Source organism: Nicotiana sylvestris, chromosome 9 (assembly GCF_000393655.2).
Source record: "Nicotiana sylvestris chromosome 9, ASM39365v2, whole genome shotgun sequence".
Taxonomy (NCBI): domain Eukaryota; kingdom Viridiplantae; phylum Streptophyta; class Magnoliopsida; order Solanales; family Solanaceae; genus Nicotiana; species Nicotiana sylvestris.
This window is the reverse complement of record NC_091065.1, coordinates 174,661,844-174,733,932: the sequence shown is the minus strand read 5'-3', so window position 1 is coordinate 174,733,932 and position 72,089 is coordinate 174,661,844. Positions and strand designations below refer to the sequence as shown.

At 38.4% G+C, this 72,089-nt stretch overlaps 3 protein-coding genes across 8 annotated transcripts; all 3 read right to left on the bottom strand.

The window, feature by feature from the left end:
• Nucleotides 1-32,024: 32,024 nt before the first annotated feature.
• On the bottom strand, nt 32,025-37,358 carry LOC104240839 (uncharacterized). 6 transcript variants are annotated; one of them, XM_009795727.2, is made up of 7 exons: nt 37,256-37,358; nt 36,710-36,827; nt 36,530-36,615; nt 35,988-36,070; nt 33,632-35,041; nt 33,381-33,549; nt 32,025-32,670 (listed from the first exon to the last, which is right to left on the bottom strand). In XM_009795727.2, the coding sequence occupies exons 3-7, from the start codon at nt 36,606-36,608 to the stop codon at nt 32,033-32,035; spliced, it is 2,379 nt and encodes a 792-aa protein (XP_009794029.1). In that variant the 5' UTR covers nt 36,609-36,615; nt 36,710-36,827; nt 37,256-37,358; the 3' UTR covers nt 32,025-32,032. The 6 variants fall into 6 exon arrangements, with proteins under 6 accessions (XP_009794029.1, XP_009794030.1, XP_009794032.1 ...); XM_009795728.2 differs by having other exon boundaries at nt 36,775-36,827; XM_009795730.2 differs by lacking the exon at nt 37,256-37,358 and adding an exon at nt 36,928-37,236 and having other exon boundaries at nt 36,775-36,827.
• Nucleotides 37,359-42,779: 5,421 nt separating this feature from the next.
• LOC104240840 (uncharacterized) lies at nt 42,780-50,077 on the bottom strand. The gene is made up of 6 exons (XM_009795732.2): nt 49,937-50,077; nt 49,779-49,866; nt 49,534-49,624; nt 44,415-44,499; nt 44,029-44,185; nt 42,780-43,456 (listed from the first exon to the last, which is right to left on the bottom strand). The coding sequence occupies exons 1-6, from the start codon at nt 49,976-49,978 to the stop codon at nt 43,341-43,343; spliced, it is 579 nt and encodes a 192-aa protein (XP_009794034.1). The 5' UTR covers nt 49,979-50,077; the 3' UTR covers nt 42,780-43,340.
• An 8,630-nt stretch (nt 50,078-58,707) lies between these two features.
• On the bottom strand, nt 58,708-60,764 carry LOC104240841 (HMG1/2-like protein). Its single transcript, XM_009795733.2, has 8 exons — nt 60,609-60,764; nt 60,465-60,510; nt 59,836-59,937; nt 59,683-59,740; nt 59,544-59,588; nt 59,249-59,329; nt 59,088-59,159; nt 58,708-59,002 (listed from the first exon to the last, which is right to left on the bottom strand). The coding sequence occupies exons 2-8, from the start codon at nt 60,500-60,502 to the stop codon at nt 58,982-58,984; spliced, it is 417 nt and encodes a 138-aa protein (XP_009794035.1). The 5' UTR covers nt 60,503-60,510; nt 60,609-60,764; the 3' UTR covers nt 58,708-58,981.
• Between the last annotated feature and the right edge of the window lie 11,325 nt (nt 60,765-72,089).

The window sequence follows — 72,089 nt, the reverse complement described above, 5'->3', positions numbered from 1 at the left end:
CTAATACATCGAGGTTTACTAACCTTTGTACCTCGACAAACTCAGAGCGACAAACATTATTCCGACGGAACTTAAGCCGGACCTTTCTGAACGAAGCACAACGACGGAACCTCGGACAGCGCCTCGTCGTACCGGACCTCGACGAACAAAACAACCTCACCGGACTGAAGCAACGGCTGAGCTACTCAGCAACGCAGCAACGCAGTGACAGCTGCTGTATTTTTCGACGCAGCAACTGTTGCGAGAAGCTGCAACAAAGGGGTCGTTGGAGGTGATGAAAGGAGCAGCTATGGAGGTCTGTTTGGTTGTTGATGGAGGTGGAGGAGGGTTTGTTTGGTCGTCGGGCAGTGGTCGACGGAGGGGGGGGTGCGACGCGACAGCATGCAGAACCAGCTGCTCGGAAATGCAGCGAAGCTTGAAAATGGTGGAGCAGCTCCGGTCGGGGTTGTCCGGTGGTGTTCAGGCGTTAGGGGGGGTTTGCTACTGGTTTCTGTTTGGTTATGGTGCTTGGGTGGTGGCGTTCGGACAGTAGAGTCGACTGGTTTGGGTAGTGGTCGACGGGCTATTTGGAGGTTGACGACGGGTGAGTAGGGGTTGTTTGGTGGTGACGGGGAGGTGAGGACACAGACGCAGCTTCGACGAGCAGCTAGGGACGAGGGTGATGGTGTTTGGGTGTTGGTTATGGTGTTTGGACGGGGGTGATGGAGGCGGAGGGTGGTCCGTTGGTGAAGGTGGTTTTCACCGTGGTTTTAGGGCTTCTGTTTCTTCTTCTCAAAGAAGAAGGTGCACAGTACTTTTTCCCAAAAATTTTCCAAAAGTCCTCAAGTCCTTTTCGTTTTTTTCCCAGTAGGTTTTTTCTTCCTTTTAAAATTTCCCAAGTCCCCTCTTTTTCAAATTCCAACTCCTTTTCGTTGGTCCCCCCCCCCCCGTTCCTTTGGCCTTTTCCGTGTTTTGTAACACAATGCCCATGAAAATGAGCCCCACGCGTGGTGGGGTTCGAGGCATATGTCCCCCACGCGTGGTGGGGTTCCCCACGTGTCCTGGACACGGTTTATTATGGGCTAGGTCCGAAAATTAGGCCTAAAACCGGGTAGTTTAAACCCGAATATTATTCTTTTGCCCGGACCCGAGAAATAGGAACACGTTGCTTAACTAGTCCTATGTAAGCAAAATAACTACCAAAAACAAGACTAGTATTTAAACAAAACTATATCTTTTTAAATATTTTTCAAGATTTAAAATAGCTACAAAATATTAATAAAACTATTTTTTTGTAATTTTCGTTTTTAAATATTAAGATAAAATATGAGGTAACATTTTTGTATTTTTCAAAGTTTAAAATGACTATAAAACCTTAATAGAACTATTTTTTTGGAATTTTCGAAATTATATAAAGTACAAAAATAAAGTGCAATTTTTGTATTTTCAAAGTTTATGAGAGATACATTGTCACACCTCCTTTTTCCGCGCCCGTGGGGGTTCAAGGGAGTTTTTTTCCAATTAAAGGACAATCGAAACGGGATTGGTTTATTTATTTCAGAGTCGCCACTTGGGAGATTTAGGATGTCCCAAGTCACCAATTTTAATCCCGAATCGAGGAAAATAATGACTCTATATTACGGTCTGCGTACCAGAAATCCGGATAAGGAATTATGTTAACCCGGGAGAAGGTGTTAGGCATTCCCGAGTTCCGTGGTTCTAGCACGGTCGCTCAACTGTTATATTTGGCTTATTTATCTGATTTTTAATACGATATGAACTTATATGCAAATTTTAACTTTTAACCGCTTTATTATTATTGTTTTTACAAGAATGTGAACATCGCTTAAAACACGTCTTTGGACTGCGTCACATGAAATGCACCCACAATCCGGAACGCATTTTATTTGATGTTTTGAGATTTGGCTTTGGGTCGCATGAAATGCACACCCGAACTTAAGCAAGTAAATTATTAAACACGCGCCTAAAGAGACTATCGCGTTATTATTTTGCGGAGGCCGTGAAATTCGCTAAACGACCCTCCTGAATTCTAAGTAATTTCAAACAAGTATTTACTGAGGGCCCCGCAATTTGTATTTTTATTCGGCGAGGCTCATCTCATCCTTATTTTTTTTTAAATGAATTCGCAACGTCATGGACACGCATCTCGAACCACGTCACAATCAATGTACCCGTGATTAGAAACACATTTCGATTCCGTTGAGATTTGGATTTGGGTCACATCAATGTGCACCCGAGTTTACGAAGGTAAGATTTATTAAGGCGCGTCCTAAAGAGTCTAACGTATTGTTATTTTAGGAAGGTTGTGAGATTTGCTAAACAACCCGTCCTGGAAACTAAATGCTTCACTAATATACATTTAACAAGGGCCCCGCATCTGCGTTTTGTTTATTTTTATCGAGGCTCATCTCGTTGTTATTTTTAAAGGATATCCTATAGCAACTACGTTTCTTGTCGTGTTCGTCTCTATCAATTGAAAGCAGCAAATAGCCTTAGTTGATTATAAAACCGGATTTAAAGTGCTATTACAGAATAATAAAACGTGACTGCACTTATGGACAACTAGTCGCAAATTATGGGCCCAAACCTAGCTCATGCGAGATGGCCAGACTTGGGCCCTGTTTTTCCGATACAGGCCTAGCTGATTCTTTCGATTTGGGCTTGGCCTTCCTGAGGTTGAGGCCTAGAACTGATTCTTTGTTCTTTATCAATTTATATGTGACAAGCTAGCAAAAGGGGAAAGAACTTTAACTCATGTGGATAGTTTTCCTATTTTGGCCTACATTACAGCATATATGGCAAAGTAAACTAAATCTGAGATGCAAACTAATTCATTGAGAATACTTTTAACTAGCAGCATACGTATACCAACTGATATTCAATTACCATGCATTGACATCTACTAGGCATGCAAGCTACTTCCAGCATCCAAACCAAAATAAAAATCATTCTACATTACATGATATTTAATGCAACAATCTACGCATAAAAGACATTCTTCAGGTTTTCTCATTTTTGTATTCATCCTCAATTTTCCAATTACATCTGACAGTGTATTAGGTGTGTACCTGGTATAGAGAACAAAAGAAGAAAGGAATGGTCAGCTGGGCAGTATACAGTAAATACAGCAGCAACAGACACACAGCAACAACCAACTAAACCAAGTGTTTTCCACAGCCACAGATAACCAACAATGTCTCCCAGAATACAAGGACTAGCAGATAGTCGAAACCAAGCCAGCAATCCCAGGAAAGAGTAAGGAAATAACAGCAGTAACTGAGGGTTCAAATGCAGTAAAACTAACAGTTCAACAACCACAAACAACTCAGCCAATGCAAGCAACAGAACTTGGCCAAGACAGCTTTGACCAATATGCACTCTTGTACAACTTTCAGGCAGTGTTTGGTTACAATGTCTATTGGAAACTACCTTGTGTTTACGCTATTGTGATTTGGGACTCACTAGACCTCTCTTCAGACTAAAGTTTTTTTTTTCTTTCAGCCTTTTTGTTTTGTTTTTTTTTTCTTTTTGAAGACTCCAAAGTCCAGCCCCTTTTAAGTTTTCCACTGGCCTATTTATAAGCCAAAGTGACCAAGTGCAGCTAAGCTGCCCTCATCTGCAACTTGCAGTCTGCCCATACCCCTTAAAGCCCATGCCTAAGCATCTTTTGGTGCCAGCCCCTTTATTCCCCACGCCTGGTTTTTGTTTAATCAAGGATTATGGGCTTATTTTAGTATTCCTTTTAAACCCATACTCTTGTGTCTTGTCCCCCATTGGCATTAGTTTAATCCTAATTTAGTATCCCATTTGTCAGCTCACTTAAACTAATTACTTTTGTTCTTTTTAACACCCCAGAATACCCCTGTCAACCTTGATTATTGCTGCCCCTGCCTATTGCAGCATCAGGGCATTCTTTGAACTGATGAAAGTTCGAACTCAAGACTGCCTGGGCTGAACCTTTTTCAGTCAGTTTTACAGTGCAAACAAACCATTTCAAACAATGCTGGGGCATACAGTCAGTGGCAAAGCTCAATTAGTCATGCGACATTATTAGCTCATTCGATTTATTAGTTATAGAAAGCTAATCGACGATATTTATCGAGTCGACTATACTAATTATAACAGGTAATAATCAATCGCTCACATAAACAATACGTTTAGGGACCTAAAGGGCATCAGACAATTTTTGTTCAATTACTGGGGCCTATATGAGTTAACTTATCTGCCGATTAAACTAATCGACGATCATGTTTATCACAGAACACATTCAAATCATACACAGAAAACAATTGACCAAATAAAAGGTCTTTACAAAGACGGAAGAAATTAAGAAAAGTATCAGAAAACACCGAACAAACACAACAGAACATGCTAACATACTTAACTAGCAGTTGAATAAAACAAAAAGGAAAAGAAAGCTTACCAAAAATGTCCAGACAAAACTGAACCAAATCTGACTCGACATTGACCCTTTGAGGCCGAACAAACTTTAATCAGGGTGTTCTCACATGAGAACACCTTGATTAAGGTCTATTAGACCTCAAACCCCCGTTAAGGATATCCGGATTCCCCATGTGCATGTGTTCTAAAGTCTGGATTTTCAGATCTGGATTTTTGGGAGTTGTGGGTAGATTCGGACCAAACCAAGCTTGGTTTGGTCACGAGGAAGGTCAGGGGGGTGTCTGGTATGAAGATGGGGTGGTTTGGCATAGATCCGGGTTCGACTCAAATCTTCAAATGAAGATTCGAGACGAACGAAAGTGATTCGAGGCTAGGGAGTAACAGATCCATGTTCAGGAGAGTGAGGGGGTCTTAGGGTGTTCGGGAGGTGGCCACCGGCGTTCATGCCGCCGGGTTTTGGTGGAAGGGAAACTAGGGCGGCGTTAGGGTTTGGGGGTTTCAGGGTTCGGGGAAGGAGATGACTGAAGGGGGAGGGGGGGTTCGGATAGGGGGTGCGGGGTAAAGGGTCAAGTTTATATATGGAAGGGGAAGAGAGATTGGAGCCGTTAGATCAAGTGATCTGAACGGCTTAGATCTATTGGTGGGTAACAGGACGGGGTCGTTTGGTATGGGAACGGGGTCGTTTTGGTTTAGGTGAGGGGTTGGGTTAAACCGGCTAAATAGGTCGGGTCATGAGGGAGCCAGGGACCGTTGGATCAATGAGGTTGGACGGCTCAGATCAACTTGCCTGAAACGGCGTCGTTGAGGTGAGTTGGACAGCCTGATCTGGACCGTTCCTTTGAATCAGATCAACGGCTTCAAATGGGGACGCCGATACGACGTCGTTTGAGTCCGTGCTTGGGCAGGCTGGGTTTGGACTGGATCAGTACTTTGGTTTTGGGCCTTGTTTCGGGGCCCAAATCGGATTTTCCTTTTCTCCCTTTTTTTTTTCAATTTAAACAAAAATTCCTAAAACAATGTAAAAATTAAAATAAACCTATACACATATTGAGTGACACCCACAACGATAAATGGACAAATAAATAAAAATAAAATAAAAAAATGGTTAGATCACAGCTTAGAACGAACGATGCACACAGACATATATTTTTTGAATTTTCTTTTAACGACAGGCATTTTGTATTTTTATTTGGTAATGACTAGATGTAAAATGGACAGACCCATAAATGACTAACAACACATGTCACGGAAAACTCGAAAAATTGTACAGCGAAATCATTTGTCACTATTTTTATTTTCTTTTGGAGCGATTGCTCGTAAAGCAAAAATCACGTGCTTACAGCTGCCCCTCTTTGCACGAAGACACGAAGGGTTTTCGCGCAAAGATAAGGCGAGCGATTTTTGCCCGTCCGAATACTCCGTGTGAAGCATTTTTGAAAAAGATTTGACCGAACCTTTGCTTCAGAGGTTTCCTACATATCCTGGGCTGAAACAGGAATCAGGTCAATGTAGTTCGGGAAATTTTGGTAGCTGGGACTACCGTGTGACTGTAGTGTTTGCTGTTGTTGTGCGCTGTTGTATGCTGCTGTAGGATGCTACTGCTCAACCGATCTCCCTATTACATTGCTCTAAAAGGAAAACAAGAAGCTAAGCTAAACTGAGGATCCTGAAATCTCATCCATCTTCAACTTGTTCTTGTTGCCTTGCTTTCTTGTCGGCTAACGCTTTCCTCTGACGCCTTTATTTTGTGAACTTGGAGATGATGCTGGTCCTTCACCTTTTCTGAATGTCAGTTCTCATCACTTTGCTTGATTTGCTGGGAACATGGCTTTCTTCCTTAAATCTTTCAATGGTTTCTTCAGCGGTATGGCTTTTCATCAGAATTGTTATGTTGGGCGTGCCATAGCGTTCCCGAACTGCTTCTTTTGAGATGCTTCTTTTGAGACGCATTCCCTTTTCCTTTTGAATTGCGCGCGACCTAGAACTTAAATGTATTCCCGCATTATACTGGTGGGCGACCTAGAACTTAAATGTATTCCCGCATTATACTGGTGGGCGACCTAGAACTTAAATGTATTCCCGCATTATACTGGTGGGCGACCTAGAACTTAAAAGTATTCCTGCATTATACTGGTGGGCGACCTAGAACTTAAATGTATTCCCGCATTATACTGGTGGGCGACCTAGAACTTAAATGTATTCCCGCATTATACTGGTGGGCGACCTAGAGCTTAAAAGTATTCCCGCATTATACTGGTGGGCGACCTAGAACTTAAATGTATTCCCGCATTATACTGGTGGGCGACCTAGAGCTTAAAAGTATTCCCGCATTATACTGGTGGGCGACCTAGAACTTAAATGTATTCCCGCATTATACTGGTGGGCGACCTAGAGCTTAAAAGTATTCCCGCATTATACTGGTGGGCGACCTAGAACTTAAATGTATTCCCGCATTATACTGGTGGGCGACCTAGAACTTAAAAGTATTCCCGCATTATACTGGTGGGCGACCTAGAACTTAAATGTATTCCCGCATTATACTGGTGGGCGACCTAGAGCTTAAAAGTATTCCCGCATTATACTGGTGGGCGACCTAGAGCTTAAATGTATTCCCGCATTATACTGGTGGGCGACCTAGAGCTTAAAAGTATTCCCGCATTATACTGGTGGGCGACCTAGAGCTTAAAAGTATTCCCGCATTATACTGGTGGGCGACCTAGAACTTAAATGTATTCCCGCATTATACTGGTGGGCGACCTAGAACTTAAAAGTATTCCCGCATTATACTGGTGGGCGACCTAGAGCTTAAAAGTATTCCCGCATTATACTGGTGGGCGACCTAGAGCTTAAAAGTATTCCCGCATTATACTGGTGGGCGACCTAGAACTTAAATGTATTCCCGCATTATACTGGTGGGCGACCTAGAACTTAAAAGTATTCCCGCATTATACTGGTGGGAGACCTAGAACTTAAATGTATTCCCGCATTATACTGGTGGGCGACCTAGAGCTTAAAAGCATTCCCGCATATGGGCGACCTAGAGCTTAAAAGTATTCCCGCATTATACTGGTGGGCGACCTAGAACTTAAATGTATTCCCGCATTATACTGGTGGGCGACCTAGAACTTAAATGTATTCCCGCATTATACTGGTGGGCGACCTAGAGCTTAAAAGTATTCCCGCATTATACTGGTGGGCGACCTAGAACTTAAATGTATTCCCGCATTATACTGGTGGGCGACCTAGAACTTAAAAGTATTCCCGCATTATACTGGTGGGCGACCTAGAACTTAAATGCATTCCCGCATTATACTGGTGGGCGACCTAGAGCTTAAAAGTATTCCCGCATTATACTGGTGGGCGACCTAGAGCTTAAAAGTATTGAAATTGCTTCCCCGTTTTTTCGAGAAAATTTTCGACAATCGGCAGAAAATTTTCTGCCCCGGTTTTTGGTGACTTCCATGGCGTTGCATCTTGCTGCCCTCATCAATCCTCTGTTCCCCTGCAACAGACAAAAGGATTTGGTCAGTTTTAATCGTGGTGGTAGAGGGTGCCTTTCTGGCGAGCAATTTTTCTCTCTTCCTCTTTTCTTGCTCTTTGTCCCCATAATTGGTTGGCGGGCAAAGTTGCCTGTTGGGGGTCTCTAGCCTGCTGGGGATTGGTTTTCAATTTATCCCCTTTTCTGCTTTCTTTTTAAACACATGATGTGGGAGTCTGCTTCTAACTCCCGAAACTACTCCCTTTGGAGCTTACTTCTTCCAAAATTTCCGAGCACGAATCCCTGCATTGCCTGGGACCGGTCTTTAAGACTGTTTGTATTATCCTGCATTGGATGAATTCCCCTTTGGTTCCTGGTAGTAAGCTTTGAAAAATCCTTTCAAGACACATTTTAGGAAAAGAAATAAAAGCTATGGAAAGGAGAAAATCTTTCTGAACCAATATTTTTTGTGGGAGGAGACAATCAAAAGAACTTATCTGGAGGACATGACTGGTCCCCATGATCATGACGTGCACCATAGATTCCCGACCCAGTCTATCTGTATCAATTGATTTGCCCGATGGTTTGACTTGCTGGGGATGATAAAGGAGTGTTCACTTCGTTTCTAATGTGGTAGCTTCGCTGATCTGTCTCGTCGCCTCATAGTGCCCTTCGAGGGGTTTTCACTAATGAGACTCTCTCTTTTCTCTCATCTCCCGGCGCCTTATGGTGCCTGTGAAGGTTTTCACCAATAAGACTCTCTCATTTCATATCCCTCGTCTTACATCGCCTCTCGGTGCCTGTGAAGGTTTTCACCGATAAGACTCTCTCATTTTATTTCTTTCGAGGAATCAGGGCGTTGTAGATACGACCTTCTCTTCTGGAAACTCCTTTGACTATCAATCCATTCCCAGTCTTACGATCCTCTTCTTTGCTGGGGATTGGTGTACTATTCTCGGTCTTATTCGCCTGACTCGACATCTCTTGAACATTGATCGGGAGGTCTTTTGGACGTTGATGTTGGTTTTGGTGTGGAGTTAAAGAAAGGCTATGAAAAATGAAAATAATCTGATGGGTGATGTGCTACAACTTTTGGAACCAAACCTTTGTTGGATTTTAAAACATAACCTCTGCCCCAGTTTTCTTGCTTGGGAAATTTAATTTTTTACACTTATGTTGCGCTATGTGTGTTACGCACGCTGTGCCTATTATGCACACTATGTACATTATGCATCCTATATTTACTATGATGCATACTATGACCGAGCCGTGAGGCGCCTACGTATCCTCTTTGAGGAATCAGGTCAAACGTAGTTCCCACGGTTTTATATTCCTTAATTTTTCTTTTCTTTCTTTTCATTTTCTTTTCTTTTCTTTTACCTTTTCTTTTCCTTTCTTTTCTTCTCTTTTATTTTTCATATCTTTCCCATTAGTGATTCCAAAAGAGGGGTATGAAAGAATAACTTAAGGCTCAAAAGGGGGAAGCAAGGGTTAAACAGTGTTTGGGTATAAGAAAGAATTGCCTCCGTCATCTCATTATTCAACAAATGCCAAATACAAACAAATAAACCAAAAATTGCCATAATTAAAGAAATTACGCATAATATCTCTTGACTGCATCTGAATTGATAGCCATGTCGACACATCTACCTTCGACATCTGTCAAACACAAAGCACCGTTGGACAATATTCTGGTCACGATATAAGGCCCTTGCCAATTTGGGGCGAATTTGCCTTTTGCCTCGACCTGATGTGGGAGGATCTTCTTTAATACCTGCTGCCCTACTTCAAACTTCCTGGGGCACACCTTCTTATTATATGCTCTTGCCATTCTCTTTTGGTACAGCTGACCATGGCACACTGCTGCCAATCTTTTCTCATCTATCAGGCTCAACTGTTCCAATCGAGCCTTGACCCATTCATCATCATCAATCCCGGCTTCAGCGACAATTCGGAGGGACGGAATTTCGACCTCCGCTGGTATCACGGCCTCAGTTCCATACACCAACAAATAAGGAGTTGTGCCTATGGAAGTCCGGACGGTAGTGCGGTAACCCAACAAGGCAAAGGGTAACTTCTCGTGCCATTGTCTGGACCCTTCCACCATTTTTCGCAGTATCTTCTTGATATTCTTATTGGCTGCTTCGACTGCTCCATTCGCCTTAGGACGATATGGGGTGGAATTGCGGTGTGTAATCTTGAATTGTTGGCATACCTCTCTCATCAAGCTGCTATTAAGATTCGCACCGTTGTCCGTGATGATCACTTTTGGGATCCCAAATCTGCAGATGATATGGGAGTGAACAAAGTCCACCACTGCCTTCTTGGTTACTGATTTGAAGGTTTTAGCCTCAACCCATTTGGTGAAGTAATCAATGGTCACTAGAATGAACCTATGACCGTTGGACGCTGCTGGCTCGATGGGCCCAATGACATCCATGCCCCATGCTACAAACGGCCAGGGTGCTGACATCGTATGTAACTCTGTTGGCGGAGAATGAATCAAGTCTCCATGTATCTGGCACTGATGGCATTTCCTCACGAAAGTGATACAGTCGTGTTCCATGGTGAGCCAATAACACCCTGTTCGAAGGATTTTTCTTGCCAATACATATCCGCTCATGTGTGGCCCACAAACTCCAGCATGTACTTCTGCCATAACCGACGTTGCCTGCCCGGCATCTATGCATCTCAACAATCCCAGATCCGGGGTTCTTTTGTACAATATTCCCCCACTGAGGAAGAAACCATTCGACAACCGCCGGAGGGCTCTTTTTTGGTCTCCAGAGGCATGTTCTGGATATATCCCCATCCTGAGGTATTCCTTGATATCATGAAACCAGGGTTCGCCATCTGCTTCTTCTTCTATGGCATTGCAGTAGGCGTGCTGATCACGGACCTGGATGTGTAGAGGATCAACATACATTTTGTCAGGGTGGTGCAGCATTGATGCCAAGGTGGCCAAGGCATCCGCAACCTCATTGTGAACTCTCGGGATGTGTTTGAACTTTACCGATCGAAATTGCTTGCTCAGATCATGCAAGCATTGTCGGTATGGTATGAGCTTTAGATCTCGTGTTTCCCATTCACCCTGAATTTGATGTACCAAGAGGTCCGAGTCTCCCAAGACCAAGACGTCTTGGACATCCATGTCGGCAGCCAAGCGCAGACCCAGAATGCAAGCCTCATATTCGGCCATATTGTTGGTGCAATAGAAGCGTAGTTGAGCCGTAACAGGATAATGCCGTCCTGTTTCAGAAATGAGTACTGCTCCTATTCCAACCCCTTTTGCGTTTGCAGCTCCATCGAAGAAAAGCTTCCAACCTGGTTCCTCGGGTAATTCCAACTCATTCGTATGCATCACCTCTTCGTCAGGAAAATACGTTCTTAAGGGCTCGTATTTTTCATCAACGGGATTCTCGGCCAAATGGTCTGCCAGCGCCTGGGCTTTCATGGCCGTCCTCGTCACATAGATGATATCAAACTCTGTGAGCAGAATTTGCCATTTTGCCAACCTTCCCGTGGGCATAGGTTTCTGAAAGATATACTTCAATGGGTCCAAGCGGGATATGAGATAAGTAGTATATGAAGACAGGTAGTGCTTCAACTTCTGAGCTACCCAAGTTAGGGCGCAGCACGTTTTCTCGAGTTGAGTGTACTTGACCTCATGCACTGTGAATTTCTTGCTAAGATAGTAGATGGCCTGCTCCTTCCTTCCTGTGTCATCATGTTGCCCCAGTACACAACCAAATGAATTTTCCAAGACCGTCAGGTAAAGGATTAGGGGTTTCCCGGGCTTAGGCGGGACCAATACGGGTGGATTAGACAGATACCCTTTGATTTGGTCGAAGGCCTCCTGACACTCTGCTGTCCAACCTACTGCAGCGTCCTTTCTCAGCAGCCGAAATATGGGCTCACAAGTTGCTGTGAGTTGAGCGATGAACCTGCTGATATAATTGAGTCTACCCAGCAAACTCATTACCTCTGTTTTGTTCCTTGGCGGTGGCAAATCTCGGATGGATTCAATTTTGGATGGGTCTAACTCAATCCCCCGTCGACTGACGATGAATCCTAGCAACTTTCCTGATGGAACCCCGAATGCGCATTTGGCCGGGTTAAGCTTGATATCATACCTCCGGAGTCTTTGGAAAAATCTCCTTAGGTCTGCCACATGGTTCTCCTGACGCCAAGATTTGATGATCACATCATCGACGTACACCTCAATTTCCTTGTGTATCATGTCATGAAACACCGCAGTCATTGCTCGCATGTATGTTGCCCCAGCGTTCTTTAACCCGAACGGCATTACCCGATAGCAGTAGGTTCCCCATGGCGTAATAAACGCTGTCTTCTCAGCATCCTCCTCATCCATTAGGATCTGATGATAACCTGCATAGCAATCCACAAAGGATCCGATCTCGCGCCCTGCGCAATTGTCGATTAAGATATGAATGTTGGGCAGCGGAAAATTGTCCTTGGGACTTGCTTTGTTGAGGTTGCGGTAATCAACGCACACCCTGATTTTTCCATCCTTCTTTGGGACTGGTACCACATTGGCCAACCACTCGGGATATCGAGTGACCCGAATGACCTTCGCTTGTAACTGCTTAATCACTTCTTCCTTGATCTTTACACTCATTTCTGTTTTAAATTTCCTTAGTTTTTGCTTGACCGGAGGGTATGCCGGGTCAGTGGGTAATTTGTGAACCACTAAATTGGTGCTTAATCCAGGCATATCATCATATGACCAGGCAAAAACGTCTTTGAATTCCCTGAGAGTTTTGATCAATTCTGCTCTGACATTCGGCTCAATGTGGATGCTAATTTTGGTCTCTTGGACGTTATCAGCGTCTCCTAGATTCACCGCCTCGGTGTCATTTAAGTTAGGCTTGGGTTTCTCTTCAAACTGGCACAGTTCTCTTGTTTATTTCTTCGAAGGCTTCACCTTCGTCACATTCAGATTCATCGTCACAAACGACCTTTTGCATCATTGAGTCGGTTTCAGATTGATTTATTAGACTAGGTCGAAGATCCGCTGTGCATGCCATGTCATTAGAACCAGTAAAAAGAGAACTGTTCAGAAAGAAAAAGAACAAGACAAAAATTAAAATGAGACAAAAGAAAAGAACTTTATTAAATTTGCAGGATAAAAAGGGTTCACACTTTTACAAAACGAAAGTAAAATTTGGATTACACCCTTGAATAATCCGATCAAACAAATAAACAAACAAAACATTAATCAAAGCCTACTACCAAGACTCCCCTCGGACAGGAAGAGGAGTAACCGTCCAATTGTTGGTCTTGGCCTCAGGCCCCACAAATTGTATCTCTGCTCTGCTGGAACCTTCTCCAGCTTCCACCATACTGACATCCGCGAATAGCCTCTCAAAACTCTGATTCAGGTCTTCATTTATACCGATCAAAGGTCCTCGAATCTTTGGGATCGCTGACCCCTTGGCACTTGCTTTAACAAAAGACCTTGAGAGGCGTGGCACTGGTTTAGGCAGAAACCAGACCCTCTTCTTCATTCTTCGCGCCTCCTTCCTGTCTGCTGCGGTTGGTTTGAACCCCAACCCGAAGGTTTCCAGATTCTTAGGAAGGGAAACAGGTTGGACTATCCCTTGAAGTTCAACTCCCAGGCCTTTTCCCGGCACAAATCCATTACCCAGCATTTCTGATACCATCATGACTGTTGCGGCAGCTACCCTAGGGTGCGGGATGATTTCTCCTTCAGAAATTTTGTTGGCCGACCCTGTATCGAGAATCTGGTAGACCCAGGGACCCTTGTCATCAGTGGTCTCTATGAAAAGGCACAATGGTTCCGCCCATGGTGCATGTTGTATCCTCACCGTGCAACACGACCTCTTGTCTTTCCCACTCGAACTTCACTGTCTGATGTAGGGTGGAAGGCACCGCTTTAGCTGCATGAATCCAAGGTCGTCCTAACAGCAAGTTGTAAGATACCGTGGCGTCCAACACCTGGAATTCCATGGTAAACAGGACCGGGCCAATGGTTAGTTCAAGTACAACATCCCCCACAGTGGCTGTTCCGTTTCCGTCAAACCCTCGGACACAGATGCTATTCTCCCGGATTCTTCCACGGTCAATCTTTAACTGGTCCAGGGTGGATAATGGACAAATATTGGCGCTTGAGCCGTTATCCACCAATACTCGGGTTACCACCGAGTCTTCACATTTGACAGCTAGGTATAGAGCTTTATTGTGCTCCGTTCCTTCCACCGGCAGGTCATCATCTGAGAATGTCACTCTGTTCACCTCGAAAATCTTGCTGGCAATGGTTTCCAGGTGGTTTACAGAAATCTCACTGGGTACATGGGCCTCGTTCAATATCTTTAACAGGGCCCGACGATGTTCCTCGGAATGGAGGAGTAATGACAATAGTGAGATCTGGGCAGGTGTTTTTCTCAGCTGCTCAACCACAGAATAGTCTTGTACTTTCATCTTCCTCAGGAAGTCTTCAGCCTCTTCTTCTGACACTGGCTTCTTGGTTGCCACTGGGTTGGTTTTCCTTAACTCCACCGGAGCAAAACATCGACCTGATCGAGTCAGCCCTTGCGCTTCACAACTGACTTCTTCCACCTGTTTTCCTTGGTACGTCACCACTGCTTTTTCATATTTCCAGGGCACAGCCCTGCTGTCAAGCATTGGCAGTTGGACCACCGGCTTTATGGTCACCCGTTCTCCACATACCCCTTTCAACATGACTGCCGGTGTGGGCAGGATCCCTGGTATTACCAACTTGCTTGGCTCGGGTTTGCTTGCTATGATGGACGGGCTCTTCCCCAATATCACTACCGGCTTGACGCCTTCTCCCTGCGACTGTACACTTGTTCCTCCACTGGTTAAGACTTCTTTCGGGGCGGCTTGGATCATCATCACTGTTTGTGAGGGTTTTCTTAATTCTCCTCCCTCACACACCAACTCAATCATGTGAGTTTCGTGGTGCGCTGGCAGTGGGTTTTGGTTGATGTTAGGAGCCTCCGGTGTCTGGACCTCGATCTTATTGGTGTCAATAAGATCCTGTATGGCATGCCTTAACTTCCAACACTTCTCGGTATCGTGCCCGAGCATCCCTGAACAGTATTCACAACTGATTGAACGATCCAAATTCTGAGGCGGGGGATTTGGTTCCCGAGTATGGACAGGACTAACCAAACCCAATTGCCGCAGCTTGTGGAACACAGCGGTGTAGGTTTCTCCCAGTTCGGTGAAGGTTCTTTGCTTCCGCAACCTGTCATTCCTGGCATCTGGATTTCCCCGGAAACCTGCCCCTGAAGGATTTCTATATGCCCTTGGTGGAGGGTAGGTGTTTTGTGGTGGTGTATATATGTTCTGGGGAGCCGGTGCGCACCATTGTGGGCGAACCGGAGGCTGAGTGTATACCTGGGCTTGCTGTACGGAACAATGTGGTTCTCGAGGTGGATAGAAAGTTTGCGGTGGGTTGTATGGGTAGTTTGACCTGTGAGGCCTGGGTTGGTTGTAGTGCGGCCTGCTAGCCCTGGACCAACTGCCTGCCTCGATCGTGGCAACCTCTTCTTTCTTTCTTCTTAGCGCACTTCCCGTGCCGCTTTGAATAGCCTGGGTTGTGGCCTTAAGCGTCGAATAGTTCAAGATCTTGTCCGACCTCAAACCTTCTTCTATCATGACCCCAATTTTGACCACCTCGTTGAAAGATTTTCCAACCGTCGTCACCAAGTGACCAAAGTAGGTTGGATCCAATGTCTGCAAAAAATAGTCCACCATCTCTCCCTCTCTCATGGGAGGATCGACTCTAGCTGCTTGTTCTCTCCAGCGGAACCCGAACTCGCGAAAACTTTCCCCGGGTTTCTTCCCAGTTCTCAATAACGTGAGACGGTCAGGGACTATCTCTAGATTGTACTGGAAATGACCTGCAAAAGCCTGCGCCAGATCATCCCACGTGTACCACCTGCTGAAATCCTGCCTGGTATACCATTCCAGTGCAGATCCGCTCAGACTTTGGCCGAAATAAGCTATCAAAAGCTCATCCTTGCCTCCTGCCCCTCTCATTTTGCTACAGAATCCCCGCAAATGTGCCATGGGATCACCGTGCCCTTCATATAAATCAAACTTGGGCATCTTGAACCCAGCCGGGAGTTGGACATCTGGGAAAGGGCACAGATCTTTGTATGCCACGCTGACTTGATTGCCCAGCCCGTGTAAGTTCCTGAAGGATTGCTCCAGGCTTTTGAACTTTCTCAACACTTCATCCTGTTCAGGGGCCTTAACCGGCTTCTCAACCTCTGCCGGAACTTCCAAATGGGGATTGTAAGCCTGTGGTTCGGGTGCATGGAATGTAGGCTCAGGGGGATAGTATTGTGTATCGTGAGCCTGAAACAATGGCTCACTGGTCGTTCGCTGCAAAGGGGCTGATGCAGGTCCCACAAAAATGGGAATATTGGGTGTTGGGAGAGGTTGATGGGGTGGTGGAGCTTGGGAATCATGAGGGCTTCTTTCTTGATGATAGAGGGGATTTGGGCGGCTTGTGGAAGGGCCAGAGTGAGGGTACTCCGGCATGTGTCCCAGTGTCTCAGGGCTCTTTTGTGTTTTGGCCAGGGCTAGCTGCATTGCATGCATCTCTAGTCCCATCCTTTCAATCTTTTCCATTGCCTCTTTTAGCAACTGGCTCATCGGCCTTTCTTCCTCATTACTATTCTCTGAAGTAGTCATGCTTGTTGCTACCGGTCCTTTGGATCTGGTTTGGTATGAATGTGTTGCCAGAATTCTTTAACAACTAACTGTCTGGTATCAGACAACAACAAACTTTGTTAGTGTTAGAGCTTAACAGATTTGATCATAACACATAGAGGATGCAATGCACCTAGGCAGTTAACCGTTTCTACATGCTTTGCTTCAAACCACATGCGTCATCCCGGTTTGTTCATTCGTCTCTTTTTAGAGTATTCTGCGAAACCCCGCGTTTTATTTTATTTACATTTTCTTTTCTTTATTTATTAAAAGCGGTCGAATCTTATGGGGATTGCCTACGTATCACGTCCCCGCGTGAATCAGACCAGGCGTAGTTCTGCCTTAAAGTAAAGAAACACACAATTCTTGTGAAATCATTAAATTCATTCTCAAAATTTTGCTATTACAAATTACTTCAAGCAAGGAATAGCAATAGTACAGACTCCACAGTTCTTAACCCGTTTTGAAGAAAGGAAAACAACATATGGAAAAGCGACAAAGCCAAAACAGGACTCAACCAAAGATTAATTTTCCAACTTAGAGACCCGCGAGGCATCATTCGGCCTTTCCGCGGCCCTTGGTGTGAGGTCCCTCTGCAGGTTTTTCAGCTCATTCATGATTCGGTGGACGCAACCCATGATGGAAACAAGGAGGGTCTTTCGAGGCTTTTGCTCGCATGCCAGGCATCTCATGTAGATGTAATGCCCAATCTCGTCGATCTTTCCCCGAATGTTGTCCCTTTCTGCGAACAAATGCCTTATCTGTTGGTTCTTCAACCCCAGTGTTTGCGCATTGTTGGCAAGCTGATCCTGGAACATCTCCATTTGCCTTTCCATTCTGGTCATTGCATCGTAGCATTGCCTTCTGTCGGCTTGGGCATCTCGTGTTTGCTTGAGGATCCTTTCTCGAAGAGAGGCGTTCGTTTCCCTTAATGTCCCGATGCTCAGTTCATACTCCCTTATGACTCGTTGCAGGCGCTGCCTCCGAGCCATCGCACCCTTTGCCCACTTGGTTCGCAATTTTGCTGTGCTGGCCCTGGCTTTTTCCAAATCTTCCTGGCATTCCGCAACCTGATCCTTTAACCCTGCTATCAATCTTTTATCCGCCCGGCTTCTCATCTGGCTATTAGCCTCTTTTTTCATTCTCCGGATCTGAGCTTTGAGGATCTCGCCTTCTCTGATTAACTTGTTCTTTTCTCCCTTGTGGGCAGCAGACTGTAATTGGCACTCAAACCTCATATCCTGAACTTGTTGCTTCAGTTTGCCTGCTTTGACAAGATATTCCTGCTCTTTGGCCAACCAGCCCCACTGTTCTTGTGAAGATTTGGCAAATTCTTGCAGGTGAGGTCTTTTGGTCGGTCTTCCAGATGATGTCTCCCCTTTGTACCAGGCCTGATACCCGGGCGAAACTTCCCCCTTTGCCCGATTCATTACACAAGTATTTGCTTCTAAGTATTGACATTGGCTCCAAATTTGACGCACCCTTGCTTCGGGAAACTGGCCGTCGGGACTGATCTCGATCACCTGGGTGCTTAGATCCTCATCTTTCGGCACTATCTGATACCTTCCCAGTTGCCTTAAAACCCGATGCGGCACGTATGGTTGAATGCTCTTGAGTCCCATTAAGAGAAAATGGGGTCTGGCTGCTGGCATGTATATGACTTCGTCGATCGGTAACCATCCTAGCGCCCACTGTATTTGACTGGAGTTGAGGGTACGGAAATATGAGGTCCATGCTATGACTCCTTCTGGTAGGTATGTCTTATTAACTCTGGTATAGAATTCCTCTATGCAGGTTTTTCCAGTGGATCCCTGGCTCAGAAACTGGGCTCGGTGACATAGGTGCTCGGTCATCCACATTTGCAACAACAAATTGCAACCCTCGAAAAAGCTTCCTCCGGCTTTGCAAGATGTGAGAGCCCGGAACATATCAGACACTATCATGGGCGCCAACGTACTATCACTCTGTGTGAGCAACGTACTGACGACCCCTGCTATCTTTATGTCAATATTCCCGTCTTTTCTTGGGAATACTAGTAGTCCTAAGAAAGTTATCATGAAAGCAATCCGTCTATGTTCTTCCCACTTTTGGCGATTACCTTTGCTGCACAACTGGTTTTCTGGCTTGTCGAATCCTCCTATGTGACCATATCTTTGATATATGAAACTCATGCTGCAAAAACCTTTTGCCAAGTCAGGGTTATGAATTGTTCTGACTATCTTTAAGGAGTCCAGGAACCGGTGTATTGCTACAGCTCTTGGAGCAATCAGATATTTGTGCCTCAAAGGAGTCTCAGCGCTGCCGATATACCCTGCTATTTCTTCTAAAGTTGGGGTAAGTTCAAAATCTGAGAAACGGAAGACATTGTGCGCAGGATCCCAGTGGGGAACTAGTGCCCTTATGATATCTCCTCGTGGCCTGATATCCAACAAACTCGTGAGGCCTTTCAGATACTTCTTGATTTCGTCATGCCCTTCTTTGCCTAAATCATTCCACCAGAGCCGCAATTGGAGGGGGATTTTACTCATGATTGAAAAGGGTCCATTCGGAGTCGTGCTCATTCTGCACATTTATTAATAAGATTTTAACAAACGACACTTATTCTGATAAAACAAAAATATATGCGATTTTTGAATTTTGAATTCTTGTATATATATATATAAAAAAAAAACTTTCTAAAGAAGTCAATAACGGAAAATATTTTTGATTTTTGTTTCGAAAACCGGGAGCCTAAAAGAACTCTCTAGACCTTTGGCAAGACAAATACTTTTGCAACAAATAAAGATATATATACATTTTTTGAAGTAAGGAAAGACTTTTTGAATTTTTCATATCTATATATATACACATATTTGCAACAAATAATAGAAGTAAAGGCAAAACAAGATTCCTCTTTTTTCTTTTTTCTTTTTTTTTTTATTATTTTCGAATTTTCATAAAACCATCTTAAAAATAAGATTCTTTTTTTTTTATTATTTTTATTTTTATGGCAAGACAAATTATATATTTCTATTTATATTTTATTTTTTAAGAAAACAAAACAGAACAATGATTTTTCAAAATTTTGGCAGGGTTTTGACAGTATTTGTTTTTTTTTTCAAAAATAATCAATCAATTCCCTACCCGTTATTTCTTTTTTTTCACAATTTTCCAAATATTCAAACACCGGTCAGCATGCGGGCATGAGACAAATAAATGCACTGAAAACAATAGGATGCATCAGAATGGTCTTTTCATATCAGGTCGCTAGTCCTAGACGGACCCAACCCCTGTGTTGAGTCCCCTAAGTCATATGCAACATGATGCAAATAAGCGTTCCTACTAGGGATCCGGCATGAAGTCACGTTATTCTATGTTCAAAACCTGGGTCGGTGTTCTAGACAGTGTACCCGAGCGGACAACTCGAGCTGAGGAAGGAGCTCCTTTCCGGGAACCAAAAGGCCAGCCGGCTTAGAAACTTTCCGAGCCTCTTTTATTTAGGGTATGACACTAACAGAATAGGGAGTCTCAACCAGTAAGCACATCCCCGGAGGTAAGAAGAGAAAGGTTTCGGCACAGTTTATATACAGTTCAAATAATATCAAAGCGGTAAAAGCAGCATTTAGCACATTAGGCTCAAAACATGTAATAATCAGATAATAAATAAAGCCAAATAATAACAATTATTCTAAGCTCGAATTCTTAACCCTGAACCAGTGGTTCTGGGTTTTTCTGATCCCCAGCGGAGTCGCCAGAGCTGTCACACCTCCTTTTTCCGCGCCCGTGGGGGTGCAAGGGAGTTTTTTTCCAATTAAAGGACAATCGAAACGGGATTGGTTTATTTATTTCAGAGTCGCCACTTGGGAGATTTAGGGTGTCCCAAGTCACCAATTTTAATCCCGAATCGAGGAAAATAATGACTCTATATTACAGTCTGCGTACCAGAAATCCGGATAAGGAATTCTGTTAACCCGGGAGAAGGTGTTAGGCATTCCCGAGTTCCGTGGTTCTAGCACGGTCGCTCAACTGTTATATTTGGCTTATTTATCTGATTTTTAATACGATATGAACTTATATGCAAATTTTAACTTTTAACCGCTTTATTATTATTGTTTTTACAAGAATGTGAACATCGCTTAAAACACGTCTTTGGACTGCGTCACATGAAATGCACCCACAATTCGGAACGCATTTTATTTGATGTTTTGAGATTTGGCTTTGGGTCGCATGAAATGCACACCCGAACTTAAGCAAGTAAATTATTAAACACGCGCCTAAAGAGACTATCGCGTTATTATTTTGCGGAGGCCGTGAAATTCGCTAAACGACCCTCCTGAATTCTAAGTAATTTCAAACAAGTATTTACTGAGGGCCCCGCAATTTGTATTTTTATTCGGCGAGGCTCATCTCATCCTTATTTTTTTTTTAAATGAATTCGCAACGTCATGGACACGCATCTCGAACCACGTCACAATCAATGTACCCGTGATTAGAAACACATTTCGATTCCGTTGAGATTTGGATTTGGGTCACATCAATGTGCACCCGAGTTTACGAAGGTAAGATTTATTAAGGCGCGTCCTAAAGAGTCTAACGTATTGTTATTTTAGGAAGGTTGTGAGATTTGCTAAACAACCCGTCCTGGAAACTAAATGCTTCACTAATATACATTTAACAAGGGCCCCGCATCTGCGTTTTGTTTATTTTTATCGAGGCTCATCTCGTTGTTATTTTTAAAGGATATCCTATAGCAACTACGTTTCTTGTCGTGTTCGTCTCTATCAATTGAAAGCAGCAAATAGCCTTAGTTGATTATAAAACCGGATTTAAAGTGCTATTACAGAATAATAAAACGTGACTGCACTTATGGACAACTAGTCGCAAATTATGGGCCCAAACCTAGCTCATGCGAGATGGCCAGACTTGGGCCCTGTTTTTCCGATACAGGCCTAGCTGATTCTTTCGATTTGGGCTTGGCCTTCCTGAGGTTGAGGCCTAGAACTGATTCTTTGTTCTTTATCAATTTATATGTGACAAACTAGCAAAAGGGGAAAGAACTTTAACTCATGTGGATAGTTTTTCTATTTTGGCCTACATTACAGCATATATGGCAAAGTAAACTAAATCTGAGATGCAAACTAATTCATTGAGAATACTTTTAACTAGCAGCATACGTATACCAACTGATATTCAATTACCATGCATTGACATCTACTAGGCATGCAAGCTACTTCCAGCATCCAAACCAAAATAAAAATCATTCTACATTACATGATATTTAATGCAACAATCTACGCATAAAAGACATTCTTCAGGTTTTCTCATTTTTGTATTCATCCTCAATTTTCCAATTACATCTGACAGTGTATTAGGTGTGTACCTGGTATAGAGAACAAAAGAAGAAAGGAATGGTCAGCTGGGCAGTATGCAGTAAATACAGCAGCAACAGACACACAGCAACAACACAGCAACAACCAACTAAACCAAGTGTTTTCCACAGCCACAGATAACCAACAATGTCTCCCAGAATACAAGGACTAGCAGATAGTCGAAACCAAGCCAGCAATCCCAGGAAAGAGTAAGGAAATAACAGCAGTAACTGAGGGTTCAAATGCAGTAAAACTAACAGTTCAACAACCACAAACAACTCAGCCAATGCAAGCAACAGAACTTGGCCAAGACAGCTTTGACCAATATGCACTCTTGTACAACTTTCAGGCAGTGTTTGGTTACAATGTCTATTGGAAACTACCTTGTGTTTACGCTATTGTGATTTGGGACTCACTAGACCTCTCTTCAGACTAAAGTTTTTTTTTCTTTCAGCCTTTTTGTTTTGTTTTTTTTTTCTTTTTGAAGACTCCAAAGTCCAGCCCCTTTTAAGTTTTCCACTGGCCTATTTATAAGCCAAAGTGACCAAGTGCAGCTAAGCTGCCCTCATCTGCAACTTGCAGTCTGCCCATACCCCTTAAAGCCCATGCCTAAGCATCTTTTGGTGCCAGCCCCTTTATTCCCCACGCCTGGTTTTTGTTTAATCAAGGATTATGGGCTTATTTTAGTATTCCTTTTAAACCCATACTCTTGTGTCTTGTCCCCCATTGGCATTAGTTTAATCCTAATTTAGTACCCCATTTGTCAGCTCACTTAAACTAATTACTTTTGTTCTTTTTAACACCCCAGAATACCCCTGTCAACCTTGATTATTGATGCCCCTGCCTATTGCAGCATCAGGGCATTCTTTGAACTGATGAAAGTTCGAACTCAAGACTGCCTGGGCTGAACCTTTTTCAGTCAGTTTTACAGTGCAAACAAACCATTTCAAACAATGCTGGGGCATACAGTCAGTGGCAAAGCTCAATTAGTCATGCGACATTATTAGCTCATTCGATTTATTAGTTATAGAAAGCTAATCGACGATATTTATCGAGTCGACTATACTAATTATAACAGGTAATAATCAATCGCTCACATAAACAATACGTTTAGGGACCTAAAGGGCATCAGACAATTTTTGTTCAATTACTGGGGCCTATATGAGTTAACTTATCTGCCGATTAAACTAATCGACGATCATGTTTATCACAGAACACATTCAAATCATACACAGAAAACAATTGACCAAATAAAAGGTCTTTACAAAGACGGAAGAAATTAAGAAAAGTATCAGAAAACACCGAACAAACACAACAGAACATGCTAACATACTTAACTAGCAGTTGAATAAAACAAAAAGGAAAAGAAAGCTTACCAAAAATGTCCAGACAAAACTGAACCAAATCTGACTCGACATTGACCCTTTGAGGCCGAACAAACTTTAATCAGGGTGTTCTCACATGAGAACACCTTGATTAAGGTCTATTAGACCTCAAACCCCCGTTAAGGATATCCGGATTCCCCATGTGCATGTGTTCTAAAGTCTGGATTTTCAGATCTGGATTTTTGGGAGTTGTGGGTAGATTCGGACCAAACCAAGCTTGGTTTGGTCACGAGGAAGGTCAGGGGGGTGTCTGGTATGAAGATGGGGTGGTTTGGCATAGATCCGGGTTCGACTCAAATCTTCAAATGAAGATTCGAGACGAACGAAAGTGATTCGAGGCTAGGGAGTAACAGATCCATGTTCAGGAGAGTGAGGGGGTCTTAGGGTGTTCGGGAGGTGGCCACCGGCGTTCATGCCGCCGGGTTTTGGTGGAAGGGAAACTAGGGCGGCGTTAGGGTTTGGGGGTTTCAGGGTTCGGGGAAGGAGATGACTGAAGGGGGGTTCGGATAGGGGGTGCGGGGTAAAGGGTCAAGTTTATATATGGAAGGGGAAGAGAGATTGGAGCCGTTAGATCAAGTGATCTGAACGGCTTAGATCTATTGGTGGGTAACAGGACGGGGTCGTTTGGTATGGGAACGGGGTCGTTTTGGTTTAGGTGAGGGGTTGGGTTAAACCGGCTAAATAGGTCGGGTCATGAGGGAGCCAGGGACCGTTGGATCAATGAGGTTGGACGGCTCAGATCAACTTGCCTGAAACGGCGTCGTTGAGGTGAGTTGGACAGCCTGATCTGGACCGTTCCTTTGAATCAGATCAACGGCTTCAAATGGGGACGCCGATACGACGTCGTTTGAGTCCGTGCTTGGGCAGGCTGGGTTTGGACTGGATCAGTACTTTGGTTTTGGGCCTTGTTTCGGGGCCCAAATCGGATTTTCCTTTTCTCCTTTTTTTTTTTCAATTTAAACAAAAATTCCTAAAACAATGTAAAAATTAAAATAAACCTACACACATATTGAGTGACACCCACAACGATAAATGGACAAATAAATAAAAATAAAATAAAATAAATGGTTAGATCACAGCTTAGAACGAACGATGCACACAGACATATATTTTTTGAATTTTCTTTTAACGACAGGCATTTTGTATTTTTATTTGGTAATGACTAGATGTAAAATGGACAGACCCATAAATGACTAACAACACATGTCACGGAAAACTCGAAAAATTGTACAGCGAAATCATTTGTCACTATTTTTATTTTCTTTTGGAGCGATTGCTCGTAAAGCAAAAATCACGTGCTTACAGCTGCCCCTCTTTGCCTATATATTTTTTGAAATTTTTCTTTTTGCAACGAAATAAAGTAAAAATAGTTAAAATGGCTATACTAGTCCTAAATTAGATATTTAAGCTTAAGAACGTAAAAATTCCCGGGGAGGGTCAAAAATCACGTGCTTACAGCTGCCCCTCTTTGACTGGAAACACGAAGAGTTTTCCGACAAAGAACGACTAGACGTGTTTTTGACCCGACCATTACTTGGACGGACTACACTTCAAAGAGGTGTCTTCATCTTCATTGTCCTCAGAATCTTCTTCTTCAACTTTCCTCTTTGACAGTCTAGCTTGAGCTCTCTCCAAAGAAAGTGAAGTACCAGAAGAGGCTCGAAGGGCAGTAGCCACTTCAGTTGTCATTCCTCGAATAGCAAATCCTGACAAAAAGAAGGATAAAAAGTTAGAAACAAGAAAGGATTTAACATATGGAAAAACATAGAGAGATGCATACCGTGAGTTTTCACTTTCCAACCATGCAAATTGGAAATGGATTTCCAAGTTCTCACCTCCATAGACTCGACTTTCAAGATTAAGTCTACCCAACCACGGAAATTAGGAACGGGTTCCACATCTCCCATGGTTGCTATAGAAAAGCAAAAAAGATAAAATTAGAAAAGAAGTTGAAATTCTTAAAAATAGGAACGGTAAGTAAAGAAAAACTTACGTGCAAAGTTCCACTTCTCAGGGAAGGGGATATTTGTTTCACCCACCAAATCAATTGTGCGTACCGCAACATAACGAGTACACCACCCACGATCCTTGTCATCTTCAGGGCTTACCAAGACCCTTTTACTTCTTGCAGTTAAAGTGAAAACTCCATTGCGGAATAGCTTGGAGTGGTAAAGGTGAATAAGGTGGGGGAAGGAAAAATCAACATTAGTTTTGCCAGATAAATACCTCAAACAAGCCACTGCTCTCCATACAAGGGGGCCAATTTGTCCCAAACAAATTTTGAAAAAGCGGCAAAAATCAAGTATAATTGGGTCGATGGCAGGAATAAATCCCAAAGTGAAGGGGTAAGTATAAACAAAAGAAAATCCAATCCTAAAAGAAGAAATTCTTTGGTTTGGGTTAGGGATCACTATACGAAGATCACTTCTCCAGTTACAATCTTTTCGAACAATAGAAACCAAAGGTTCAGTAATTAGAGAAGGAAAAGTGTCAACCTTCTCTAAATTAACGACTTGGTCACGAAGAGATTTTCTATCATTCTCAAAGGATAAGTCATTAGGCAATATTTCTTCAACTAAAGGTTCTTGAAGAGGTTCAGAAAGTTCTTTACCTTTAGAAGAGGGTTTCTTAGTGATAGAACCTCTGGAAATAATGCCAGAACTAGAAAATGGAGCGATGGAGCCAAAGGAGCCACTACGAACGGATCCTAGGTTACGAAGCCTGCCACCTCTACCCCTTTTATGCCTTACAGGGGCGTTAGGGAAGTTATCAAGAATTGAAATTCTTTTAGGGTTAGGATTTGGAGATGTCATTGCCAATAAAGGATGAACTAAAGGAGAAAAGAGTAAAGTATCTGTTAAAGGTTTATGAAGAAGAAGACAAAGAAAAAAAAGTTAAATATGTATATAATAGCAACCGTCGAACAAAGAAGTGTAATGATGGAAAGCCTATATTAAAGGCAACTATCACTTCGTGAATATAAGGTATGAATAAGCCTTGAAAAAAGGCTGCAAAATTACAAAGCCAATCAGAAGGTGACGCGGGTGCAGAGCATTAAATAGAAAAGACAATTGAAGCGTCAGTACTGTCATAGCATTGATTATGGTAAAAATTCCCTTTTTGTGAAGATCCACTTCCCAAATATTTAATTGATAAATAAATGGAAAGTGGGGGGACTATCTGTATTGGGAAAAAACTGGATTTATTTATTGAGGATGACGTATCATGACACGTGGACTAGTCAAATGGTCAGAACACGGTAATCAACCAAGAAGGCACGGGCGACAACAGATACGGAGAGAAGAAAGTTAAATAGGCACGAGTCGCTATTCAAAAGGTACGAGTTTCGTACCTATATAAGTCATTTAAAACCCGAAGATCGGAAGGGATTGAAGATATGAATCTGATGACGCACAAGAGTCCAAATTCAGCATTAAATATTAAATATGTTAGAGAATTTGTATTTAATAAGAATGATTGAGTAACGTTTCTTTTAATGTCATTTATTGCTCATAATTTCCTCATTAAGACAAAGGCATTATACCTTCTCCTAAAATCAACTATAAAAGGAGAAGGACTCGACATCTGTGAGGGGACAAGAAATATTATTGAGATTACACTGAAATACAAAATTACTTATTATTCTCAAAAGTCTTTTATTATTTTCGTCTCTAGATTATCAGTAACCCGAATTTCTTTATATTTCTAAAGCTTTGACCAAAGACTCAGACTTTTGGTTAAACAGTTGTTACCCATTGTATTGTATTGTATTGTTACTTTAAATACGATGTTTGTTTTGATTGTTACTTAAATTTTATTGTATCGTATCGTTAAATCCGTCGTTACATAACAACGAAATGTGCCACTTTATGTAACGACAGATTTGGTGTGGTCGCTTCGTTACCTTGTCTTTTTCTTTCAATTTCACCCTTTTAATGTGGCGGATATTGAGTAGTGATGTCAGATTCATCTAAACTCAATGTTTTCGATGCGAAATATAAATTTATATAAAAAATTTATTAATATATAACAAATAATAGGTATAAATTCATAAATTTAAAAATACAATATATTCGGTGCGAAAAACTTTAGAAGTTTGAAGTCACAAAATTAAAATCTTAATTACGCATGTGTCAGCGTTTGCGTTAATTTAACTAGTTAATCAATGGATGAATGTTGTTTGGTTTCTTTTTTCCTTTTTGTTGGGGTCCAAGAATCACTCAATATATTTATTTGATTCACCCTAGGTAGATTAATGATAGAATAAAACACTCTTTAATTATCAATTTAAAAACTCTATAATGGTGAATGAATTGCTTTGAACCATCCCACCACATTCTTGATATTAACAAATGTAGGGGTGGCAAACGGGCAAGTCGGATTGGATATGGTTCGGATCGAAAATGGGTAATGAAAAAACAGGTAAATTATCCAATTCGACCCATATTTAATACGGATAAAAAATGAGTTAACCGGCGGATAATATGGGTAACCATATTATCCATTACTTCTTGCATATGATCATTTTTGGGAGAATTCCTAGTCTTCCTAACTTGAGGAACCCCCAATTTGAGGCTTTACAAATATAAAAGTTAGAACCATTGGTTATCCATTTTCTAAATGGATAATATAGTTCTTATCCATATTTGATCCGTTTTTAAATAGTTTATTATCCAACCCATTTTTTAATGGATAATATTGGTGGTTAACTGTTTTCTTTGAACCATTTTATCATCCCTAAACAAATGCAGTGGCAGAGCCACCTTATCCAAGGGGGGTGTTAACTGATATCCTTTTGTTCGAAAAATTATACTATGTAGCTCGGTAATTTTTACTTGTTATGTATATATTATTATACGTGGAATCCCCTTGACTTTTTCGTATGTTTACTTTTTTGACACCATTTAATAAAAATTCTGACACTACAAATGCTTCTTTCACCAAATGCAAAATAGTGAAGTAGCCAAGTAGGGATTTTAGTGTTATTGATATACCATGACTTGACTTACATTTAGCTGAAATTTACCTATTTTTTAAGCTTAACAGAATAAGAGTAACATGATTACTGACCTTATTTGAATAATAAACAAATAGTAGAACTACTTTCTGTTTTTATGTTGTGAGCCTGTGGGGCATATGTAGCCTCAACATCACATTACTATTTCCTATACACTGTAAATTTTCGTGAGGCAGGTCCGGTGCATCACCGACTTTTGACATCGAGTGCGCTTCCACGGCACCGCCGCATCACGTGGCTGGGCCCAGGGGTGGGCCAAAGTACAATTTACAGGTTTGGCAGAATTCAAAAGTTTCGGTTTAAACGATGTATTTATCTTAAAAATATATTGAATATGTACAAATTATTAATTAAGAACTCAACAATTCAAAATGATTAGAATTCTGAACTCGTAAATTTTAAATTCTGGCTTTATTCCTGGCTGGGATAGTGTATAAACCCGATTAGATAAGAAAGTTAGGGAAAAAAGGACTTTTAAAATTTGCGGTCTAAAATAAGTTTTACATATTTGTATAGCTAAAAATTATCTCACTGAGAGTAAAATAAGAATTTTAAAGTTAAACTTTTTCTAATTATAGAAAGGTAACATTCTTTTTTAGACAAACAAAAAAGGAAAGTATGTTACATAAATTGCAACGGAAATTCTTATTGCCTCATCGGGTCTATGCACTATTCAAATCGGCATATTATAATTTTGAATTTATTGAACAGTTACCTATATGGAAAAAGAGTAAGGCTCGAGAAAGTAAATAAGGGGTCAAGAAAAAAATTAAGGGAATTCGAGAGAAAAGTTAAATAAAATGTGACATTGAGATTTTGAGGCTATGCTCACAGAAGATGTAATAGCACATGTACTATTACTGTTACATCCCAGCACTAGCTGTTAGATTTGGATGAGTCTTTGTTAAGTTATTTTAGGTTGTAATTTTGTATTAGTTACGTATTTTTTATCTTCTTCAATTAGTTTGTTTTTATATGGATCATCTATTACTACTTTTTAGGAGTTATTTTATACCGATTATTGTTTTCTACTTTCTAGGAGTTTGCTTAGCATAATTGGTTTCTTTCTTATATAAATTGTATTGGAGGCATTTTTATTCCAATTTTTTGCTTTTATATGATATCAGAGTCAAAACCATACCTTAATACGTAAACTATCCAAGATCCTTTGCGCTCTGCACATTATTTCAAACACTAATTCAATTCCACCCATAGGCTCATTAAATGGATTTTTTCCTATCTATACCATATATGAAAACTTATTACTAAAAATGTGCATATTTCTATTATTACCCGCCATGTTTATATTTTTCCTACAAAATTTATATCATTCATTAAATACCCAATATTAAGAGCTGATTCCTTCCAAATTAGGAGCCTACAAATCTGGGATAAAATTTTGAATAGCTTATTCTTTCCAAATTAGGCGCCTAAAAATTTGGGACTAAATATTTTTTCATATTCACATTAGATTTGTTTCCTCCTTTTTCTGCAGGCTTCTCTTTCCTCATTTTTCACGTATTTTTGTTTCTCTAAGTATATATCAGTCTTCCCTTTCTAAAGCTCAGAGTCTTTTTGATTTGGTTCTCCTCTTTTTTCTTTTAGGAATGGCTGAGCATATTCAAATATGCAAGGCTCTGTTTTCGTCAACTATTCGAAGGGAGGAGCTCTTGTTCTTGACGGGAGTGAGCTGATGCGCTTGGGTCAACAAATTTTCTACAAATAAACTACAAATCAGTTTAAGTATGTATAAAGCAATATTGTTTTAATGGTATCTACAAATTACTATATTTATACTACAATTAAACTGCAATCTATATTGAAAAAAATGTTAACTACAAAATTTTCTCCTAATCTACAAATTTTCTACAAAAAATCTACAAAGAAACTACAAATCAGTTTACGTATGTATAAAGCAGTATTGTTTTGAAGGGTATCTACAAAATTACTACATTTATAGTACAATTACACTACAATCTATGTTGGAAAAAAAATGCTGACTACAAAATTTTCTCTTTATCTACAAAATTTCTACAAATAAACTACAAATCAATTTTTCCAGGATTGATGAAAAACAAAACAACAGAAGATGCAGAAGATGGGCCACCAGAGTTGCTCTTTATTCATGGTGGCCATACAAGTAAAATTTCTGACTTCTCATGGAACCCATGTGAAGACTAGGTCGTCGCTAGTGTTGCTGAAGACATTATACTACAAATCTGGCAGATGGCGAAAAACATCTACCACGATGAAGATAATATACTCAATGGGTCTCATCTCTGTATTTTTTGAGAAGAAGAAGGAATGGAGAAGAGAAAGAAATAGGAGGGGGAAAACGAATATGGTCAGATCTTAGGAATTAAGGGGAGAGAGAAACGTGAGATATATGAATACCTTTAATTAAGGAGTAAAAATTGCCCATTAATTAGACCCTTAATTAAGTATGGTATAGGATTGGTAATTTGGTATACGGGTTTGTAATTAAATCAAACCTTAAACATTGAGGGTAATAAGTTTTCATATATGGTATAGATAGGTAAAAATCCCTCATCAAATACACATGCTTTTCATTCCAATACTTTGCTTTTTTAGGATCCAAAATCTATAATTCGCTCAGTTTCTTTTCTTTCTTTCTTTTTTTGCCTTTTTTTGTTTAGCTACACGAATAAATATTTAGCTCCTTTGGTTGATCAAGATCTTGTAATAATAAAAATATTTCTCAGCGCTAACCAAAAATTAGTAGCCCCATGTCCAAGACCAACATGGCAAAGTTATATTGAGGAACAATATGTTTTATCATTGCATCAATAGGCTCAATACACCACAGCCCCACCTCAAGTTTTACGACTTTATAACACACTTGACTTTCTGAAGTATCACCTAATATTTGATTCTCAATCTCAATCTTTCTTTGGAGGCAATGTTGGTCTAATTAGCCTGTCCAAATAGACTCTTAATGTGGTATGATATTGTGTGGTTTGAGCTAAATCTAACACGGTTTTCTCAATAAGTCTCACTCAATTAAGATTATCCTTGTACCTTATATGCAAATTATTTTCTTATCAACTTCTAATATTGGACTTTGTCTACACATCTAACGGGAACGACCAAAGAGATAGCAGCATCATGGTTCCATGACTGTAATTCGACAAGCATAGCGGACCTATACACAGAGAAGAGAGGTCACCAGACCCCATTAACCTCGGCAAAATTCTAGATATATATATATATAAATATATAAGTTGAAAATGTGTATATTTTGTCTGGAATCCTTAAGATCAAAAATCTAATGTCTGCTCATATGGCCCCACCACCTTCAAATTCTGGGTCCACCGACAAGTTACCATTACTTCCCATAGTCCATGACTCCATGTTGGGATCAACAAGGTGGGAGTTGGGACTCATTTATTTCTTAGGCCAAACGGTAAAAATATTTTATGGTAAGGTGGATGTAAAACTCACTTTCTCTACTATCACGTTGAATTGTGCGAGCTGTCTCATCTAAAAGATATGTTAGTGAGTTGACACTTTCTGTTTATTTATTTATGCTTGCAACAAACATAATAAGATCAGAAGTTCCAAAACTTTTTCATGAGAGTCATCAGAAGCACCCCTTTTTCCCTTACCTCAGAAACTTACAAATAATAGAAATATAGAAGAGCAAGACAGAACAAAATTATGGCTGCATATCATTGATCATATCATGAATAAGATCACCAATAATCTGGTATTCAATATCTTTTCCGACAGCATTAACATCTTCATCAACTAATCCAGTCCAAGGCATAGATTGCAAGTCTCGGGCTAGTATAGTTTCGAGAGATTGAGATGACATATCAGATGAAGGGTAAACATAAACTCTGGCAATTTCCCATACACAATCTAATAACTTCTTTCCCCGTAGAGGTAGAGGTCGTGCAGTCGGAACAATAGTACTTTTCATATAACTCAAAACTGTAGAAGGTACTCCAAGTACATCCGGAAGCATTTCGTTCATGAAATCACACAACAACTTGTGATTAAACTTCTGGAATTGATCACTTGTACATGCTTCTTCAATATCATTTCTCTTTTTCTTGTAAGACGTTTCGACTTCTTCAAAAACTTGGTTGCTGACTGGCTTTCCGAATGGATCCCATTTTGATAGATATTTATCACATGAACCATCATATAAACCAGAAGCAACAAGAAGATCTCTAACGAATGATTCAGCTGGATCGTCAATCTCCATTATCTCCTCTTCGACAGACTGCTCATCAATCATTGACTCCTCAGAGTCATAAGTTTCTAGCTGATTCAATTTCCTCCTTAGCTCTGTGTTATGAAAGTTACAAAATATCATTAACTTCGTTAAAACTTCAATGCAGTTCTACATTTATGATATAGTATTTGAATTAGTAGCCCATTCTTGGGCAATCGAGAAAGGCACTAAGTTAAAAGTGCAACAAAGGCATGAAATTCTTGGAAAATCAGCAAGTGTAGTTAATAATCCAAGGCAACTGTGTTGAGTCCCACATTGGCTCAAGATGGATAACTTGGACTCTTCATATGGTCTTGGACAATCCTCACCTCTTGAGCTAGGCCCAAGGTCCATTTATCACGGTATTAGAGTGAGGCCCATCTCATTATTTACCCAATGTTGGGCACCAATCTTATATTGTCCATGCTCCAGATGTCCAATCTTGGGCATGTGGGGAAGTGTTGAGTCCTCTGTCGGCTCAAGATGGGTAAGTTGGACTACTTATACGGTCTTGGACAATCCTCATCTCATCAGCGTCCGGGAGAGTGTTGAGTCCTCCGTCTGCTCATGGGTAACTTGGACTACTCATATGGTCTTGGACAATTCTCACCTCATTAATATCGGACAAATATAGCGAGACCATAGTTGAAGTTTCTCATTATAACATATAGTTAGAACGGTAAACTGTTAAATCCATCTCATGTCACATGGTAATCATGCCTGAAATGTATCATAAACTATGAATGTAGCATATGTACAAATTTAGATAAGTTTTTACTTATACCATTCAGATTAGAGCTGATCTCTTTGAAAACATGACACATTTCGCTATCATCCGGCGGATGTATATCTGAGGTTGATGATAAGCTGCAACAATCTGTTTGCCTCCAAAATTCTTCATTAGTAGTGCTGCATACAGATGCAGGACTTGGCGGGACTTCAGTGGAATTTTCCTACAACAAAAATAAAATAGTAAAAGTTAGATATCGATACCATATTTGAGATCTAAATTCCAACATATTTGAGGCTTCTTACATGAAATTTGGATGCAACAGTTGGTGTGTTTAGAAGATCTTTCATGTGAACTTGTTTGTTTCCATTTGATTCCTCCAAAGATTGAATCTTTCTACCAAAGAGCTTTCCTTTAAGTACAAAACTATATTTAAAGCTGGAAACCTTTTCTCTAAGGTTGAATTTCTCTTTTCTGCAAGTTTTGATGTTTATTTTGACCTTCTCAGAAGCTTCATGTTTTCGCCTAATATGAGCCCCCGTCAACATATGTTGATCCTCTAGGAGAAGCTTTCCGAATGATGATCGCGATACAGGAGCAGACAAAGATCTAACTAGGTTCCTATGAAATAGTTCCTGGTCAAGCATTACATCATTACTTAACTCTTGTCTGAAATATCTGCTCTGCATGTCTGATTTGTGATCTTTCATATCGTCCCTATGTCTCACTTTACTAGCAATATATCTGCTTTCTTCAGCTCTGCTCTTTTCCAAAAATCTCCTTTTATCTCTATTGGTGAACTCAGAAGAACCATTCGCGTCACATTGAATTTCACTTCTATAAGACCTCATTGATTTTGATCGAGGTAGAGTCGTTCCAACGTCCCTAGTCACACTCTCTCTCACCTGTTTTGCAATAGACTGAGCTATCTTCTTTGCTTCTGATGGCTTTTCGGTATAAGACGTACCAATGACAGTAGTGCTCCTTCTCAAACTCTTTTCATGCAATTCACATTTTAGTCTTTCCTTAACCTCCTGAAGAAATTCTTCTATGCTACTCCCATCTTCGGATATGCCAGGGGAACTGGCCCGTGATTCTTTGCTATCCCCCGTCCTATCACAAACAGGCCTCAAAATTACAATCTTTGTAGGAGTTGAAGAAACATCAAGTCTCTTTGAGTTCGCGTAAAGAACCAACTTTTCCTTGTTCAGGCGTCGTTGTGCCAACCACTGATCAGTATTTGTGCCAAATTCAACAAACTTTGAGCATTCCTTAAACCTTGTTGCTTGCCATGCTTCAAACTCCTTCTTAAACTTTTGTAGTTCCTCTTCCTGTGGATGTTCTCGGGGTTTAAGTTTGTTGAGCTTCAGGCTCTTACTCCGTCTGTCAATATTACATGCTTCATTGTGATCAAACGAGTTGAAATTCTTTTGTATCGAGGAATGTGTTCTGTGATCAAAGGAACCTTTTCTCAACCATTCCTCTCTGGGAGGATGTCTATCCATCATTTCATTCTTCTTTTCGACCTTCTTTGTTGATGGTTTTGTATCCACGGATAACATATCTAAGCCCATCAGACGGGCGACAACACTAGGTGCATTCTGTCCTGAGTTTGGAGTACTTCTTGATAATTCTTCACTGATCAGTTTCTTCATTGGAGCCTCATTGAAATAACAGTTGTTCTCTGACCAGTCATTTGTCATGTGATAAGTGCACTGTATTTGAGCAAGTAATGAGTTAAATTGCAAAAGCTCAACCAAATGAGAACCAAATATCTCAAAACTTTCATTCAAAGCCTAATTTCACTCTTGTGATATATCAAAGAAATAACAAACTGTATTCAAAACAAAAAACCATATATTAATTTTTTGAGACACCAGAAGCAAAAGGAAACCAACGGTAAAAACTTACCCGTACCGGGTGTTTACACCAAACCAATAGATATATGACATGTGTCTTGCATATGGACTTCAATCATTTAACCATGGTAAATTATATGCATTCTCATCTAATTAAATTAATTAACCATGGTGAGTTAATATAGTTTGGCGTAAACAGCCGTTGTGGGTAATTATTTATCGAAACCAAATGATATGTAATAGTTGACAGACATGTAGAATGTGAATCATCTTAAGTTCAAAATACCAATGTTTTTACTGCATGACTTCTCCTTTCTGGAAAGCTATGACTCCACAGCACCTAATGCATCTATTGTGAAACTTAGGATTAAGTTGACAAAATGATGATCAAAGAGAAGAACCAAAAGCTCAAGAAGTCTCCAAATTTCCATTACCAGACATTGAGTATTTTGTCATCCTGAACTTGCAAAATGCTTAAATAGTAGAAGATGATCGCAGGACGACATGAGACGGGAGAAATTCTAGCTTCAATTTTGTTTATTAACCCATAGACCTATCACTGTTTTATCATAAGATTGTGACAAATAGTTCTCATTTCTCTTTCGAGGCTCCATAAGGGGCGAAGTTACAGCCTTTGACCACCCTTAGGTTTTAGAGTATAAAACATATATTGAACACCGTTGGAAAAATTTCTAGCTTCGCCACTGGACTCCATATGGTAAAATATAACCCTGTATCAACTAAAAGAAGATAAAGTAACCAAAATTTTGATAAATTCAGAATAGCATAACAAAATTGTTACCAGCAGATCGCTATCACCTTCAATGCAGAAGCTAGGGGAAGCCTCTACTTGCTGCTCCAATCTATTTCGAGGAGCCACCTCACCTGCAGAATTGATGAATGTATCATAATATTTCTAGTCAGTAAGTAAAGAAGAAAAATGAAATGAAAGTACCCTACTTCAGGATTTAAATGATCATTCTGTTGACTAAGCTAAGAAAGACTATGAACTCAACTAAATTAAGTAGGTCAGAAATCTCTCTGATCCTTTAATCGTGCAATCATTCTTCGATATTGTTGGTCAAAAATCATTGCGAGAAAAGGAAGAAAAGTTGATATTTGTAAGTTTGAAATCACTAATAAATACTCTCAGATTCATTAACTGTTTCTGTCAATTCGACATGAATGTATGGCCACTTATCACTCTACCACTTCAATTTGGAACTTCCAAAATCAGGATATGAGACAATTCATTAAACTTGTAGAAAGATGACATCTTTGAAAATTATTACTGTCACAACATTAGCCTACACTAGTTGCAACTAGAGAAATGAAAACACTTACCCTCATTTCTCTTATCCGAAAGAAACTTCCTCGTCGTCCCTCCTTCATTAAGATCAATGAGATCTGACAATCTCACCATTATGCAGCTGCCCCCAACCCCCCCAAAAAAAAAGTTCAATAACCTTATAAGAGAGGAAGCTTTTGCATCACTCCATGAAACAAAAAAGGTCGGGGGCGCACTTCTGGATTAAACAAAAATCTGCTTTGTATATAGGGTGTCCACTACTAATATATCACTATTTTACCGATCTTTACGTTGCTGATGACCCCTCTCGCTATAGCATAGGTCCGTCTTTGCCTGCAGATACAATAAGAAGAAATGAAGAGATTTATCAGGTGAAAAAATATTGTGTAGGGAAAAAGGAGATTTGAAGACAAAAAAAGGCATAGTTCTTCACTTAGTATGCTGATTGAGGGATAACTAACTGCAATTATTTTCATAAAATGAAGAAACTATTGTGGTCTACAATGCAACTAATAGTCTCATATATCTAAGGCAACAAATAAATTTAATAAAAAGATGCTTATATGCAGTGAATAACTTTTTTCTTTCTCCTTTTCCTAATGGAGAAACTTCTAATAGGGAGCGCTTCCCCTTTTTAATGGGCTCTATGTTACGCGAATTCAGATTAGTCAGGTTCTTGTCCGGATATCGAATGGTTAAACAAAAAAAAAGATTCTAATGCTAAATTAGAGAAATGTGAAGAAGTAAGAATATGTACTGACAGAAAGAGAATTGCAGAACAACTTATTTAGAGAGCTCTGCTGTTGACGTGGACTCGTGAAGGAGGAGAAGAATGGAGAATTGTGAAAAATTTAATATAACTCCATCAAATCTTAATAACATTATTTAAAAACAGAATTTAAGATAACAGCTTAGCTTAACGGTCAATTAAAGTTGGAATGGATAGGGGAGATGAAAAGTTCAAATTTTGGTAGAGTCAAATCAATCATGCGTGATTTCTTTTTGTTTGTCTAAAATTTTGGTGGATAGTGTTATATATATTGGTAGAATATAATAGGAAGTGCACACAAACTGACAGAAAAGTATTCCTATAAAAAAAATTATTAGTAATAAATTTGACTACACATTGCATTAGTTTTAGGGGAAAAAGAAGTCATTGTTGAAAATTTCATTTAAATCAATATTAAAAAAGGAATTACATAGTATGAAATATTACTAGTGAGGAAATATATCAAATGTTTAAATATAACGAATTTTTAAATGAAGAGAGTCGTAGTAGCATATACTGGATGAATTAGTTAAATTGTGTGTAAACTGATCTAGACATCACAGTTGTCAAAAAAGGAAAAAATAATTATTTGATTTTATGATGCATATTAGTTTAGGTTTTTAAAAGAGAGAACATCTCAAGAAAGTTAATTTGATAAAAGAACATCACATTATATTTAAATTTTAAAAAGATAGATAAATATTATGTGAAAATAATATTAGAAGTAAAATGGTGTCCAATAATATTAGTTCTAAAATCAAGACTGTGGTAAAGACTATGAGAATTAGAAGAAATATATATAATAAAATAAAAAAATAAAAAAGCATTGCCTTTTTAGCGTGAGAGTTCATTGATGCAACCATACCCTCCAGAAAACTAATGTTGTTGTTCTACCCCAAAATTGAAGTACAAATTTTCTTCCTATGTCCTTTTCTTTATTATCGTTCACTTTTTTTTCCAATTTAAAAAGGGTTAGAATCAAGTAAGTACATTGGACCACAAGGAGTAAGGTATACGATCTTTACAAGAAATATATATATTTAGCAGCTCCCAAAATAATAGCCGACAAAATATATTTTTTTTGTATGTTGGTATATTATTACATATAATATATATATATATATTATATTATATATTTTTTGGCTAGCGAATCCAATTATTTTTGCCGACCGACCAATTTTGTATTTTTAGAGGAAGTTTGAATCTGAAAAAAGAAATCCTGCAACAAGTAATTTTTCTTTTAATTGGCTGAGCAAATTCAGATTAGTCAAGGCCTTAAAAGGGATACAAGTGTGAAGCAAAAAAAGTACACGATCTTTTTCTAGGGTTAATTTCACTGATGGTCACTCAACTATGTTTTAATTTCACTAAAGTCATTCAATTATTTTTTGTCACTTAAAAGTAACTAAGCTTTCACGTTGTCACTTAAAAGTCATTTTGGCTCAAACTCTTACCATAAATATGACATGACATAAAATTTAATGAGAAAAATCCAAAATTAAATCTCGCATAAGCTTAAATGGACCATACCCATTTTAGATTCATTTCTCCCTTAATGTAATTTGACCCATAACTCAAATGGGTTTCAATAAAAAAAATATTAAATTTCACATTAGTTTTAAATGATTATCCTATACTACAAAATTCTTGCCTTTTCTGTTACATAATGCCTATTTATAATTATTCTATACTAAAAAAAATCTTATCTCGTTTGTATGGCCCATCCGAGTCGTTTTATAACTCTATTGAAGTTAAAATACAATTGTATCCAACTCACATAGCATATTTATAATTTTCTAATGAAATTAAAATAGTATTGTATTCATCTTACATAACATATTAATGTATCATAAGTATACAAGAATAATAATAAGGCTAATAAGAGTCTATTTTCACGATGAACATGCAATTACAGACAACCTATTGTAATTGTTTAGACAAAAGAAATATTGTATTTGTACGATAAAAACCACACAAAAAAATCACAAACCTAATTTTATTAGGGGTGTGTGTTTTTTCCCCTATTGAAAGTTGAAACTCATTTGGGTTATGGGTCAAATCACATTAAGGGAGAAATTGATCCGAAGTAGGTATGGTCCATTTAAGTTTATGTGGCATTTAGTTTTGGATTTTTCTCATTAAATTTTATGCCATGTCATATTTATGGTAGGGTTTTGAGCCAAAATAATTTTTAAGTTGAAGTTTAGTTACTTTTAAGTGACAAAAAATAATTGAGTGACTTTAGTAAAATTGAAACATAGTTGAGTGACCATAAGTGAAATTAACCTCTTTTTCTACTACCCGAATCCGAGAAATCAAACTTTCTTTCTACTGCAAAAATTAGAAAAGAAAAACTAAATGAACCCTAAGTGATCTTGACATTTGGAAATTGGGAAATTGTGAATCATTTATTTATTTAGTTTTGGAAAAGTTTCTACTTGTTTAGAACTATATTACTTAGTACGAAACAACTATATCTATACAGAGAATTTATTTTAACTAATATCTTGATGTGTACAGAATTTGACTATGTGACAAGGTTTTATACTGGACCCTTCCTCTCAATATTTTAATAAGGAAAATCTACACTCTATAGCCTCCTTCTAAATTAATAGCCGAAAATATATATATTTTGTACTACCTCCGTTCACGTTTACTTGTCACGTTTCGCTTTTCGAGAGTCAATTTGATTAATTTTTTAAGCTAAATTATATTAGATTTCTTAATATTTTAAAATTAAAATTTTGATATTTAGAAACTATATGAAAAGTACTATAATTTGTAATTTTTCTCATATCAATATGGTGAAAAAATACATGTTAAATCGTTGGTCAAAGTTTATGCAGTTTGACTCTCGAAAAGCTAAACTTGACAAGTAAAAGTGAACGGATGAGTATATTAATACATAATATACATATTCAATGGTATTTTCTTAAAATATATTTTGGCTAGTAGTTGTAATTATTTTCGGACGATCGGCAAAATATGTTAAAAGCCCTTTTAATAATGGGATTAGGTATACTCGATGTATCCCATTGCCTTATAAATATGTCTGGCAAAATGATCCTGAATTTATGATAGCTGCATTTAAACTATATAAAAATATTAATCATGTTCAAGACGGCAAGCAATTTCCATAAATTATTAAGTGCCTTTTGAAAGGCAAATAACAAAATTCCCACTTCATTTTAAAGTTGGGTTAGGGTCGCGTTTCGTGGATACTATTTATATTTACTTTTATATTAGTAAACATACTAATATAGAAAACACAAATCAATCCTCTACTTTAGGACAATGGCGAGCTGTACAACAAATCAATCCCCAAATTTTTTATAATATCGAATTTTGACATATAACAACTATTCATAACAAGCTTGATATATTAACTTGAAAATAGAGCAATAATCTGTCGAATATAGTCAATTAAATTGCATATAAAAAACAAAAGATATCAATATGTTATATATATATATATATATATATATATATATATATATAACTTAACGTTAGTGCTGTCATCGGCGTTAAGAAAAACAAAAGAAAGAATCTCTATCAATATGTTATTCTATTTAATCTTCCATTTGATTAAGATAGCATTATTGGTGGGAAAGTATATAAACTATAAAATCAAGAGTCATGGCTGCTCCCAGGAGGTTTCAGGTTCAAATCTGACACATACAAGAATATCATGTGATTTCTTTCTATATGTTTAAGTCTTAGTGAATAAAATTATTCAGTATTTATGCTGGTGAGAGATAACAAATACCCGTTAAATTAATTACAGTGCAAAACTAATAACCCGGACACCATGATTATTTAAAAAATAAAAAATATAAAAATAAAGTACTGGCCGGTAATGAAGAATGAAAGGGGAGTAATGGAGAAGATCAAAACCCTATCACTTACAACTCATGAACATGCTGGTGAAAGTTTTTTTGTGGGGCTTATTGACTAAAGTCTACTAGAAAGGCAGAAAAGGAACCTTATCGAAATGATGTTGAAGACTGGTGCCATGTTCATGCAAAGTCAAGAAGCATGACATTTTAGTGAGCTTAATAATGAAAGCTATACAATTTTATTTAAAAATTATTTCTCCCCTCAACCCCCCACCCACCCCCACCCAAAACCCAACCTACGTTCTACTTCTATCAACTGACCATGCAACTTATATTCCTATTTATTCTGATCCTATGCCTATTTGTACTCCTCTAATTGGTTCTCTTTTCAATCTAAAGTGGTATGCAAAATTAAGATTTAGAACTACAATCTACAATGAGCATGTACTACTTGGTATCCAAATTGGCCCATTTACCTTTAAGCAAACGTTAGGAGAGCAAGAATTAACCTAAATAGCTATCTGCCTAACCTCTTAAACTAAAAATAGTCGAAAAGTATATAATATATGTATAATTCATCTATAATACGTGTATAGCCATGTATAATCTATATATAGCGACTAAGAAAAGTAAATAATGAAGTCGGCCGGCTATGTGTGAAAATCCTTATTTACGATCAAGGCCCATATCTTGAGCCAGAAAACTTGGGAGAAATTCAAAAATAGCCAGATTTACATCTGGTCATTCAAAAATATCTCAGTTTTAAAAGTAATCGAAATTTAGTTATTTTTCATGTAAAGATAAATCTGAGCGAAAACACTGTTCAAAACCCGGAAAATACGCCAGTATATTATGCTGGAGTTCCAGGATAAGTATGCTGGAACTCCAGCATAATATGATGGAGTTCCAGCATAAGTACACTAGAACTCCAGCATAATATACTGGAGTTCCAGCAAGTATACCGGTCCAGCATAATATGCTGGAGTTCATACACAAGTGCACCGAACTCCAATATATTATGCTGGACCGGTCTCTGTTGCAGCAAAATAGTGGCTATTTTTCATTGACTTGGTAAACGCTGACTATTTTTGAATGACTAGTCCGAAAACTGGCTATACCGTGCTATTTTCACAGTAAACTTTCAAGAATCCTTACCAACCCAACTGAAGGCAATGAACGTAATGGTATCTGACTAGTGGCAGATACACCCATTTGTAAGAGGTGTCACCCGACACCATTTCGTCAATAAAAAGAAAAAAAAATCATATATAAATACAACGTAAACATCAATACGAGACATGAAATAAAACATTAATAAAACCAATGTAGTCCTAAATCTAAACCTGCCTACAAGACGAATGGTAACAACATTGTTTATGCAAAATCTTGTGTAAGCTACTGCTCGTGGCGCTTGTTTCTAGCTTCCTTTTTCTAGCGGAAGGTGAAGTTTATTGCTTTAATGTAAAGCACATTGTGACAGTGAAAAGGAAATTTATCTATTTGCTTATGATGTTTTGCACCAAAGTGAAAAGGAAATTTATCTACATCCTCCTGAATATGGCATGTAAAAACTTTAGGTCCCTTCCACTGTGATCCTAAAAAGAAACTTCAACAAGAGGCATCACACTTTCACCTCAAAATATTGGTTTCTTGTTTTTTCGCCCCCCAAAAAATTGAATGTAAAGGAAATGGTAACGTGAACTAAAAGCTCAATCATAATCTACAAATGATTTCCCAACTCCAAAGTTCACGGAAGAGCTGTAGGCACACGATTACAATCCACAAACAAGAATAGTCATTTAGTAAGCATCTTTCAGCCTTTCAGTACCATACTAAAGACAGTAAAGAAATTGAAGCTTCAGGCAAAAAGTTGAGATTGTGACATTAGTGAAATTTGAGAAGAGGCAGATGGTTGTAGTTAGAGTCATAAAACACCGTTTGTCCATTTGTCCTCTCGTCTTCAAGTCCTCTCTATCTTGCAGCAGCAGTTCTGAGCATTCTAAACTATGGTGTTCAAAGAGGCGTTCAAAGAGTTGGACCTTCCGAGTTCCGAGGGAGAAGGGGAAACATTCCACTTCTCCCATTCTTGTCTTCTTGAATAGTGCATCTCCAAAGGACAAAACTGTGATTAAGCAACCTATAGGGAAGGTAAATTTCTGGAAGTATTAACTATCAGATTCGAGTTTGTTTAACAGCAAGAAGCATTTGCAACATTAGCTGGAACATTATGCCCTGCATCATCTAAGGCTTTTGCAACATATCTGCTAAGGCGGAACATATCTGTTCTCTCATAGCATCCCTGTTATTTGCACTGAGTGTAAAAACTCTAGCTCCTGGATGATTTCTCATCCTCGCAACTGCAAAAATCCAAAACCATGTTGGTTTATTTTTTCCTCGATGAGTAAAAGAAAATTGGTTTATAAGTCCAACAACTTGTGGAAAACAGAGAGGTCAAAGCGGAGAATAAAAGACAATAAAATAAAATATGTATAAGATTTGTGAAAAAATGACCAAGAAAAGAGGCATAAGTTGAATATGCAGAGTGCCCGAGAATGGTCAAGTTGATAGCTTATGTACTTGCATCCATGTATGGGCAGAATTATTTAGCAAACATAATTTCAGAGTTTTCATCTCTTGTTTGTGGCTTCAATGAAGGTAAATGGTCAAAGAAGTTCGATTAGCATTTTTATTTTTGGACTATTGGCGAGCTGCCCCTTTAGTTACTCTAAACCCTTGCATAAAATCTATTTGGCCCTTATACCACTCTAAAGTAGAAGATATTTCTTCTATGAATATGAATCTGTAGTACATAGATACTTGGCTAGCAATGTGATTGATTTGGATTTGGTATATCAAATTACCGGTGTGATCGCAACAAAAGTAAGTTTTAGACCTACATAAAAGCACAACATACAGATAGAGGGAATACCTCCAGGAATATCTCGGCCTGCTTTTGGAATGGGGATAGAAGCCAAGAGTGGGATATTGGATTGCAGGACCTTTAGTACAGCTGGAAAGAATGAGGAACTGTAGAGCTCCATCTTCCCAACTTCGTCGATGATGAAGAGATCAGTATCTTCCCTTACCTAACAAATTTATGAACCATCAAAATGGCAAAATACAATGTACTACAGATCAGACAAGTTTTTTATTTATTTGATAAAGTAAAGATGAGACATATTAAACGGTTTATAATTTACAATCAAGATAAGCTATTAAAGAAGAGGCACAAACAAAGTTATCGCTCAAAGCAAAGGACAGCAATGTCAGAGACCCTCTTATGAGACTAAAATCCTACCGAACAACTCAACCGACCTGCAACTCTGGCAATGCCAGCGACTCAAATGACGCAACATCTACCCTGTATCTTCCCACAGTGGGCCATCTGAGAGACTCTGGGCTGCATGGCTAAAAATGCTTCAGCAAATATGACACAATTATACAAAAACCATGCCATTATTTATGAGAACATAGTCAGATAATTTAACATATTGCTGGCCTGAACTAGAAAACAACCTTAATATATAAGCTATAACGTTTGACATTTTTGTTACCACTTCACAGAAAATAACTCAACTGTAATTACTCATGCTGCAATTATTATTTTTATTTTATTTTTCAGGTAAAGTACTCATGCTGCATGTTATGATCCAAAATAGGAACTTGAGGAAGAGTAAGTTATCAGAAACTAGCAACTTGAATCAAATTTGACATCATTCATCAGAGAGAAAAAGGACTGGAAGATAAACAGATAATTATTCAGTCTTCTCATTTCTCCCATAACTAAAAACCGATGGATATAATAACAAAAGAAATAGGCTGAACACAACATCTCATATGGAACTCTCAATTCATAAAACTCTCGTGGAATAATGCTATAAAGTTAAAGGGCAAGAAATACTTCGAGACATAATTAACTACATATCATTACCATTTTCACCGAGAAATGCATTTTCAGATAACTTGATTGGGAAGAAACTTTCTAGAATAAGTACTAGAAGAAAAGAGGGAGGACCAGGTTTCCTATTCAAATTAGACCTTCAAACAGTCAACTATCACGTGAATTAGAATTTCTAGGATTTTGTGATGTTGAAGATGGTTTTGGAGAACAGTGGAGAAAATGGGTAAGTTCTGTATATCGAAGGTGAGTTGCTGAGTCCTGGTCTAAGGGAGACTGTGTGGTTTTCTCGACAGCTCCAGAAGGTTGAGGCCGAGACTCATTATCTCTCTTTTTGCTCATTCTGATGATGGAGAGAGCAAGATGACGGACAAAGTGGTGGCAGAAGGTTCTTCTGAAGGGCTTTACGGCAAGAGTTAGAAGTAACGATAAGTTAGACGCTATCCCTTGTTCGCAGATGATACCCTGATATTTGTAAATTACTAAATTTTGTAATGCTGAGATACTCTAGTTATCTTACCCGAGATAGGTCCTAATGTGGTCCAAGTAATTTCGAGGCTGAAAAATCAATCTTAAGATGTGTGAGATTTTACTAATGAGAGAGGTGGACAACATTAAGCAATTAGTGCAGGTGTTCAACCACAGGATAAAAGCACTTCCAACAATTTATATTAGGGCTACTGCTAGGAGCATCAAACAGGGACCTAGAGTTTAGATTGTTGTGATTGAAAGAACAGGACAAGTCGAGTGGGGTAAAGAAAAGGTAGTTGTCCAAAGTGGTTAAGTCTTGATCAAGAGTACACTAGCAAGTATCGCAACATATTACATGTTCCTCATACTCACACAGACAAGTATAACTGAAAAGTTGGAAAAACTTCAGATAAACTTCTCGTGGAACAACAACATACCCAGTATTATCCCACATCGTGGAGTCTGGGGAGGGTAGTGTGTACGCAGACCTTACCCCACCTTTGTGAAGGTAGAGAGGCTGTGGTCACACCCACTATTAGCTGTTAGCTGTTGGAGGGGGCAGAGTAAAAGAGTTAAGGACTTCAAAAGAGCATTACTAGTACTAGGCAAGTGACAAATGGAAATTTGGGAACGAGGACCAGGCATTATGATGAGCGGTGGAGATTCGAAAACCAACACTTGACCTTATAGACATGCGGTACTTATAGACATGCGGTACAGATGAGCAACATGAAGGGAGAATGTGACAAATAGCTGGACATATAAAAGGAGATGAAGTAGATGTAGAGCTCGGAATATAGCCCCCTAAAACTTATGTAGGTGTGGGTGCGAAAGAGAAAGGAAAACGAGAGCTCTCTTTCTTACTGTGGGATGAGACTCGGATTATTTTCCAGTGGTAATGGGGTTGCGCCGGGGATCAGCTCTTAGCCCATTTTTATTCACTCTGGCAATGGATTTACTGACGCGACACATTCAAGGGGAGGTGTCATGGTGTATGTTATTTGCAGAAGACATAGTGTTGATTGATAAGATGCATTTCGGGATTAACGCTAGGTTGGAGGTGTGGAGACAAACCCTAGAGTCTAAAGGTTTTAAGTTGAGTAGGACGAAAACAGAATATTTGGAGTGCAAGTTCAGTGTTGGGACGCATGAAGCTGAAGAGGAAGTGAAGCTTGATACACAAGTCATCCCCAAGAGAGAGAGTACTAAATACCTTGGGTATGTAATACAAGGTAATGGTGAGATTGACGAAGATGTTATTGTATTGGAGCGGGATGGATGAAATAGTGACTCGCATCTGGTGTTTTGCGTGATAGGAATGTACCATCACGATTTAAGGGCAAGTTCTACAAGGCGGTAGTTAGACCGACTATGTTATATGGAGTCGAGTGTTGGCCAGTCAAGGAGTCTCATGTTCAGAAGATGAAAGTGGCGGAAATGAGGATGTTGAGATGGATGTGTGGGTACACCAAGAGAGATAAGATTAGAAATGAAGTTATTAGGGACAAGGTGGGTGTGGCTCCTGCAGAAGACAAGTTGCGAGAATCGAGATTGAGATGGTCCGGGCATGTGAAGAGAAGAGACACCAATGTCCCGGTTAAGAGGTGTGAGAGGTTGACCATGACGGGTCAGAGGAAGGGGAGAGCGAGGCCTAAGAAGTACTGGGGAGAGGTGATTAGGCAGGACATGGCACTACTTCAAATTAAGACTTTGTACAAATTAGAGTATGCCTTTAATTATTTTTATAACTTTTGGACAGTGGACAACCAAGAGATTCATGCTAGTACAGATGACTCTGTGTTCTTAAGAAACCATACTTTTGTGTAGGTTCTCCACTTTTTGCTATACTTTTTTTATACGATTGTGTAAACAACATCACTAAGTTATTACTCCCTCCGTTCCAGTTTACGTGAGCATATTTTTTTTTTGGTCCGTTCCAAAAAAGTGATACATTTCTAAATTTGGAAACAATTTAACTTAAACCTCCAATTCTACCCTCAAATAAAAGTTTTTATAGTCACACAAATACTTTGTCATGTTTAACACCACAAGTTTTAAAAGAGTAATTGTCACACAAATGCTATGTCTTTTTAGGAGCACAAGTTTTAAAAGTATTCATTTTTTCTTAAACTTAGGTTCACATAAAATGGAAGGGAGGGGGTACTCTTTTCGAGAGGGACATCACTAAATTATTACGTCATCATAAGAAAGTACTAGAAACATTATGTTTCATAGTCTCAACTTGATATCAAAACCAAGGTCTCGTTAGACTTCCTCTACTCAGTTCACTCCCCCTCAATCTTCTATTGATCTTCTGCACAACTATTCCAACATCAGAAGAGTTCTACCAATTGAATTTACCTACACAAATTACCTCACCGGGAAGGTTTCCTCACTATACTAAAAAGGCTACCTCTTCTTTCTCCACTATGCTAAAAATCAATACTTCATCTTCTTGGTGGATGGTTCCATTCCATGTCCATCACCCACTCACGATGAGTATTCTTTATGGATTCAATAAAGCACTGTCACCCTTAACTGGATTAATACTAGTCGCTCACCCCTTGTTCTTGACAACCTTGTGAAACCTCCAAAGGATTGAAAACCTGTCAACGAAAATGTTGTGACTCAAACCATCCAAGGATCACCCCTCTCTGGTCACACTTCTGTTTCCAGGCTTAATGCCACTGGTCAGTGCCATCATTCATAATCTCGCAGCCCGTATTCTTAACTGAGGAAGCACATATCAATACAGCTACCTAGGATTACTTCACTCCTCAAACAGCTTATTAGCAGTATACGCTGACACAAAATGGACCTTCTATGTCCTCTCAAAACTTCTTCTAACATTCCGTCATCCAAGGTTCAAATGGTGGACAGGTCAAGGAAAAAATAACAAGGGCCACTATAAAGGTTGGGATCATTGGCAATATTCTCCTAATGCTTCTTATCCCTTTTCTTAGCCATTGATTTGGTTTGCAAGAAAATTTTCAAACTTGTGGTGATGGTGTTCTTGGCTGTTCATACTTCAACCTCTCTAAACAGTACAAATTCTCTTTCTATTTTAACCATATTGCTTTGAAATGTCCCAACTGGTTTAAACATGCTTTTATGTCCAATCTCTAGCCTGAATGCCATTGGAGTTATGAGTTTAGAGGAGGGTTCAACAAGCAGTTTGTTACCAAGAAGCCCCAATTTCACCAAGCCAATAAACCAGAATCTTTCATTGTCTACTTGTCATTACAGTGGTCCATCTCAATTCATGACCTGCAATGGCAACCTTCTACTATTATACTTTCCAAAAGCACTTCTACATTTTCCCTTTCTTTTCTTTCTTTTACTCTTTTCCTTTTGACCTAGAAATTTGTTGCTTCAGCAACTCAAGGATTACGCCAAACTTGTCCACCCTTCTTCACCTAACAACCACACTTGGTTCAACAACCAGCACTTATATATCTACCTTGCATTGTTTTTAAAAGCGACGAGCCCAAAAAAGTGACAAGGTCCACAAGGCTTGAAGTGAAAAAATGATAAGTGAAGCGCACAATTTATTGGAATCACGGCGCTTCTCTGAATGCATGGTTTCGGCATGAAGTGATAGCCCCTAATTTCGCATCAGTTCATCGCTTTAAGCAACAAAACATAGCTTTTATAAGCACATCTACCACGTATCATCCTTTTTTTCTTTTTTTTGCAAAATGTTTTACTCAAGAAAAAATCTATTATCTATTGAGCTTATACAAAGACAATAATTATTTACCAATTGTAACAAACCCGATATTACACCCAACCAACTGATTATATTAACTCAACAGTAATTGTGATTACAATGTAGATGCTAACGATAGTAAGGATAGAGCAACATAAATCTAAGAAGAAAGGGGATGAGAATTAGACTGATACAGAATTGGAGATGAAAAATATAGAAGACCAGAGATGAGAACACAGAGCTAAGACTTGACAACTTCAGCATAAATTACTTAGATAAAACACCAAAACAAACAGATAAGCCGCGTATGCATGTGTATAGAAATTACTTAGTAATTAAGAAGAAATCAGAAGCACCTGGAGATTTTGTTAGAAGCAAGAAGCCCTTTACGGCCATCGAGCGTCACGACCTCAAACCCAACCCTCTCCGTTCCTTCTCTAATCTCCCCTTCACCAAATTTAAATCAACAACTCAAGAGTTATTCAATCATAGTATATATTTGTAAATTAGACACTCCAAATAGTATAATTAAAGATATTGAGAATATATACACAGCTAATATTATAAACAGGAACAAATGAAGAGAGAGAGAGAGACATACGAGTATAGAAACCCTGAAATTTCAAATTAGGATTGGAATTTCTGAGGGTTTCGAGTACTCTAACTATCAAAGTTGTCTTTCCAACACCCTGCAAAAAAAAAATGACTGTAAATTTCAGATTTTATACAAAGTAACAAAAATGGGAGATAAGAGTATACAGGAGAGCCAGTGACGAGGAAGCATTTTCCTGTAGCTGCCATTTTCGTCTCCCTAGTGTTTTCTGAACTGAAGAATTAATGATTTTACAGACGGTTCAAGTTTCCACACATCCCAAACCGGAAAACCGAGCCAGGCCCGGAAATGAACCGGCAGCCGGGTTATTTTAAGTTATTTATTTCTAAAGTAGCATACTTTTTGTATATTTAAGGGGTCGTTTGGTTCATGGGACGAGGGAAATTGTGTGGTATTTGCCTTTGCCTTTAGTGAAGCTTCAGGCTCTAGTGAGGGTGTACATGAACCGGGTTGGTTCGGTTTTTATCAAAACCAAACTAAATCAACTATATCGGTTTGGATTGGTTCGGTTTTGTCGGATTTTTCGGGTTTTCGGGTTTTTTTGTTACATGAATATTATTTCAATCTTACTTTGTTAAAATTATAGATAAAGTTTTGATAAGTGAATATATGTTTAGTAAATATGGAAAAAAATTGACAAACATATGATCTATTAAAATATTCTAATGGGAGAATTTTTTTAGTAACACATGATAGTTATTTTCGTAGTCGTCTAACAATAATTTTTTGTTAATTTACGCTTTCAAGATTAATACATGAGAGTACCCCAAATATTTCTACATTTTTTAAAGAAAATTCACTATAAAGTCTTAAAAATATAAATAAAATTTATATATTTATATGTCGTTTTGGTTCGGGTTTTTTTATTCAATACCAAACCAAGTCAAACCAAACCTAGTCGGATTTTTTAATCGGTTTAGTTTGGTTTTTCGGTTTGGTGCGGTTTTCCGGTTCGGTTTGAATACCCCTCTCCAGCATAAAATAGGTAATTTTCATGTGACCAATTTTTTTGAGAAAAATGTCCGAATTTACACCTTCAATGTTGCTTATGGTTTATAACTACAGTCAAGTCTCTCTATAACATCCCCCTTCATTCCAATATCTTTTGGCTCCTATAATGAAGTGTTATTATAGAAGATATATATTATAACATAACATAAAAATTGAATATAAAAAAATTTAGCTTTTATAGTGAAAGATTGTTATATAGGAATGCTATCATAAGTCTGATTATATCGCACTTTGGAGCTCTGTTAGGGGGTCATGGAAAAAATAATATTTTTTTCTAATGGCGCGAGTAATATTAGAGTAGTTTATTCACAAAATAACACATGGATAAATTTGACCATTTTCCTTACATTAAAAGTTAAGTACTTATTTGGAAAAATCATTTACAACGTAATATTATACCATGGAGGTTTGACATTCTTTTTAAAACAAATAATTGTTCTCCTAAAACGAAAAAAAAAAAAATCTGCTTAAGAATACCCTTTATTGAATACTTGAAAAAACTTAATTACAAAAACTAAATTAGAACTACATCCAATGGCGTGAAAGAAAACAGGCTACGGTCGATTAATTAAAGGAAAACTTTCAGAGATATTGTACATTCAAGTTTATTTTCTTAAAATTTTCATAAGTGTTCCCACATGTTGTGAGTTTCGTGCTCGATTTATACTTAATTTTATTCTAGTAAGACTAAAATTACAAATCAACAACATATTAAACCATATTAAACCACTTCTTAATTCATAGGAAGCACTGTCATGATGGTGTTTGAAGAGGCTGAATTTGGATTTTATTCTTCAAAAAACTAGCGCTTAGTATGATAAGAGAAACAGATTATACTAGTGAAAAATTGTATAGTTTTGAAATAGCTTGTTAGGTGGTTATATCTTACTATTACTATTTCCTCACTGTAAGGAAATGGGAGCCCAGATTCATCGCCTCAACAGCATCACTAACCTTCTCAGCAGACTAGGCCAGATTACCAGAGCTCCCAACGAAGTTCTACGACTATGAGATTCTTCACAAAATAGGAAACAAACTAGGAAAACTTATTAGGATCGACACGTGCACCACCTCAGCCACTAGAGGTAAATATGCAAGATTATGTATACTAACACCTATTGAGAAACCCCTTAAAACACATATCATCATAGGAAATCAGTACCAAAAAACAGCCTACGAAAGTTTTAACCTGTTATGCGAGTCTTGTGGACGGCTAGGGCACAATTCAAATAACTGCCCCAATGCAACATCTACCTCAAAACCAAGCAATGATACTAACAATAGTAGGTCCATGGAGGTTGAAACCCCAACCAAAGAAATAGACCACTGGACAATTGTGACACACCAAAGAAAACCAAAAATAACTCAAACCTGGACTAGTTCTAACCTAAATGATACCACTGCCTCAAACAAAATCGGGCCAACTGGAACCACAAGAACCAGAAACGAGGAAACCAGAAATGAGGAACCAAATCTGGAAAACTTCCAACGTTCACAACATGCTCCTTTGCCCAAGGACAACAACGTGCTTAACCCTGCGGTCAATACCTTTCCCCCCAACCAAAAACATAACCTAGTCCACATTGTTGAAACACTAGTCAACCCTAGGAACTTACCCAACGAAAATGATCAAAAAAAACGTAGGAAAACTTAGCTATTGCACCAGCACTAAAGCCCCTTTGTACAAAAGTACATTGGACAACCCCTTACCCCTCCTTTGTCAAACCCCTCCACATCACAATTAATGCCCCAATTCACTACCCTAGAACCCACATACTCTGCAACAAAAAAAAGGCAGACTCTACCTCTAAAACCAGCGGACAACAACTAAAGAACCAAGAAACAAAAGAGCATGCTGAAGACAAAGTCCTAAGCTTAACAAACAGGTACAATCTGATGGACATAGACCATAATCCCACTTTAGACAAAGCCTCGTCAACATTTAATGTTGATTACAATCATCCTACAACTAGGTCTCCTACATCCACACACAAAAAAAAACCTACCTCAAACTACTTTCTGTCACAAATCACTCCAACAAAAACCATTGAAGAAATCCTCTCAAAACAAAAATCAAACCAAAAAGCTGATAATCAAGTCCCATCAACCTTGTACATTACACCAATGTTCAACAAATCAACTTCTTTATCTTCCAACTCCAACAAGCTCTCACCATCCAAAAATACAACTCCCTTATTGCCAAAGCTCAACGAACAACACCATGGCCAGATTTCATCAGACCAACTACCAACGCAGGCACAACAGAAACAGGAGAAATGTTTGGATGAGACAACAACCAAGAATACCACACCATGCACCTTACCCACCCATGAACCCACCGGAGCCAATAATCTGCACAACACCACCATTACCAATGAATCATGCTCCACAGTCATGGCTGGAGTACGGGCTGACATGTTTCTCCCTCAATCTGAACCTCTAGTTGGAAGGGCGAGACATCACGATTCAGCTGGAAAATCCGAGCTACCTTGCTCAAATAGTAACGAAGGAGTTGAGGATAGCTACAGTAACGGTACCAAACAATTCCCATGCACTTGCTCAAACACAGACGGACGAGGGGGAAGACGAGGAAGGATCATCGATAGCAAGACGAGTGGAGTACGGCATGATAAGGGACCCAAAGACGCTGGTGTTCAAGGAAAGAAGAGAAAAATGATACATCTTACGCTGCCCGCACGACTTGAGGAAATTCTCGATCAATATAAGAATTCTTCAAAGCCCCCCGGGAATTTACAAATATGGGACAGAAATAATCCCAACCTTGTACGAGCACCACTGGATGAACCAAGTCAACATGGCATGGGGGAGTCCACATCAAGAGACTTCACGATAGGCACAGGTAGATACATCCCAAACCCTAAATAGATCAATGAGTGTCATAATCTGAAATTGCAGGGGAGCGGGTAATGAGGAGTTCAGGAGGATATTTAGATCAATGTTAGACTATAACAGACCCTTTCTGGTGGCCTTACTGGAAACAAAGTTAGCGGAACACCAAGCTATAATGGAGGACTTTGGGTTTACAAAAATGACCCAAGTTGCAGCTTAGGGCAACTCAGGTGGAATGGTTATGATGTGGAATGAAACAGAGGTGACAGTGGATCAATAAGCTAGCATTGAGTAGGAAATTCGCATCATGGTAAAGGTAAAAGATTCCCTACACCAATGGCTTTTATCAGTAATTTATGCTAGCTGTTTATTAGAGGAAAAAAGTATCTTATGGAATAACCTAAAAATAGTAGCAAACTCCTTTAAAGGCCCCTGGTTAATCGCGGGGGACTTTAATGAAGTGACAGGGGCAAATGAAAATTTTGGTGGATTACCAGTCAATAATAATAAGGTTTCCAACTTCATAAACTGTATTGACTACTGTGAACTCCTAGACCTAGGGTTTAAAGGTCCAAAGTACACCTGGTCAAATAAAAGGAAAAAATCTAAGTTAATAATAATAGAAAGGTTAGATAGATATATGGCAAACACCAACTGGATTAATATATACCCTGAAGCCCAAGTAACTCACTTAACCAGGGTTTACTCGGATCACTGCCCTATAAAACTTGAATTAAGAAGAAGTATGCCCCGTGAAAATAAAGTCTTTAGAATAGAATCAATGTGGTTGTCCCACCCGTCCTTTAAACCTCTAGTGGAAGCCAATTTGAACGTCAATGACTCTATTCTAACGGCTATTGAAAACTTCACAAAAGAAGTAAAAAACTGGAACATAACTACATTTGGGAATATCTTCCATAGAAAAAATGTTACCCTGGCTAGGATCAATGGGATACAAAAATCCCCTAAATATACTACTAGTCAATTTCTAAGAGACCTGGAATCAACCCTAACAGAAGACCTTAATGGACTTTTAAAACTAGAAGAGAAATTCTGGAAACTCAAGTAAAGAGTACAATGGCTAAATGAGGGAGTCGCAAACACAAAGTTCTTCCACATTACCACAATATAACGTACAAGAAAAAATAGATTCCTTAGCTTAAGAGTTGAGGGGGGTAATTGGTTCTACGACCAAAAGGAGATTATTCCTTTAATTACTGAATTCTTCCACAATCTCTTTAAAACAAGTCATACTTCCTCCATAACTAACCAAACTCCAATGTCCTACTATACTACTCTTAGTAGTTGGGACCACCCTACACTGAGCTTAGAACCAAACCTCCAGGAAATTAAACAGGCAGTCTTCTCCTTTAAACCTTATAAAGCGCCAGGACCGGATGGCCTTCACCTTTTCTCTTTCCAAAAGTTCTGGAATGAAACAAAAAATGTTTTAATTAGATTTTGTAAGGAGATATTTCGAAATAAAATAATGACGGAGGAAATGGACAAAACCTACATCTGTTTAATTCCAAAATGTAAAAGTCCAGAAACTATTAAACAATTTAGACTTATAAGCCTCTGCAACACTGCCTACAAAATAATTACAAAGATTTATTTAATAGAATCAAACCACTGCTCTCAAAAGTCATACACCCCACACAAACAAGCTTCCTAAAAGGGATAAGAGCCTTTGATAATGCCATCATTGTGAACGAAGTAGTGTCTTACTTCAAAAGAACTAAAGGGAAGAAAGGGAAATGTTAATTAAAATAGACCTGGAAAAAGCCTTCGACAAAATAGAATAGTCCTTCGTAAGATTCTCACTAATCTCTTTAAATTTCCCCAAAGATATGATTGACCTAATAATGTCTTGCATTTCGACCACTCAAACTTCAATCCTGATAATCGGGTCTAGCATGGACTTTTTTAGACCAACGAGGGGGATTGGACAAGGGGATCCCCTATCCCTATCCCTATTCATAATCTGCATGGAAATGCTATCTAGGCTTATACACCATGAAATTGACTGTTGCAGATAAACCCCCATAAAATGTCTAATAAAGGACCACAGTTGTCTCACCTATTCTTTGCAGACGACCTAATCCTGATGGCAGAAGCCAACCAAAAAAGTTGTAATTCAATAATAGACACCCTTAATAAATTCTGCAACTATTCGGGATAATCCATTAACTTTCACAAGTCAAGAGTTATGTTCTCCAAAAATACCTCCTCCAGAAACAAGGAATACATTAGTCAATGTTTATCCATGAAACACTCGAATGAAGCAGGGAAATACTTAGGATTCCCAATCCTGAACTCAAATCCATCCAAAAAAGATTTCCAACCTATCATTGATAGCCTTAACAGTAGACTACAGGGATGGAAAGTTAATCTCCTGACTACAGCAGGTAGGACTACCCTAATAAAATCCACTCTTGCAGCAATCCCTAATCATGTCATGCACATTTATAGCCTCCCAAAAGCTACACTAAAACAAATTGACACCATTCAAAGAAACTTCCTGTGGGGGAGTACATCTGAAAAGAGAAAATGTCACCTCACAAATTGGAACACAGTAACTAGGAACAAGAAGGAATGAGGTCTGGGACTATATAAAGCCAAATGGAAAAACCAATCATTTAATGCAACTCTGGCATGGAGATTTGCAAGGGAAAACAATCTCTATGGGTTCAAGTCCTACAAAATTGATATAACATCAATATGGACTCTTCCAGGTGGAAGGACCTAGAGAAAAAAGGAGGAACCCACACCTGGAAAAATATCTGTATTGGAGGAAAAATCTGCGAAAAAGGCATACACTGGGAAGTAGGAAATGGGGAATCCATCAACCTTTGGCATGATGCCTAGATCATAGACTCAGGCCCCCTTCGATCCTTCATACAGGGGCCTCTGCTTCTCAATGAAATAAATCTCCCCCTAAGTTCTATTCTAGTGGAGGGCTCTTTCAATATCAATATCCTATCTTTCGAACTACCAAAAACCATTTATAAAATTTTTTTAGCACATATGTCAAGCAGAGCGAGCCGGCAATAGACAAATTTACTTGGGAAGAGGGACCTAATGGATCCTTCTCGACAAAGGCTGCTTACAAAATTATCCAAGCCCAGTCCAAAGAAGAAGGAAACTGGACTAACATTTCTTGGCTATGGAAACTTGACACCTTAAACAAAATCAAGTCCTTCTTATGGACAGTTGTCCCTAACAGGTTACCCACCTCCAAAATGCTACATAATAGGAAAATCATTAACTTTAGCATTTGCAATATTTGCCAAAATGAAGAAGAAGACATGGAACATATGTTCTTCAACTGCCGACACTCAAAACCTATTTGGGATCAATTGGGAAGCTCTTACAAATACCCAGATCAGCCTCGCAATGAGCTCACTATGCATAATTGGCTAAAACCTCTTTGCCACACTAAATCCTCCTTTAACAGATACTTAACTAAGGCAGATATCCTTCCCTTTACTCTTTGGCACATCTGGATCCACAAAGAATAATGTCATTTTAAATAACAATAAATCTCCTCTCCTTAAAAAACATCGTTAAAAGTGCAACGGAATTTAAGTTGTTAACAGAGCCTATACAGAGTCCTAACCCCAAGACGACCGTCTACATAAAATGGAAGCCATCTTATCGGGGAATTTTTAAACTAAACATAGATGGTTCTAGCTTAGGCAACCCTGGGAGGGGCGACATTGGTGGGGGATATCAGGAACTGCGAAAGCAATTGGATTATAGGCTTTAACATGTCCATTCCTCACGCTACTAACATATACATGGACGAACTCGCCCTTATTCAGGGTCTAAAAATAGCTATTCAACAAAACATTAGGCGATTAGTGATTGAAATAGATTGCAGTGTCTTAATTAACATGCTTACTAACGATAATGGTCCGTATCAAAATTTGATTACTGATTGCAGATGGATGCTTACTAGAACAGGAGAGCCTCAGGTCACTCACGTCTTCAGAGAAGCAAATGAAGTGGTTGATGCTATGGCAAAACATGGAAGCAACTCGAACATTTTTCGAAATCCTATGTTGTACTTATCCCCGCCCCCTTTTGTTCCTACTTTTGAACTGAACAAGCTAGGAACTTTGTGTCCTAAAAAAGTCCCAATTTATAATAACTCTTAAACAAAGCGAAATAAATATCTTCGTTACCAAAAAAAAAGTGGTATAAACAGTTCAAACTTAATAAATTTCCTACTTCACAAGCAAAGAATATCTTGCCTTTTTCTCCAAAATTAATTGAAATTTAATACACCTCCTGTACAATCATTCACCCTCTTTTCTTCCCTGTTAGTCAAGCATCACATCAATTGGAAATGCCATAGAATCAGAGCAGTGGGCGCACATTTCCTTTAGGCGCTATATTGTTAACTAACATTTTCTGTTTTCAAGAGCAACCGACTTTAGAATAATATATATTAGGTGGGGTATACACCCTCTACTCCTCCCAATAATTACAATTAGTATCATAACAAAAATATCGTTGCAAAAACAACAAAAAATATCTTGAGTTCCAAGGCGAGAAGTCTCTCTCAACGCTACCCACTTATACTTAGTCCATTAGTCACCTCATATTAAACACAACAAAGACTCAAAAAATGAAACCCGAGCAGCAAATAAGTAAACACGGTGTAGTAAAGCACATGGCATCGACACATTACCAAAGAGAAATATAATGGAAAAGGACAAACAAATCCATAACAGACAAATTATTCACATTTCAACGAAAAAGCGGGTCCAAGAGAGAAGTCAGATGGGATACCACACCAAAAGCAAAGACAACTTGGTATGCACAAGTATTTTATCCGACTGAATAGACGCAAGATATTTTCGCACATTTGGTATGGATCTATAAGCATTAGATCCGGTCCCCCCGCCACCATAGTGTAAAAAAAATGCGTGTGGTTCTGGGGGGTGGGGGGGCAAACAAGAGAGCTACCTCTAGAGGTCAAAATGAAACATCACCAGATAAAAGAAATCAACACCAGAGAGATTTTTGACCAACAAAGCTACAAAATTAATTAGCAAAAACACATGATTTCCATATACTGGCCAAGAAAGAACTAAGGCCTATCCGAATAAACATTAAGCTGCAGCATCAAATTAAAAAAGTACATAGTCATTTGAGCTTTAAAGGCAGCACTTTCCTAATTTCATCTTTTTCCATACCCTAAGATACCCCAAAAGATAAACAAAAGACAAGTATTTAATAGGAAAAAGAGGAAGTCATATATGGAAATCTCTAAGATATTACACAACTCCTCCAACCAATTTCTTCATCAACTAACACTTCCTTTAGTCATCATCTTCCTCCTCCTGAGCAAACAAACTTTCAAAATCAATACACATACCCCAAAATCAAAACTAAAGAAACTAATGATCATTTCATCAAAACACAAACCTCGTCACTTCCTTCTTCCTCGTCAACCTCAGACTTTGACTTGTCAGATTCCTCTTCTTCAGCTTCACCAGCCTAAACAGAAGAACAAATGAAGAGTTCTTTAGAACCAAAACCACATCATAACATAGAGGGCATAAAGGAACTATACACAAGGTTTTTACCTGTCGCCTGTTATAAGCATCCATGTTCTTTTCATATTCAGCCTTCCTTTTCTCTGCCTTTGCTATGTAAGGAGCTTTCTCCTATATTATTGTCAAAAACATAATTAGGTATGAGATAATTCCAGAAATCAGACAGCTAATTGGTAAAATTATGACAATTATCCTCTGGCTGTAACAAGTCAGGCTCAGCTACATGAATTCTCATTGACCATTAGTCGAACTCTTCTCGTGCAAATATTATGGACATACAAATAAAAATATTATTTTAGTTAAATGCTGAAAAGTAGATACTTACAGCATCTGACAAATGTTTCCACTTGTCACCGCCAGCTTTACCAACCTAGAAACGATTATAAGGATAACAAAAACTCGATCAAACACAAACAAAGGGGAATTCTACAATGACTTCGGATCTGTAAAGGGGAAATACTCACAGCAGCTACAGATTTGTTGTTTGGGTGTTTTTCCTTATACTGCTTCCTGAAGTCCTCCCTTTGTTCATTAAGTCACAAAAAATACTATTAAATTCAGGATTTACTAAACAGAAAAGTCAACAAAAATAATAAGACAAGCGCTCAGATGTGTACATGAAAACAAAGAAAGCACTTGCTGGCCTCTTAGGCTTGTTGGGATCCTTGGCAGCCTGCTTCTCCTTTTTAGTCTGAGGAGCGGCCTTCTTAACGCCGAGCCTGTAATAACCCATAAATCTCACATTAAAATCCAAAAAACATAATTATAGGATGATAATACTAGAAAATATCAACAATATACACGAATAGCCATCAACAAGGAACCAAAATCATCAAAAATCAACAAAATAAATGAGAAATAATACCAAATACACGCACACGCACATATATATATATATATATATATATATATATTAATTCGTCAAAATCACATTAAAACGAAAAAAATCATACAAAGTCATAGGCTCACAACGCCGGAAAATATAACAGATTTAAATCGGACAAGCTGTCGTGATGCTCCAAAGTCATATTAAAAACAAAAAAGTAGATCCAAAATTAACAGAAAAATCTCAGATATAATAAATAGGCTGTAATAATTAGCCAAAAGTATATTATAATCATTAAAATACTTACAAAATCATACAGATTCAAAACATGCATAAATATCACATAGTCACACCTCAATCGTAGATCTAAAACTCAAATACGAAACAATAAATCATAAGTAAAAGGAAACGAGTACTCACTTGTTATCAGATTTAGCCTTTGATTTACCTCCTTTCATGATTAAACCTGCAATTAAAGGAGCAAACCCGGTCAGAATCGGTTGAAATCGGCGAAAACCAGTACGACTCGGCCGAGTCAGGGCCGTAGGTGAGTTAACGAGTTACCTTTAGGGTTGAGAAGAATAATATGGTATAGACAACAAGAGAGGAAGAAACAGAGTTATATGCCGGTTGGGTGTGTGTGTGTGTGTTGTGGGCTGAAAGGGGAAGAGATAAGAAGGGGCTTTGGTTAGGGACTCAAAAGAAATTTTGGGCACTCATAAAATTGAATATAAGCAATGAAATTTTCAAGTCCGGCTCCGTTTGGGCGGGATTTCAAAATATTGGCCACGTCATCGATCCGTGTGACTTGAATCTATTGGTTCAAATTTACTGTGCTTTCTATGTGTTTGTTTGTGGGTAGGATCGGGGCCTTTGGGTTGTCTAGTGGAGGAAGAGTGAGGACACGTGTCGGGATCTGGTGATTTAGAGGCTTTTTTGTAAATTGGCTCACGCCTAGTTGTGGTTTAGTATGTAATGACAGTTTTAACCTTATTGTGCTATTAAGGACAATTGAGGGGCCATTGTGATGCTATTTGAGAAATCTTGATAAAGATGGAATATTGGAATGTAATACGTCCATCTTGCGTGGTAGGGTTATTATAGTAATTTCATCAGTTTAAAGAGTACTGCTATTCTTTTTTCCTTTTTTGGTCCATTCTGTATGGACTATGGAGTACTGTACGCTTTCAAATTGTAGATCTCTATTTCAAATTTCTATGAATTCGAATTTCAAACTTTTATTTGATTTAATTAAAGTGACTAAAACCTGTTATAATAAAATGATCAAGGATTATTTAAAGATAGGTATCTTTAATAGCGTATTTTTACCTGGAACGGAGCCAACTCTGCAAACTTCATTATTTTGAGATTCTTGTAAATACTGTAACATATAATTGTTCAAGCGAATATTTGTAAGATTAACGCTTCTTCAACAGTATCATCTAAATTTAAAGATGATGAGGAGGAGGAGCAGGAGGAATTTTCATCATTATTATTAGATGAACATTCAGTGTAGAAATTCATTTTCGGAAGATAAATAAGAATATTTGATTCGATTTTGACATGAATTAAAAATCGTTAGTTATTTTCCTAAATGATGTTCATTTTATAGATTGAAGAATGTGTAGATATTTTTACCTAAAGATAAATTTGAGATAAGGATGAAATCCATCCAACGGTTGAGATTATGAAGCAATCCATCCGACGGTTGAGATTATGAAGAAATCCATCTGACGGTTGAGATCAAAATAAAATCTAATTGTTATTATCCAGTCAATAATTATGTCTACTTTATCTCTACACATTGAAAAATGTGTAGAGATATTTTATCTAAAGATAAATTTGAGATAAGGATGAAATACATCCACGTGGAGTGGTTCGCTGTCCATCTGTGTTTTTGGTACCAATATGCTGGTGAGTTAAATCATTCTATCCTGAGAGGATATATTCCAGAACCCCAGGTACTTGAGGGGAATAATTTCCTTAAGGACACATTGTGTATTCAGTGGACTCGATTTGTTCCTATACTGTTTTTCAGAATTTATTTCGAAAGAATTATGGGGCGCACTTGAGAAGAAGTACAAGATAGAAGATGCATGCTTGAAGAAGTTCGTGGTTGCCAAGTTTCTAGACTATAAAATAATAGACAACAAAACTGTGGGAACCCAAGTTCGGGAGCTTCAACTTATTTTTCACGACCTTATTGCTGAAGGTATGGTCGTGAATGAAGCATTTCAAGTAGCTACTACGATTGAAAAATTGCCTCCTTCGTGGAGAGATTTTTCAAGAACTATCTTAAGCACAAGCACAAAGAAATGAAGTTGGAAGATCTTGTAATACGTCTAAAGATCGAGGAAGACAACAAAATAGCCGAGAAGAAGTCTCGTGGAAATTTAATGATCATGGGAGCTAATATCGTTGAGGAGACTGCTCCAAAAAGTAAGAAGAGAAAGAGGTCTTCTGGACAAACTAAGAAGCAGAACAAAAAGAAATTCAAGGGCAACTGCTACAATTGTGGAAAAGTTTGTCACAAAAGCCCTGATTGTCGTCTCCCGAAAAAGGATAAGAAGAAGGGACAAGCCAACATAGTGGAGAAGAATGATGACATTGATGATCTTTGTGCAATGCTTTAGGAATACAACCTAGTTGGAAATCCGAAGAAGTGGTGGATTGACTCTGGAGCCACTCGATATGTTTGTGCTATCAAAGAAGCATTTGCGACTTACTCTACTGCTAGTCCCGAAGAGATTTCCATGGGAAATAATGCAACGGACAAGATTGAAGGTTATGGGAAGATATTCCTAAATATGACTTCCGGCAAGGTGTTAACGCTCAACAACGTTCTTCATGTTCCTACTATTAAGAAGATTTTAGTTTCTACTTCTTTACTTGTAAAGAATGGATTCAAATGTGTATTTGTTTCTAATAAAGTTGTTGTAAGCAATAATGAAATATATGTTGGAAAAGGCTACCTCACGGAGGGCCTTTTCAAACTCAATGAAATGGTCGTTGACAGTATGAATAAAATTTCAGCTTCTTCTTATTTATTTGAGTCAAATGATTTATGGCATATTCGTTCAGGACATGTCAATTGTAAAACCTTACGGAAGTTAATTAATTTAGAAGTATTGCCTAAATTCGAGTGTAATAAATCGAAATATCAAATATGTGTTGAATCTAAGTTTGTAAAACATCCTTATAAGTCTGTTGAAAGGAATTCAAATCTTTTAGACTTAATTCATACAAACATTTGCGATATGAAGTCGACACCATCTCGATGTGGGAAAAAGTATTTTATTACTTTTATTGACGATTGCACTCGATATTGTTATGTTTATTTGCTTAATAGTAAGGATTAAGCAATTGAAACATTTAAGCAATACAAGAATGAGGTAGAAAATCAATTGAATAAAAATACCAAAATGATTAGAAGTGATAGAGGTGGAGAATATGAATCTATGTTTGCAGAAATATGTTCGGAATGGAATTATCCATCAAACTACTGCACCTTATACACCTCAATCCAACGGAATTGCGGAAAGGAAAAATCGGACATTAAAAGAAATGATGAATTCTTTATTAATAAGTTTTGGATTACCGCAGAGTTTGTGGGGGGAAGCTATCCTTACAGCTAACTGAATACTCAATAGAGTACCCCACAACAAAACACAATCTATTCCATATGAAAAATGGAAAGGAAGAGAACCCAACTTGAAATATTTCAAAGTGTGGAGGTGTCTAGCAAAGGTACAAGTTCTTTTACCTAAAAGAGTTAAAATCGGACCAAAAATAGTAGATTGCATTTTCATTGGATATGCTATGAGCATGTGATTTTTGCTCTATATGAAATATTCCTACAGAATCCCAAAAAAATAGATTTTTACTTTAATTATTTGTCATTTTAGGAATTTTTGTGAAATTTTCTTAATTATTTGTATTTTTCTATGCATGTTTAATTTTTAGTTTAATTCATGAAAATACGAAAATACTCTGCATTTGCATTTAGGATTTATTTTTGCATTTTTTTTGGTTAATTATTAAATTAGTCGTTTTATAAAAATGAAAATCAAAAAAAATAACTCACCTTGCATTTTAACTCTCTAATTTTGAATTTTATAGTTTTTCTTTTAATTTAGGAGTTAATTAATCTTTGTAAATACTATGACGATTAATTAACTTAATTTGGTAAGTTAATTTAGGCTTTAATTTTAATTTGAAGAGAAGGAAATTTGAAAATTAAAAGGAAAAGGAAAGAAAATGAAGAAAGGCTGATTTTGGGCTAATTCAGCCAGCCCAATTGAATTTCCCCAGGCCCAATCAAATTCTGCCCCAACCCGTTCATAATCCGACCCAAATCATTCCCCTAATGCGGTCCAAACCCCCGCTCAATCAAACGACATCGTTTTCGCCTCTTCTCATCTGAGTCGTCGATCTTACTCAATCGGATGGTCCGAAACTGGCCGTTAGTCTCCTATATTAGTGTCCTAACCTAGGCCACCCCCTCTTTCATTCCCCTTCAGTTTTCATTTCCACCTTCAGAGACTCAAGAACCCTAAGCGCCGCCCTAACACTCCTCATCCTCTCCGGTGGCGGCGCCACCCCAAACCGCCTCCAAAACTACACCCCATGATCCCTGGCCTCCCCTCTTCCCAAAACTCAAAACAATTTCCCTCGAATCCTTCTCCTTTTACTCGAATTTCAGATCTTAGTTCCAAGCCCTAAAACCCCAAATTGCCTTACCCCAGATCTTTAACATGCAAGGTTTAGGTCTTCAAGTTTCCGAGTTTCGAAGGTCGATTTAACTGAAATAGATGTTAGTCGTTGGTTCTTGGCAAAGAACATGCGGTTAACATTAGTTTGGGTTTAAATCAAAGCAGCCGGAGTTCATCAAGATAGTCAATGTGTATTTTCTTTCTCTATACTCGTCTTTGTGGTCGTATTTGTTTTCCAGTTTCTTTTTCCAATTTTAAAAATTGTTCGTTTGATTTTGTTTGGGGTTATTTATTTGCCTTGATAAGTTTGTTATTCATGACAGTGGGTTAATTCCTTCTTCTTTCTCTTTGTTTTTCCTTTGATTAAATTAGAACTCTGTTAATGATTCCAATAGGTCTAGTAGGTTTCTTCTCCCCTCCTCTTCTTTTCCCTAGTTAATCAGTGATGCTAGATCATAAATGGTTAAACTTGTTTGCTGTTAATTCGAATTTCTTTTGGGTTTTTGGTGTTCATTGCTTTGCTAATTTTGAAGCCTCCTCTTGGGTTTGTGGTAATCCAGACCTGGGGCATTAGAAGCCCATTCGTTTAGGCCCAGGTTTGAGATTCAGGTAACCTGCTTTGGCTCAGGCTAGGAAGGGTAATAACATGAATTTAAAGGGTATTTGGGAAATTTTGATTGAAAGAATCTCGTGTAACTGCATAGGAAGCTGCTAGAAAGGTGGGGTTGGGGTTTAATTTTAACAAACAGAACCAAAGATCAGGGTCTAAATTGAAAAAATGAAAACTGGGGAAGGGGTATTTGGTAAAACTAAAAATCATTTCTTCTGCCCTAAAGGTCCTCTATATGAGGCTTGTTTTCCTTCATTTTCAAGGGGGGGGTTTTAGAATTAGATATCCTAAAAAACTTAGAGACAGCTGAACAAAAAATATTCTGAAATATAGAAGTTTCTCGCACTATTTGGAGGTCAATAGTGACTGGAATCGGGTTTTAATCTCATTGTTAGCAGTAATCAAAAAGTTTCAAAAGCTTTTCTTGATTTGTTTGGTATTCAAATGGTTTGAGGAAGCTGGTTTTGCTGTGTTTGCTTTGCTGAACTGCAAGCCGCTATTGTTGCTGATTCTTTCACCTTCCTTTTGCTTTGATTTTCCCAGGTACTTCTTGGATCTTGCTAATTTGAGCAGTGTATTTGGAAGCCTTGTAATTGATTTAACTAGTTATAGATGAATGTTCACTGAATACTAGTCTATATTCTTCAAAGTTCACCTGGTTGTTCTTTATTGAAGTAGCCTTACTATCTTGAACTTTTTGTATTCAGCCATGCTTAGATAGTACATTTTGAACTATATTTGAACTCTTTCTTTGTCATGTACTTAATCTAGACTACTGCAGCATGGGTCATTATACACGAATAACATCTTCTTTTGAGAGGTTTTGATGGAATTATTTTCAAACTAGTAGGGATAATCAGTCCACAATGAGTTTTCTTATAATCTTGTTGTACCTAGCAGTAATTATACTCGGTAAAAGTTGTTTGGGAGTTGTTTCTTTCAAAGTTTGGTCTTGGATGAAAGTTCAACTTTAGTATTGGTGTACGAGGATGTATGTGAATGTCATAATGTTGATTTTGAGTAAAATTCAGAAGGTGATATCTTAATATGATTAATGGCATATGTATTGGAGTCATCGTGAGATTAACTAGTAGTTTTCATAATTTAGAGTCAAATGGTTGAAATGGATAATAACAGTGGTTCATAAGGCTTTTGAGGGTTAGATGCATTGCATGTTTAGGATGGTTGTTTAAAGTTGGAATGGTGTTTTAGCATGTCTAACTACTTGAATGGTAATAAATTAGGGGGTTCATTTGTTTCAAGATCTATAACCTGTTTTAATTCCTTAAGTGAAAGGAGTTCATTGTATAAAAGTAGGGGCATGTGAAGTAGTTTGGATTTTTGATTTCAGAGTTCTAGCATAGTCCTGTGTTGGCAAGTAGCACTGTTTGAAATCAATTTTCTTATCCCTTTTTGTGTATGAATTAACCCTGCGCTAGAATTGGTCTGCATTAAGCCTTGAGTTTAAGGCTGGCCCATTTGTGGCCCGAATCGATAGTTAATGGGGTGTGTTGGGCTCACTTTGGGCCAGTTTAATTGCTAAAAGGTTGCTTGCCACTTTAAGGCGTGGGCTCAAGTTCAGAATCCAACCCCCATGTGTTCCCTTGTTTGAACGTTAGCTATTCCCGTTGGCCCTTTGTGTTTAAGGTAATTGGGCCTCCTAATGGCCCAAGCCATCTTCAAGCAATCAAACTTGTTTTCTTTTAACGCAAGCCCAAAAATTGTTGAATTAGTTTGAACATTGGTTTAGAATAAATTCAAATTCCCTTAGTCTTCTTTAATTAATTAGACCGTTTTAAGCTAGATTGGGGTATGCCATGTTACCAAAATCAATGATTTTATGGCCTCAAAGATTAGATCAAGAAACATTTAAGAATAATTTGAGGCGTGCCATGCCGAATAAAACCCCAAACCCATGGCCCTCATTTAATTAATTTTAACTCTTTTAAACTCGAGGTGTGCCATCAATTGAATTTTCCATGGCCCTCGCAATTTTTTTTATTAATTTGAACTTTCGTAGTCGCTTTAGGCGTCTTCTTTAAATTGATTTTCTTTAAATGACTAATTTCGGGTGTGCATTTCATGTGACCCAATTCCAATTCTTAACAATGTTAAATAGAACGTGTCGCGAATCGCGGGTGCATTTCATGTGGCGTGGTTCAAAGCATGTCTTAAATAACGTTGAATCTTCCTAAAAATATGTCAAAATAATTAGAAGCGGTCAAAAGCTAAAAATGCACAATAGGTATAAAACATGTAATTAATCAGATAATTAAGCCAATTATTAATAGTTAAACGGCCGTACTAAAACCACGGAACCTGGGAATGCCTAACACCTTCTCTCGGGTTAACAAAATTCCTTACCCGGATTTCTGTGTTCGCGGACTGTAAAACCGAGTTAATTTTTCCTCGATTCAGGATTTTAACCAGTGACTTGGGACACCATAAATTATCCCAAGTGGCGACTCTAAATTTTACTAAATAATCTCGTTTCGATTGTCACTTTAATTGAAAAAAACTCCCTTGTTACCCTTCCGGGGGTAGGAAAAAGGAGGTGTGACAGCTCTGGCGACTCTGCTGGGGACAAGAACCCAGAATCTCTAGCTCAAGTTTTAAGAATTCGAGCTTAGAATAATTGTTATATTTGGCTTTATTTATTACCTGGTTTTATTCACATGTTTGGGCCTAATGTGCAAAATGTTATTTTTTACCACTTTGATATTGTTTGGACTATATATAAATTGCTACGAATCCCTCATCTCTATGAGTCTTCTAAATCATCTGGGAAGGGTGCACTTCGTGTGACTTCTCTTCTGTTAGAGTCATATTCCAGTTTTAGAACGAGGTTCGGACAAGTTGCAAAGCTGGTGAAGCTTTTGTATTTCCGGTACGCTGCCCCCCTCGGCTCGAGCTGTCTGCTCAGGTAAGCCATGTCTAGAATAAATAAACCCAGGTTTTTAAACCTAGAATAATACAGCCTCATGCCAGATCCCTAGTAGGAACGTTTACTTGCATCACGTGCATTTGACTTTGGGGACTCAACACAGGGGTTGAGTCCGTCTAGGACAGGTGTACCCCAAAAAATAAAAGATCATCCTGATGCATCCTAATATGCTACATGTTGCAATCTTCAAGGGTAAAAGGGGGTCATTCGGCGGACCAATGATAGTTGAGGGCAAATGAAAAAAAAAATGAAAAAAAGAAAAAAGAAAAAAAGAGGGTGAAGTGTTAAAATAAAACAAGTAGGGCCCAGTTATATTTTCTGTCACATTTTTATTAAGAAAAGACAAAAAAAGGAAAATTCAAAAAAAAGGATTTTGCACTTTTTCATCATTTTTTTCGAAAATCAAAAATTTTAAAAAGGAAAAAGAAAATTCAATTTTTTTTACATGTTTCATCATTTTTCAAGGGAAAGACAAAAAAAAATATTTTCTATAAATTAGTTGTTTTTTTCTTTTCTTGCCCGTATCCAATCTGCCCGAACTACGCGAACCTGATTCTCGTCCCTCGGGGCGCGATACGTAGGCAATCCACATAGGGTCCGGTCTTCCTAGTGAGTCTTAGGTTCTTGGCTTCGCGGGCTCTTAGCCAAATCTTGCATTTTTAGCCACTTTAGCCACATAGGTTAATTTTGAAAAAACAGTCACAATCATGTCTTGCATGTGTCTAACAGGATGAGTTATTGTCTTACATAACGTTCTAGGTCTTTAACTTTATTTGGTCTTAATTTTCTCATACAGGTGTGGATTGACTTACCGGAGTTTGAGCATGACAGAGCCCTAGGACCATCTAGTAAGGATCGCTCATTCAGGAGTGTATTAAAAGAAGATTTTTTTATGTTTTTAGTCTGTTTTTCTTTTTATGTCGTCTTTTACTTTCTAGTCTTGTACAATAATGTCGAGTCTTTTATTATTGTGTTTCCTATTTTGTATTTGAAAGAGTGTGTTATAAATCAAAAATCCAAAAAAAAAATTGTGTTTTTATATTTCCGTTAGAATTTTCTTTAGAAATACTACTCCTAGAAATTGAAAAAAAAATCATTTGAGGTGGTTTTTCTTTATTGAATTAATATCTAGAAATAAAAAATTACTTTTATATTTTCTTTAGTATATTAAGATTAAAAATTCAAAAAAAAAATTCTTTTAGTACCTCTTTAAAAGTTTTCTTTAAGATATTAATTCCAAAAATCCAAAAAAAAATTCTTTTGACGTTCTTCTTTGAGAAATTAATGAAAAGTGAAAAAAAAATATATTCTTTCTATTTTCACTAGAACTTTAGGACATTGTACATAGAAAGAAAAAAAATATACTTTATCTTTTGTTTATCATTAGAATTTCTCCTTTAGGTAATCAAAAACAGAAATCCAAAAATATTTTTTTTATCTTTTTCATTTCTCGTTTCGAAATCTTTTTTAGGATGTCAAACGAAAATCAGAATATATTTTTTTGGTTTATTTTTTTAGATTTCCTTCCTAAAAAAAGTTAAAAATATTTTTCTGTTCTAGGATTTTTTCTTAATAGAGCATTTGTTTCAAAAAGAAAAAAAATTCGTTAAGCTTGAGTTTAGAATAGGTTATAGAATATTAAGTCTAGAAAACTCAAAAAAAGAGATTTGTTTCTTTTATTTCCCTTTTCTCGTCAGAGTAGTCATTAAGGTAAAAGAAAAGAAAAGAAATTGAGAACATTAGTTTGTTTACTTTATTTTCGATTTTCCCGAACTACGCAAAGATCTGATTCATGCGGCGTCATGATACGTAGGTAACCTACATAGGGTTCAATTAAATTATTTTTTTATTATTAAAAGAAAAAGGAAAAAAAGAAAAAAAAAGAGGGTGAAATTATGGGATATGAGGAATGAGAGGAAGGAAAAGAGTGATAATTAGAAAAAAGGGAAAGAAAATGAGCAAACCAAGAAGTGCTAGAAAAGAAAAGAAAGAGAAGATTGTAATGAACAAATTGGGATAATGCCAAGTGACCTTATGACCCTCGAAGTCATTCTAGAATCGTTAGTTGTTGCTAGGTGCATTGCACCAAATGTGATATTTTTAGTTTTTAAATGCTCTAATGCTAACAGGATGACCCCATTTTGTTCCTTTTGTTATCTTTATTGAGCAGAAGGGTGATCGGTTTGTGGTTTTTAAGTAACTCATCCATACAACACAAAGTCAAAAAATAAGGTAGTCATAACTAGCAAAGACTTGGACACAGGGGTTATTGATCCGTCTAAGAGAATTGTTGAATCAGAATCTGAGTTGAAATAAGAGGTTTTAAGGTTGAAAGGACAGATGGCCGAAATATACCAAGCCTGGATCAGTGGGCGTCCTCCACCATCAGTTCCTACTAACTACACTGCAAGCCTTGTCACCATTCCGCCACTGTCACAAGTCCAGGATATCTCCCCACAACCTTTTCATACTCTACCCACCAAAACCACCTCATATCCCGCTCCTTTGACCGCTCATGTTTTTGTAGCTCATCCACCTACTACCTTTCCTCGATCCTCTAGCGAGACTGTGTTCAAAATCTCCGATGACAAACACTATGCTCCAGAACCAATTTTCAAGGTCTCGAGTCCATACTCTTACGCTCCTCATTTTGAGCCTCCCGGTGAGACTGCAAAGCCTTCTAAGACAGTAGAGCAAGATGAGATATCCAGAAAGCTGAAAGGGTTTAAGATGCCAAAGTTTGATCTGTATGATGGGCGTGGAGATCCAATAGCCCATCTGAGGGGTTATTGCAGTGAAATGAGAAGTGTTGGCGTAAAGATGAGTTGCTAATGGCGTATTTCAGTGAGAGCCTGACTGGGGTAGCTTTGGAATGGCATACTCGTCAAGATGTCGGTAAGTGGCATACATGGGATGACATGGCTCAAGATTTTGTACGACACTTTTAGTACAATATAGATATTGTCCCAGACCGCTCCTCCCTATCTCAGATGGAAAAGAAACTAAGGAAAGTTTTAGGGAATTTTGGCTCAGATGGAACAAACAAGTTGCTCAGGACAATCCTCCCATTGATAGAAAAAATGTTGCTGAACCCTGCCAACGACAGGATCCAGTGGGCATTCCTGCTAAACGCTTTCAGCCTCAATACCGACCCCATGAACATCCCCAAACTCCACGTAATCCACCCCAGTATTATCCTCCAAACAATATCCAGCCATTTGTCCAACCACTGGGTCACTCCAAAAGGCGATCACGAGCACCGTAAAAGCTTTACCAGCCTCCACAAAATTTTCAAGTGCTCTATAACCCACATTCAAGCCAAGGGTGTAGAAGGGAACAAAGGTTGAAAGATAATTTTACACCAATAGGAGGGTCCTATGAAAGCTTATTTGAGAGATTAAAGCATTACGAGATGATTGCACCTATTCCTCTAAATTATTTAGACCCATGTGTTAAAAGCTTTGACCTTGCTAAAAGGTGTGAATACCATTCTAACGCCCAGTGGTACAATGTTAAAGATTGTCGTGCTTTTAAAAGGGAAATAGAAAGAATGATTCAAGAAGGAATAATTGTTGTCTAAGGCAGTAATACCCCAAGTGTCACATATAATCCTATACAGGTACATGACAATGCACAGATTGTTGGGATGGTTTGCAATGACGAAGGTTTGGTCAAAGGAGCCAATGAGCCATTTGGTGAAGTTAACGATATTTAAATTGGTAGTGGTCTTGGTAATATTGATGTGGAATTCAGTGGCTAAGATACCGAGCTTGGTAATT

Coding starts and splice junctions, on each gene's coding strand:
- LOC104240841 (XM_009795733.2), bottom strand. CDS start 60,502: ATGAAAGGAGGTAAATCAAAGGCTAAATCTGATAACAA. Junction 59,741..59,835: donor AGTGCTTTCTTTGTTTTCAT/GTACACATCTGA, acceptor TAATGAACAAAG/GGAGGACTTCAGGAAGCAGT. Junction 59,003..59,087: donor AGGAAGAAGGAAGTGACGAG/GTTTGTGTTTTG, acceptor TTGTTTGCTCAG/GAGGAGGAAGATGATGACTA.
- LOC104240839 (XM_009795726.2), bottom strand. CDS start 36,917: ATGCCTTTTTTTGTCTTCAAATCTCCTTTTTCCCTACACAATATTTTT. Junction 36,071..36,529: donor TTCGGATAAGAGAAATGAGG/GTAAGTGTTTTC, acceptor TCAATTCTGCAG/GTGAGGTGGCTCCTCGAAAT. Junction 32,671..33,380: donor GATCAGCTCTAATCTGAATG/GTATAAGTAAAA, acceptor TTCATAACACAG/AGCTAAGGAGGAAATTGAAT.
- LOC104240840 (XM_009795732.2), bottom strand. CDS start 49,978: ATGGCAGCTACAGGAAAATGCTTCCTCGTCACTGGCTCTCCT. Junction 49,625..49,778: donor ATTTCAGGGTTTCTATACTC/GTATGTCTCTCT, acceptor AATTTGGTGAAG/GGGAGATTAGAGAAGGAACG. Junction 44,186..44,414: donor TGGCATTGCCAGAGTTGCAG/GTCGGTTGAGTT, acceptor TAAATTTGTTAG/GTAAGGGAAGATACTGATCT.